This window comes from Magnolia sinica, chromosome 8, assembly GCF_029962835.1.
Source record: "Magnolia sinica isolate HGM2019 chromosome 8, MsV1, whole genome shotgun sequence".
Classification (NCBI taxonomy): domain Eukaryota; kingdom Viridiplantae; phylum Streptophyta; class Magnoliopsida; order Magnoliales; family Magnoliaceae; genus Magnolia; species Magnolia sinica.
Window position 1 is genome coordinate 47,235,036 of NC_080580.1, and position 72,089 is coordinate 47,307,124.

At 39.1% G+C, this 72,089-nt stretch overlaps 1 protein-coding gene across 2 annotated transcripts; it reads right to left on the reverse strand.

Annotated features, from left to right (window-relative positions):
- Positions 1-46,853: 46,853 nt before the first annotated feature.
- LOC131253289 (lipid phosphate phosphatase gamma) lies at positions 46,854-60,086 on the reverse strand. 2 transcript variants are annotated; one of them, XM_058254238.1, is made up of 2 exons: positions 59,107-60,082; positions 46,854-47,160 (listed from the first exon to the last, which is right to left on the reverse strand). In XM_058254238.1, the coding sequence occupies exon 1, from the start codon at positions 59,798-59,800 to the stop codon at positions 59,138-59,140; it is 663 nt and encodes a 220-aa protein (XP_058110221.1). In that variant the 5' UTR covers positions 59,801-60,082; the 3' UTR covers positions 46,854-47,160; positions 59,107-59,137. The 2 variants fall into 2 exon arrangements, with proteins under 2 accessions (XP_058110221.1, XP_058110222.1); XM_058254239.1 differs by lacking the exon at positions 46,854-47,160 and adding an exon at positions 47,210-47,359 and having other exon boundaries at positions 59,107-60,086.
- Between the last annotated feature and the right edge of the window lie 12,003 nt (positions 60,087-72,089).

Below are 72,089 nucleotides of genomic sequence, written 5' to 3' on the forward strand. Positions count from 1 at the left end.
GCCTTGGGGATCCGATCAGTCCGGTGTGCACTATGCACAGATAGTCGAGGTCTAGCCAAGGGTGTCGATCATCATGCATATAGGCATAGAAAGTGGAACGGAATGGATGGGATGTTACAGTTCGGCCAGCCAAACTTGTCTGCTCAGCTAGCCCAAAGTATGTTTGGCCAAGTTTCAGCAAGATAAAATTTTGAATCTCATGGAGATTCGGCCAGCCGAACTGGAGGTTCGGCCAACTGAATTTTAGCTTGGGCCAGCCAAATTTTTTAAAGATTTCATGATACGAAATTCGAAGATCCATTGGAGCGCAATCGTTGGAATTCGGACAACCAAACCTAAAATCGGCTAGTCAAATTTTCAAATCTTTTGGCTATAAATAGAGGCTTCCTCTCACTCATTAAACACACTAAATTAGAGATCTATCTTCTTAGCAAAGAGTGAAAGTCCAAGCCTCCTTAAGTTATTTGTGCGACAATTCTTTCATTTGATTTAGCTTAGTCTATTATCTTTCTCAAGTTAGTTTAATCTTTTTTAATATAGTAATCCATACTCTACTTGAGAATTAGAGAATTGAAATTGTAACACTAGGATATTATTTAATACTTTGAAAATATATTAGATCCCTATATTCTTTTTTGTTTAAACATATATACGGCTTCATTGATATCCCAAGAAAGAAGATCGCTACAATCAAGCTACAGTTATGTCTTCGACTCGCCAATTGAAGATAAGTGCTCTATTCACTTTATTTCATTTCAGGTTCTTTCTGAGATAGCCTGAAAATCTTAGCGGGTTGTTTTGTGGTAAGCCCATGAAAATCACAAAGAGGGTTTTGTTATGATAACCCATGAAAATCACAAAGAGGGTTTTGTTGTGATGAGCCGTGAAAATCACAAAGAGGGTTTTGTTTTGATAGCCCATGAAAATCACAAGAACCATATAAGGTTGTTAAGGTGACCATGTGAAAACTTTGAAATAGTGAAAGCCAGAATTACGAGGGTAGTAATTTTAGGCGTGAAGTAGGTGTGGGTTTAAGCACCAAACCACTATAACTCTTTATGCATTGTGGTGATTATTTAATTTTTTATATGCTTTCCTTGTGATTGATTGTCTCTTGCTAAGTTCTGTATTTTGATATCAAAGACATCGTGAAATAAGGTTATCCTACCTAAATCCTTTAGGTGAAGGTTGTCCTACGAACTATTTAAATTCAAGATTTCAATACTCTAAGCAATTGAGAGTATTTATTTTATTATTCCACATTATATCAAAATATTTTGTATTGTCATATTCACCCTCCTCCCCTCTGGGACATTTATAGCTCGTACTTTCATCGACAAAAAGACAATGCATCCAAGGGAATTTCACTAGAAAAGAAGGAAAAAAATTGAAAATAATGTGAAAAAGGTGGTCGATATAAAATTTAAAGTTTGAAAAGGAAGAAAAAAGGGGGACAAGTTTGGAATCAATGTTTGTGTTAATCCATTCACCTTGAAGTGATGAGCATAGCTAACATTATGAAACAATAGTTATTTTTATAGAAAGTGGGTAGGGATTCACTAAGCACATTATAAACTTGATATGTGAACTTATGCTCTGAGTTAATTGATGTAGGAAAACTTGATTTAATTGATTACTCAAGAGATTCGGCTTTATGTTTTCAAATTATCACTCTCTCATCTTTGATTCCTACGCATTCATACTTGATTTTGCACAAAAGATTCTTTTCCGAAAGAGGTTTGGAATTTGAAAATTGAAGATTGTTGCACGCATGTTTTGCTTGGGACTAGTAAAATTCTGGTTGGGGGGTGTGTTGAGTGCCAAATATTGCATATTTTTCCTTATTTATATCTTGGTTTTATGAACATGATAATGTTTAATCGATATGTTTATGTGTGTTTGTTTTGTAAGGTGATTTCGAGAGCTTGGATTAAAAAGGATGCTAAAAGTGTGAAAATAGATGGTTAAAGATTACTAAAGGAAGGATTGGATATTTGGAGGCCAAGATTCAAGAGTCCAAGATCCAAGAAAACCACGTGAATAAGGAAAAAAATTGAATTTGCAAAGTCCAAATTTTTAGAAAAAACTGAACTCATCTGTCGATGTCATTGAGCACACTTCGATGATATCAAAGTAAATGTTCAATGCCATCGAAGGCAGATTGATAACATCAAGAATTAAGTGAAAATTTTAGTTGCTGGACAATTGGGTGTAAATTTTGATTCCATGGAAGACCCTTCGATTGCATCGAATGGATAGGTTCAATGACATCAAAGCCAGTTCGATGACATGGATAATTTCTGATTTTCAAGCTTAACTCGCTAGATTATTCTAGACCATTTTTTCTTACATCGAAGACCTATTCGATGACATTGAAAACGGTTTGATGACATCGAAGCTCGGGTGATAAAATTAATAGCTTACGCAGTGTAAACGTGTGAAATTTCCAATTCAACTGAGATTCTAGACTTCGATGACATCAAAGCACCTGTTCTCCAAAGTTGGCCGAATAAAGCCTATATATTTGGGTTCTCCAAAGAGTTCTAAGCATGAATTAGGGTTCACGGAGTGGAGCAAATGGTGGAGTTGCTGTCAAGAAGTTCTTTTCTTCTTCTTTAGTTAGTTTTTAATGTTTTCCTTTAAAAGTTTTAGCTTAATCATGTCTATGGTTAAATAACTCTTAGCTAGAGCTAAGAGGTGAAACTTGTAGTTTATTTTACTTTGATTCAAGTTAATGTTGAATTTCCATTGATTTCTAGTTTGAATGAAGGAATATTTTTAGTTTTTGTATGATTTATTGTGACTTAAATTACAGTAGATGCTCGAAAACTATTAATATCTTCATCTCACTTTTTATAATCGAGTGATCTGTAAAATTCATGATCCACCATTCTCCACAGGCATGGTTGATGCATGAATTCCCAACTATCATGGGATTGGTGTTTCATGTGTGAACTAATTCATTGGAGTTCAATACCACTTTAGGATTTAACCGTTTCATCTCCCAACTAGATATAATAGAACTTTGATTCTAGTTGTGTTCCTATGAATCAAGTGAAGTAACATCATTATAGCTACAAGTGGATCCTTAATGCTCTAGTTCCCATTACTTTGATTTACTCAATTTACAGTAATTATTCTCAATTATTCCAGATTTTAGATTTCTAGTTCTAGTTGTTTTCAGAATATGTACAGGTTAAGTCCCTATGGATATGATCTCAGTCTCACCAAATTATTACTATAGCGCAGCCCTGCACTTGGGGTTGTGAACATGTGGCCACAGGGTTTAAGGACTTTCACCCATGGACAACTATAACACCCAAGTGCTAGAACAAATTTCTACTCTCCATACTCACATATACTAACCATGGCAAAGTTGCGGAGGCTACAACCCTAATGTGATAGGGTGTAAATGCAAGTGCCTTATGCAAATGCACGAATGCATGAGTCCAAACTAAGTAGATTATCTACCATGGCTACGTGGAAGCTTGGCAGAGCTTAGGATAATGGCTAAGACCTAGAGGGGGGGTGGGGGTGAATAGGACCACTTAAAAATTATTGCATAATTAAAATATTTTACCAATTTAAAATAAGAAGCCAAATAAAACTTCATCTTCTAAGACATAGTGAGTCCAATCACATAGACTACAAAATATGCAACAATATGCAACTAGTCTATAAGAGATAGTGAGCTTGTGTGTGCTTTTACAAGTGCTTATCAGACAATTCAATTCAAGCATACATATATTTCAACTAATCAAACACAAGCATGAATAGAATTGTGTTCAAATGACAATCACAAACACAAGCATGTATAGTGGTTCGGCAACATGCCTACTCCAGTCCCAGCGAACGAACTCTCCTCGAGTGTACCCGTATTTCGCTATCAAATATTTTAAATCAAGTTCACCTCTAACCTTTACCATGATTTTACATATTCACCATAAATCTACACGTATACACCCGTGTTGGTGGCTCCCAAGGAGACTTAGTTGGTTTTCTATTGGCTAATCTATAACCTTAATCCTCATCCAAGTACCTACGTACACTCCCACTGGAGGCTACCTATGAGGACAAACCTGTACGCACCCGCGTTTGATGAATTCGGCCCTATACAAGAGCCTAGGTCCTACACAAGAACCTATCGAGTTTGAGTTATGAACTTTACACTCAACCTACATAAGGAATGAGTGTATGGACTCTAAAATGACAACCTTGCTTGTCAGATTGAGCCCCATTGATGCACCTTGCTTGAGTCATTTCTTCAAAACTCTCTCGTACTTGAATTCGCTCCTCAAATGCTCCCACGTTTATTGATGCCGACAATTCAGCTCCATAAATAAACACCTTGCATGCGATGCTCCAATGATGTGATTGAGGTGATAGGAGGATGGTAGAATCTCCTACAACTAATGGGATAGTTAAAATTCTAAGGGATTCACCTAGATGGGTGTTCTATAGAATTTAGACAATGATTTACTTATAAATTTAGTGCCTAGTCTCTAGAAAGGGGAGAGTTCATCCACATCTTCGAAAAGGAGCATGAAATGCTCATTAGAGTGAATAGTCACAAGAAGATTGGCATAAAACTCTTTGGTATAGGATCTAGGATATGGGATATGAGTGGAGAAACACTTAGGTTCTATTTACACAAAAAACCCATCTACATGCCCAAAGCCTGAATGCCCTATATAAATAAGTCGTGTTCCAACTGAAAAGGTTGAGCTAAAATCCTAAAGGGGGGGAGGTGGTGAATAGGAATATGCCAAATTAAAAAATAAATGCGGAATATAAAGATAGATAGCACAATTAAATAATAAAGTAGCACAAGTAAATAGCAACCTTAAATGCACTAGTCTTGAGAGGTTAATACAAACTGAGTTCTAAAGACAACCTAACACCAAAAACCAAAGGCTTATGGCAGGACAACCTTACTAGAACGTTTATAAGTATCAAAAACCCAAACCAATAGAGAGGTAAAAGAAATAAACTAAGTTATTATAACATTCACCACAAGTGCATAAAGTAAATTACACCATTCACCACAAGTGCATAAAGTAGATTACAACATTCACACACATAAACAAATCCAATCATCCACCATAACTCTAGGAATTATAGTGGTTCATTTGTGTGTACAACAACTGTTAGCAAATAGCCACACAACTACTCCACTCCCAATATCCACACCCATGGGATATTGGCTTTCACTATGAAAAAGGTTTTCTAAGGTTCACCTTAAAACCTTCACAATTATGTCTTTAGATGGGCTTACACAATTACGAAAACCCCACACTCTGAGATTTTCTAGATTACCTCAGACAAAACCAAAAATGAGATTTTCCTAGCACAACCTCACAAACCACAAAAGATACATAAAGATTAAATGGTACTTATCTGAAAATTGTCTTTCTGATGAAGCCCAGTAGAACCAATCCGATGTAGACGAAGATGTTTAATGTCCAATCTCACAAATGAAAGGTTGTAGGTCTAAATGATTTTTAAATTAATTCAGCCTGGGCTAGCCTGATTTGATTTTAATCTCAAAGAGGGTAAAAATCACAATTTCCTCCTTTAATGAAATTGAGTTAAATGGAGATCACAAAATCAAATGTAAAAAATATTTAAGAGAATTTAAAATGAATACAAAATAACTTAAGAAATGCAGAAACTTATCTCTCATAGTGATGGTTTGATATAGCTTGGAATGAATGAAGAACTCTGAGATTCATCTTCTATTTATAAGTGAAAATATTTTTCACTCGACTAGTCTAAGGGTCGGTTCGACTGGTCGAAGGACAAACCAAATTTCAAAATTTCTGTCGCGATAAGATAAGGTCATTACTCAACTGGTCGAGTGGCTTGCTCGACTAGTTGAGCAATGCACTCAACTGGTCGAGTGGGACCGAGGAGTGAGGTTGTGTAAGAAGGATGGGATGAAAGGAATGGGTAGTGTAAGAGACGGATGAGTGTGTGTAAGAGAGAGTTGACTTATGGGGGGTGAGGTGGCATGGGGTATGGGTTGCTTATCTTTATTGGTAAGAAAGGGATGGGAGAGACATGGGTTATGTACTTGACTAGTACTTGATTCATTGATGTGATGGGTTGTAGAGATTCTCTCGGAATTCACAACGCGAGGCGTTTCTTAGAAATATACGCGGGCCCACAACTCCTGGCCTAGGCATCGCATCGGTGCGCAAGATGCAGCGTTAGAACCGCGGTGACGGTGCAGTCGCGATGGTACAAGTTTTGAGTCAAGCCAACTCAGATCTACGGGATGCAACTCAGGGTCACACGTAAATGCCGATTACAGGTTGCGGGTCGTTGAAATTTGACAGGGAGGATTGCGGGAGTTTACGGAATGGTACGGACTAGGATACAGGCCTTATAACTCTGGGTGCTAGATTTAAAATAAAGCATTTACAATCTCCCCCTTTGTTAAATTTTTGACAAAACCAAATAAAGAATCATGCACTAGTTACCACAAAAAAAAAAAGAATCATCCTCCAAATTTGCAACAATTACTCTCCCCCTCAATCCATTACTCCCTCTCAATCCAGGCGAGATGATATGTAGAACCTGTATAAATCAAATACATGTCCAATCCAAAAGAAAATACACCATATTCTACAATCACACATCCTCAGCATTAAAAATCATTCCACAAAATCAACATTTTCTCCCCCTTATTGTCACAATATAACAAAGGAAAGAAAAACAAGCAGAAGATATAATCAAAGAGATATGAGAAGTATAAGAAAGAAGAGAGTAAATAACATAAACATATCCAGCAAAACATATTCAGGAATCATAAAGTCATGTTCACAAACAAAAATATAAGTCCAAACATTATCCAAGCACAAATAAAGATAATAGTTAATACATGCCCAAAATAAAAAGAGTCTAATCAGAACCAAAAGATGGAGCAGGAATAAATGGATCAATCTAATGTGGAGCATAGCACAAGGGTGGAGCAACTGCCAAAGAGTTTTTCTTCTTCCCTAGTTTATTTTTTATACCTTGTTTAAGATATTTGATTTCAGTCATGTCTATGGTTGGCTAAACCTCTTAGCTAGGGCTAAGAGGTGAAGATTGTAGCGTATTTGGATGATTATCTTGCTTTATGAACAAGATTCTTGTTCTTATTGGACCTCATTGATTTCTAGTTTGATATTAAAGGAATATTTTTAGTTTTCTATGATTTATTGTGACTCAAATTACAATAGATGATATGATATCTTTTGATATCTTCTTTTCTTATTTTGAGATTGTGAGATTGGTAAATCCTGTTGTTCACTATCGTCTCCTGGGTATGGTAGGATGATGGAATCCCTTCCAATCATCACAATTCTCCTACATTAAGAATTAGGTCAAAGAAAAGTTCATATTTGATTTAAATTACTTTATCTTCCAATTGGATACGATAAGACTCCAATTCCAATTGTGTTCCTTGAATCAAGTAAGGTATCATCTTGATAGCTAGAAGTGGATCCTTATCACCCTAGTACCTACCTTTAAATTCGTAAGTCTTAATCAACATTATTCACCATTACTATCAATCATTCATATTTCAATTTAAATCTTTTTCTAGTTCTAGTTCTAGTTATTTTCAGAATACGTACAAGTTTAGTCCCTGTGGATTCGACCTCAGTCTTACCAGTTTACTACATCACAACCCTACACTTGGGGTTGTGAATAAGTTTTTAACATCGTTGCCAGGGACTATAGCTACATTTTTTTGGAATTAATTGGTATTAGAATTAGGTTAAGGTTATGATTTATTTTTCTACTATGTTTTTAGGTTAGAATTTTTTCTGAAATTATTTTTAAAACTAACCTTGTTTTCTGTTTTGAAGGATCCTAACATAGCAACTCTTATATTAGTAATTTTGTTTCAACCCTCTCTCTTATCTTTTTTTAGATTTCTTATTTGTTTTAGTTTTTCTAGTTTTCTTTTTAAGTTTAATTATTTAGTTACTTGAGGGCTAAGAGTGTTTCATGCCCAAGTGGTTTTTGACAACACCCTCTGTCTTTTGAGTGAAAGAGGATTAGTCGAAGGGTTGCCTATCCATCACAGGATTAGACACCACTTGAGATCCTCTCAATTAATTAAAGTGATGGCTGCGAATCAACCTCTACCTCAACCTCAACTACCAGTTGAGGAAGTTCAAGATGAAAACAAGTGCATAATGCACCCCCACCTCGTAATCTATGAAACTATTTACAACCGGCGGGGGTGAGTACACTTTCTTACATGATATTTCCATTGAATGTAGGAACTGTGGATATTAAACTAGGAATAATTCAACTCCTCCCTAAGTTTCATGAACTAGAATCTGAAAGTCCATACTTGCATATGAAAGAGGTCGATGAGATTATATCTACATTACACTTCCCAAAAGTGTCTAAGGACACAGTTAGACTGAAATTATTTCCTTTCTTTTTAAAAGAAAAGGCTAAGTCATGATTACATTCCTTAAGACCAAGGTCCATTAGCTCATGGGCTAAGATGACAAGGGAGTTCCTTAAAAAGTATTTCCCCTATCATAAAACAAATACCTTAAAGAAAGCAATTATGAATTTTGTGCAAAAAGAGGATGAGACATTCATCCATTGTTAGGAGCGATTTAAGGATCTCATAAATTCATGTCCACAACATGGCTACAAAAGATGGCATATAACAAGCCTTTTCTATGAGGGATTAACCTCACCCACGCTCCAATTTGTGGAGATGATGTGTAATGGGGAATTCATGAACAAGGAAGCCGATGATACGTGAGACTATTTTGATAAATTTGCTGAAAACACACAATCATGGGCTACCTCCTCAAGAATTACCACTTCTAAGCCTACCTAATCAAAGGAAATGGGAGGAATTTATGTTTTAAAAGAGGAAGATGATATAAATGCAAGAATAGCCAAACTCATAAGAAAAGTCAAGGCCATGAAACTTAAGAAGGTAGAACCAGAAAAGGCTGCGGAAGTTGTTCATGGTATTTGTTCTTATAACATACATACAACTGAGAATTGTCCAGCAATTCCTGCTTTTCAAGAGATAATGAATGAGTAATCAAATGCCGTAAATAATTACCAAAGACCTTTCAGAGGACCCACCTCAAATATATACAACTCCAGTTGGAGGAACCACCCAAATTTTAATTAGAAGAATGGACAAATGACTAACCCACAAGAGGCTTGTCACGTCCCAAACTCGAAAACCGGGCTCACAGAAATCCTGATCGCCGAATCCGGCACCGACAGCCTCCATAGTACCCCATTCTTGGCTCTCGGCACCCATATGCCAGGTTCCAATCCTGGGATCCTACAAGGAGGATTTTCAGCCTGAAAGTTTTTTGTAAAGGAGCATAACCAAGTCACAAAACAACATCACCACATATCCACTATAATAAATCATTGAGTACAATGCTGAAAGGGAAATACATAAATAACAAAATCTCCAAAGTGATCTGCCACAAGCTCCTGCCTCAATACTGCTGGGACCTAATGTCACCTACACGCAACGGTCGTGCATAAGCTTATAGAAAGCTTAGAGGGAGGTGTAAGTGTGTGCATAAGATAAGTGCCAAGCACACAAATATCAGCATAAGCGGAATACTGGCAAGTTTATAAGTCATTCAATATCAGAGTATGCAATGCAAATCGGCTATGAAATGCGGAGTCATAGGGAGCTAAATATCGGATGCCCAGGATGCAATGTAATATACAATTCCTGACGAGCCACAATTACCATCAGCCTCATCTAGTCCATATAAATGCAAAAACATAGCAACCCAAATGCCATATGCAGCGGATGTAATGCAATGTACAGATCCTGGCGAGTCCATAATACCATCAACCTTATTCAAGATATGTAATACAGAAGCATAGTAAACCAAATGCTATGTGCTGAGGATGCAATGCGATATGCGGTGCAAATGAAATGAGCAAGCTAAAGTGTGAAATCAGGATGATAATACGTAGTATCGTAAGCTATGGGGTTCATCACAAGGGACTTCTATCCAAACTGGCTCATAGCTGATTTGTATAGCTGGATAAAATGTGGTAAACTCCTGATCTCAGGTTACTCATTTACCCAACCGAAATCATGGCCATTGCGATGGTACACATAATGATCTGGTTACACACCACCAGCCTGAGTAGATAGTGAATGAATGAATGAATGAGATGCTGAGTACGTAACTCCTACTCAGTAAGTCCACATATCAGTACCGTATATTTCTAGGATCATCACCGGGGTCTAGTACACTCCACACTGGCTGCTGTCTCCCTAGCCACGCAACCAAGCAAGTAAAAGAGACCTCACTACCTGCCTACCAATATTGGCTCGGCTCGTCAGTAGTGGACCCACTCATGAGCTAGTCAAACTCAGCCTAGCTTACAGCCCCCTCACTTGGGCGGATAAGGCCACACCCCCTTCCAACCGGCCATAGCACAGTGGGAGACACGGCCTAATGGTATACGCCTCTCATGCACTCATGTATCCACTCGGTCTAGTCGTTGGAGCATCTCCTAGCCAAGGAGGTTTAGGGACTTTCACCCATGAACAACTAACATACCCAGATGCTCGAACCAAATATTTTTGGTGTCCCATCTGGCCATCCATGACATGACCGTGGAAGCCACAGTTATTTCGAATAAGAAACAAATGCATTTAATTTGGGAGATTATCTTATTCAAATATAACAGAGAGAGTGTATGAAGAACAATCATCGTATTATTAATATTGAGTTCATTTACATCCTTGAATATCCCTTGATTCTAAAATAGATTATTTAAGATACAGAAATTGACAAAGTTTGAATGTCGAATCTGAATATCAAATTCAGCAGCATTTTGATTTGTAGTTCGATCATCTCTTTAAGAGGAGTATTGTACAGGTTTGGTCATCTTTTCTCCCTGTCTTGAGCTCATATCCTTGTGCAAAAGGAGAACTGGAGATTGTGAAAACCTAGCTTAATGATTTTGGTAGCATATCTGCACCAAACTTTAGTGGTTGTATAATAGCTCAGTTGCGCAACTAATATGGTTTGCACAGACCCGTGCAAACCCTTACGTTCTTGTTCTCATACCTTCAAAATCTTTTGGAGCTCTAATCTTCTTCCAAAATCTTCCCGACCCCTAAATGAGAGGGAGAGTGGGGTATTTATAGGCCTTCATACGTGCGAACCCTCAATCTTTGTGCCATGGGGCCCACCTTGCATCAAATCTGACTGTTCATTCAAAACAGCACTTTGATCTCTTTGCTCGGTTCGCGTAACCAATAGGTCCATTTTCACGGGTCGCGCAATCAATAAATCCTTTGTGTGACTCGCGCAACTAATATTTCCTTCACATGGCTTGTGCAACTATTAATTCCTTTGCGCAGCTCCGCGATCTCATAAAATGGTATTCTTTATCTTTTTTTCTTCTATTCTTTTACTTTCTTAATTTTTTATCTTTGTCCTTCTTCTTTTTATGCCACAACAGATGCCCCCTTGATCCTTTCTTTGTTCTTCTGAATCAAAGAATCAGGATCAATCACAAATTTTCACTTTTGCAATCATTTGCGTGACCTGCGAATGGATGCTCGAATACTACACTCGGGCTTCATCCCCTATAAATACCAGAATTTCCCATCATTTCTTACTTTCACTTCTTTTTAACGAAGCTCTGCCTTTTCGCTTTCTCTCCATACAAGTGATTTTTTCTGTGTGACCTGCACAACAGATTTTCTGTTTGTGCAAGTCCTTTGAACGTTGCGCTGCTCTATGCAACAGATATCGTTTACGCAATCCACGCAAACCCTTTGTGCTGCAGAACTTCCAGACTTAGCATTTTTCAGACCTTTTTTTTTAAACTTGAACCTTTTCATCACGACATACACTAAAAGGACTTTCCATATTATCGAACCTTCAACCGCTCAACCTTCTCATCAAGAACCACCCAATCCTCCGTCTTCCCATGCTACCGAACCATCACCATCTCCTCCCCAACCATCACGCAAATGTTTCAAAACCACCAGTAAGCGTCTAGCCTATATAAAGGAACCTGTGCTTCCTACCTTTGATTTCAACGATCGGATCACTACACTGCCTTCTCCTATTCACATGGCGATCTCTATGGGTGAGATCAAATGACCACCGAGACATGGTCGAGATTACAACTAGGACAGGTGGCTAAAGACAACGACTCATTTGCCGATGATGAGTCAAAAGCCACCGATGAGAGAAGACACTCCCCCACCATCTAGGTCGAAGAAGACCCGTCGCAACAAAGCTAAAGAATTCCAGGAGAAAATCAAAGAACACAAGAAAAAGAAACTCCAGAACTCCTAGGAGGGGATCAAAGTCATTAAGGGTATTATGAAATTTAATAACCCTAATAAACAAGGCATGGTAGTGATTCCACTGAGCTTTCATCGCCATCAGTCTATCCATAACTGTGAGCCTATAGATCAAATGGAACGAGAGAAATTGGCCTTCACAAAATCCTGGTCATCGAGGGAACCCAGAATTTTGAAAGACATCTTACTGCCAAAGAAGCCAAGGCAACATATTAGTGATGTTTACTAGATGATCTTCCTCACCCCTTCTCATAATCTGCACAATCTATTCTCGACTCATTTTTACGAGATGCTTCAACAACATTTCAGAGAACGTCAACTGATCTGGAGTCTGGAAGAATTCAATACGAGAGGCCTTCTGACTTCTCGTGACTATTATCCTAGATGGGTAGTAGCGATCTTAGCCAGGAACTCAAAAATCTTGGTGAAGATTGATCTTTGTAATGCGATAGAAGCTACATCGTAACATTTCTACAAGGAGCCCGCTATTTTGAAAGGCTTCCTTAATTATTGGTGTCCCTCAACCAACTCCTTTCATCTTCCTGCGGGCAAGATGAGTATCATGCTCTGGGATCTTCATCGAATCGCTAGTCTTCCAATAACCAAAAAATTCTACGATGAGTTTGTGCCGATCAATGAAGAACTGGCTTATATTTCCTCACCAGGCCGCATTGCTTTTATCTCAGAAACGACCGCCGAACTTTTTAAGAAGATGTCCAAATTCCCAAACATTCATAAGATTTCCCCTTTACAATGGCTTACGCACTTCAGTAGAGCTCTTTGGTAATTTTTTCTTTCTTGTGAACTACCAATTTCTCATTGTATTCAGATACATACTTCTTATTATTCACCTTTTCTCCTCTCCTCAGGTTTAATGGCAACCGTTCACGAGAATTGGGGGATCTTCACGAAAATATAAAAGAACATCCACAGTATACTTGTTATGGGGAACTTACGGTGTTTCTTGTGTATTGGCTAAGTGTAGTGGTCCTGCCCAGATCGAAGTGGGCAGATGTTATTCGCCCTACGTTGTTTGTTGTTGTCGATGCAATGGCTGAAGGGTTCAAATATTCTCTTGCTCCTCCAGTCCTATGCTCAATTTATAGGGCTTTTGGAGAGATTGCCTCGCATGTCAAAAGTCCTTCCATCGGCTCTTCTTCCACTTACACTCTATGGCATTACTTCACTAGCTAGCTTGGTGTATATTTGCCATGGATTTTTGAAGTTTCTGAGAAGGCTTATATTCATCCCGCCCATATTCCACTCTGGTTTTTTAGAAGAGAGCTATGGCGAAAAGATCTTACGATTGGGTCATTGATGCAATTTCTTCCGATGATAACATCAACTACTTCCATTTCTGGCTATATCGCTACACAAGATACAGATAAAATAGACACTGGATCACTTACCCTAGGGGAGAGGGCATTTTACCTATCGATCCGATCCTGCAGTCTCCCATTGAGAGAGAGAGAGAGTAGAGTTTTGGAGGGAGCCATACTACTCGAGCCATTTTGCTCAACAATTTGGTTTTGACCAAACTATTCCAGAAGATTACGGGTTAGTGACCTAGCGAATGCGAAGTTACGGGACAGGTCCGTACAATTGGGCAATGATATGGAAATAACTTCTGGGTGGTCGAGTTGAATCTTCTTTCATTATCCCAGGCTACAATCGCATCCCTCGTGCCTCATATAGTCATATGAGATGGTGGGTTCATCAGTCAAATTTGGTGAATAAATGCCTACCTGTGACTGAACTTGTTTGGGTTGCACCTCCAAGGCTTAGAGGTCGTAAGTTTGAAGAAGGAATAGGCTTCATGCCTAAGACGAGCCATGCCTCCTTTCCTGGACATCTCTGCATCAAGATATCTGTGGATGACCTCATTCGCGAACGAAAACCCAATAACACCTTAAAAGGGTGGATAGCTTATGGGGTCATCAGGGACTTTGAGAAGGTCCCACGAGATCATTTTGGGAGAGTGATTGAAGAGGTAATAGAAGCTTCTCCTTCCTCTCTGGCTCAAGAAAATGTTGTTGAACCTCTTGATGAACCAGCACCTTCTCCTGCTCCTCGGACTGCTAACCCTAGTCCATCTCCTTCGATGAAAAGGTCTCGGACACACTCTCATGCTTCTCCCCCTTCTCCTCGAGAAGGGGGAAATCAGGCTTCTCCGTCTTCTTCTATCCCAATTAATAAAGATTCTCAGCTAGGAGGTAACCAGGCCTCTCCCTTTAAAGGGAAGCAGGTTATGATTGAAGAAGTAAATGTAGAAGACTCAGAGGATGTAAGTTCAGCCTTTTCATCTGAAGGTACCAATTCTACTGAGTATGAAGATGCTGAAGATGATGATTTTCTATCATGCCCCAAACTCGAAAATCAGGCTCACAAAATTTTCAATCGCCGAATCCAGTGCCGATACCCTCCGTAGTACTCCATTCTCGGCTCCCAGCGTGCAAACGCCAAATTCCAATCCTGAGATCCTACAAGGAGGATTTTTCAATGTACATTTATCTCGTAAAAAGCATAACCACAAGTTTATCCAAATCACAAAAGCAACATCATCATCACATATCCACTAATATAAATAATTGAATATAATGCTGAAAGGTAAATACATATATCAAAAATCAAAGCTCCAGAAGTCTGCTGCATGCTCCAAGCTCAGTGTTGCTGTAACCTAATGCAACCTGCACGCGTCTATCATGCATAAGCTTATAGAAAGCTTAGAGGATGGTGAAAGTGTGTGCACAAGGTAAGTACCAAGAATGCAATACAATGTCATAAATCATATAACATCGGTAATACAGGCAAAATCATGAATCATACGATATCAAAGTAAGCAGAAATGTACTGTCAGTCCATGAGTGTCATCAGCCGTACCAAGGCTATACGATGCAATGCATGAATGTTAATGCCCATATCAAGGCTATGCGATGTAAAAATATAATAAGCCAATATCAGATGCCGAGGATGCAATGTAATATGCGATGCGAATGGAATGACCAAGCTGGAGTGTGAAGTCGGGATGATAGTACGTAATATCGCAAGCTACGGGGTCTATCACAAAGGACTTCTATCCAAACTAGTCTCATACCTAAATTTGTATAGTCAAACTTAATGTGATAGACTCCTGATCTCAGGTTAGTCGCGTGCCCAATCGAAATCCTGGCCATGCGAAGGTACACGACAATTAGTTGCGCACCACTAGCCCGAGTGGATAGTGAATGAATGAATGAATATGCATCTCCTACTCAATAAGTCTACGTATCAGTACTGAATGTCTCTGGGATCATCACCGGGGTCTACACTCTATGTCGGTTGCCACCCCATCAAGTGCACAACTACGTAAGTGGAAGAGACCTCACTATCCGCCTGCCAATATCGGGCCCGGCTCGTCGATAGTGGACCCATTCCTCAAGCTAGTCAAACTCAACGTAGCTATGCCTACTCCCTCAGATGGGTAAGGCCACACCCCCTTCCAACCGACCACGACATAGTGAGAGACACGGATTACTGGTATACAGCCGTTCATGCGCTCATATATATATCCAATCGGTCTCAACGTTGGAGCGTCTCTTGGCCACGGAGGTTTAGAGATTTTCACCCACGGACGTTTATGGCGCCCGTATGCTAGAACCAAACATTTTCGGTGTCTCATCTAGCCATCCACGATATGCCTGTGGAGGCTAGGGCATACGGTAATCATAATCACACAATGCGAGATGCATGAGTCACACAGTCCAATCATACATCAATCCTCCACATACTGTGCGCTCATGTGGGATAACTCCTCCTATCAAGGAGTCCCATTAACTGCCTGCACTATGGTATATGTAATATCTAATCACATCTCATAACAAACATGCAAATGATGCGTATGGGCATGTATCATGATGCTATGCTGTCACAAACTCATAATCGACATCAATAACCGGTATTGATAATCGACATCGATAATCAACCTCGACGCAAGGCCAGGTCCATAGATGGACGGCCGATAATGGATCAAGTAAAATCAATGGGGCCCAAGCGTTTGGGTTAACCCACTAGAGAATGATGAGAATGAGCTTATCCAAGCCTAAGGGAAGGTCACAATGTGGACATTTAACTAACATTGCCCGTCAATGTGGACATTCAACCAACATTGCTCCCAAGGAGTGGCCCACATAGGGCAGAACATACAGTGGTCCCATAGCCTCACGCAAGGCCTAATATACATCATCATAGGCCTCACCTATGGGGCATATACACATCACATTGGGCCTCACTCGAATGGGCCCCAAATACATCAAATGGGCCGAATCAAATGGGCCGATTCAGATGGGTCGAACCAACACACCATTCATCTATTGTTAGAGATCATCAAGAGCATTATTAAAAAAAATGAACATATCCAAAGGATCATCTGGACCATACCACACTTAATAGTGGTGATAAAGGGTCCCACAGTTAAGATTCCAGTGGGCCCCACCATAGGGTTTATTTCCCATCCAGTCTGTTCATAAAGTCACAAACACCTGGATTTAGAGGAAAAACAAATATCATATTGGTTCAAAACTTCTGTAATCCCAAAAGGGGTTTCAATGGTAGACATTCAACTCCACTGTTTCTGCAGTGTGGTCCACTTGATACTAGATTTGTTTTCTTCCCAAGCCTTAGGACTGGTTCACCAAATGGATGGACGGTTAGATGAACCATATACATCAGGGTGGGGTCCATGTACGTGGTCCACCTAAGATGATCTTGCCAAATGGATGGACGGTTTGGATTGAACACATCCATCAAGCGGTGGGTCCAATCGTCCAGCCATCTAGACAGTGATGGGTAAATATAGAAGCATTAAAGGTGGGTCCCACATGGGGCCCACCACATACGTATAATACATATGTCAATTATATATTATAATATAATATATTATAAAAATATTATAATAATATTATTGTTATTATTATATCATTCTTTCTTTCTTTCTTCTTCTCTTTTTTTTTACACACCAACGTCCGGCGTCCAGCAAGCTGGATGGCCTAGACATGGCATCGCCTAGTGGGGTCCATGGTTGGACGGTCTTGATAAAATCCCTACATCTCACATGGGTCCCACACTCGTGTGGCCCACCTGGTTTAGATCAAGGTAAAATTTGTGTTTTTCATTCCGTCCAGACCTAATAACTAGCTGGGCGGTGTAGATCCAACACATCCGTCAGGTGGGTCCCATGAAGGTGGACCGCATGGATAAAATACATACTTCATAGTGGGCCACACACACACCCACTATCATCTATTCAAGAGAGAGAGAGAGAGATGTGAAGGGGAGGGACCTCGCCGCTATTGGGCCCTCCCTTAACAATGCATACATCAAGTGGGTGCCATAACAAGTGGGCCCTAAAAACAAAATTAATGGTGGATCACCCACATGTGGCCTCCTTCTTTAGCTCCTTCGACTCTTATACTCCTTGCCTTCAATTTTGATGGAGGTTGATGGAGATTGAAAGGTTGAGATGGTAGATGAGAGAGTGGGAAAGTGGGCCACACTTGGCTTTGGGAAAGCTTGGGGAGGTTGGACGTTAGGTGCTTCTCTTGGGAGTTGGAGAGTGAAGATGGAAAATGAGAGAGAGAGGTGATGGATGAAAAGAGGTGGATGGAGCGGGTGTTGTAAGAAAGGAGATGGGAAGGCATAAGTTGGTTTGGATTTTATGTAAAGGAGGAATGGGTAGGAGAGAGAGAGTTGACTTGGGGAAAAGAGGGAAGGGGTGCTTGTACTTGGGATAGGGTGAGGTGGCATTGGGGTATGGGTGATGTACTTGAGATAGGGTGTGTACTTAATTGATTGATTGATGGGATAGGTCATAGAGATTCCCTAGGAATTTGCAATGCTCAATATTTCTTTGGAATGAACGCGGGCCCACATCTTCTGGCCTAGGTATAGCATCGGCACGCGAGATTTGGCATTTAAACCACGGCGACGGCGTGGTCATAAGGATATAAGTTTCGAGTCGAGCTGACTCAAATCGATATGATGCAACTCAGGGTCGCACGTAAATGACGATTACAGGTCGCGGTTGCTGAAATTCGACCGGGAGGACCGCAAAAGCCTACAGAACAATATGTTATAGGATACAGGTCTCACAAAAATAATGACTTTGAGGAAGGAGAGGTTGACATTAATGGCAAGGAAGATGTCATTGCAGAAGGTACTTTTATTGACGAAGAACATCTTTCGCCAACCTCTAAAGCTCTTCCCAGTACCAATATTCCTGCAAAAACCCCTGCAGTGATAGAGGAGGAAGAAGATGAGCCTCTAGATTACAGAGAATATGGATATTCACCAAGTAAGGAATTTTCTTTCTTTTTTTTTACAATTATACACACACACACACACACACACACACACATACACACACACATCTTGCAATTGTTATCTCATTATTATTGTTATATTTTTATTTCAGGTGCTCATATTGTCAATACTAGGACAGGTGATACTCCCCCGGTGGATTTTTCTCCGACTGCACCAGTGGTTTCACCGAGGGTCCCTCTGGTTCCTTTGGTAGCACCAAAGGCGGTAGCTCATGAAATCATTTTTCAAGTAGAGACCACTGATCTACCAACTCCGACTACTAGAGATTCAAGCTTGGAGGCCAGAGCTCCTTCCTTTGCTGATATGTTAGGAGCTAGCCCTTCTTCTGTTTAGGAAATTCAACCTCCTGTTACCCATACTTCTGCATCAAATATGTATATCATTTGCTTTATTGAAATTTTCACATCCTCTAACCTTGTTATCATTATCCTAATTTCTTTTCTTCTTTATATTACAAGAAATCCTCCTCATAGCGGTGCAGCAAGCTCTGAATCCGTAGCTACTGTGTCTAATCTATTATCTTTTAAGAAGATTCCTACACAAACTGCTTTTGATGACGAATTCTATGTCGGCGAAAGTTCACAGTTTTAAAGATCCCGAGAAGTGGTTAGATCTGGATATTACTATTGAAATCCTAAAAAGCACTGCAAGGATGGTGAAGATTAATATTTCTGTCCTACGTGATTCTTTTCTCAAATTCCGTGATTCAATAATTTCTCTAGCATCAGTAGAAAATGTCACCATTGCTCCTGAGATATTAGAATATGGAAAATAACTAACTCTTTCCAAAGAGAAGGCTTCCCTCATCACTTCCGCTATTTCTGAGTTTAATCAAGAGCAATCAACTCTTCAGGAAAAGTTGAAGGCTTGTGCTGACAACAGGACGATTATTCAGAATCGCATAGCTCTCCTGAAGGAGGAAATTTTGCAACTAGAGTTAAAAGACCATATGGAAGAATCAACTATGAAGGAGATCGAAGAGAAGATGCAAATCAGTATTCAATCTGCTAATGTTGAGAAATCTGAATTAATAAAAAATGAAGAGATAATCGCATCCTTGGAGAGCAAGCTAGCTGGAATTCCTGATCAGGCAAAAATCATTCTTGAAGAAAAGTCAAAGCATGTCGCAACTCAAATTCAGTTGAAGGAAGATTTACTAAAATATCTGGGAATATTAGGAATTACAAATGAGCTGTAAAGAATTTATTTTATTTTTTTTTGTTTTTTGCTTGTTGCTTTTTTTTAGAAAATGCAACTTGTTTTGATTTTCAGCATATATCAATGAAGACGTAATGATATCTTGAGATAGTTTGCTTCTTCATAAATTTCTAAATCATGGATCATTTCAAGCATGTTCATTTATGCAATCGTCTAACATGATATTTAATGAAGTGTTGAGATAAAAATGTCAACATATTATGACTGTTAGTATGGGATTTCCTATATGATTTTCATTTTGATAGGCGGCACTAGATTTCAATTTAGTTAGATGATCACACACTGTTTAATCTCTTGAGTAGTGGACCAATGCAGTTTTTTAGACTCTTGAGTAGTGGAGTCGGTTCTCACATGATAGTCTCTGTAACTCTTATGAGTTCACTAAACTTCTCATAACCTAGTGAGTTCACAAACTGTGATCCATCAGAGAGGCCCAATGAAGCTACCGGGGCCATGAACTCGGTTGGATTTACCCACAGGGTTGGCCGCAGTAACTCTCTAGAGTTCATGGTGTGCACAAGGCAACCTTTGAGGTACCAAATCCAGGGCCATCAGTCCATCGATGAGTAGGTTTAGGCCCTTCCTCATGAGTTACTACTGAAATCAAGCCAAGGATCTGGGGGGTCTTATGCATGGTTGGCCTATCTATGGACAATGGCCGAAGAGCGCACACTGCAGCCCACGTTTTCTTCGTCTGCAAGGTCGGACCCATTCACAGGAGGCAATTTCATATGTTCCCTGTGATGCTATCGGAAAGCTATAAAGAAGGCATTGGTGTTATGCGTGACTGGCCGTTGAAGACTTTCTGGCCTTTTAAGGCTTTTAATCGCTGGCTCCATCCGCTGCCCGCATGGGTATGCATATGATGGCCTTCACGGGCTTTTTAGGGCCACTGTCTTCTCACTACTGCCCGAATGGCGATAGACATTGTGTGTAGATGGCCGTATAGGCTTGGTTAGACTACCTTAAATGATGATAAGCTGCCCTCGTTATTATGATAGTAATAGAAGTCTTGATTGATATATCACCACTGCTGATAATGTCTTTGATGATATTCGCACTATGCTCATAATAATATATCGGCTTGGTGATGATACCAATTTCAATGAGTTTTAGCAAAGCTTGTTCGATGACAAAAATGATGGTTACTCTCTTTTTAAGAATTCACTGATATGTAATCTTTGACGATATACTTGGAATTCCTCCTATATTCAATTATCTGAAAAAAGAATATATGAACATAACTTCACTTGTCCTTGCCCCCTTTTGATGTAGAAGCATTATGCTGATAATCTTCTAGATCAAAATTGTAACTATCTTCAAGGATGATACTTCTTGATGAAGCATGTGTTAACTGGTATACTGATACCCACCACTCTATATGCTCCATTAGAATATACTTCTTTTATGATGTATGGCCCATCCCATTTAGGCTCAAAATTTCCCCCTATTCTGCAGGTCACCACTATTGATCTTTTCAACATTAGCACCATGTCCACTTCCTTGAAAGAGCGATATTTGACTCGTTTATCAAAGGCAGCTGATATTCTTGCCTGATACAACTGTAATCGCTGCTGAGCTGTCAGGCGCTTCTCATTGAGTGGGTCTAGTTCTTTCAACCTTATCTTTGTATTTTCATCATCTGTAATTGACTGATGTACTACCACTCTGAGTGACGCGACCTGTGTTCAATTGGGATGACTGCCTCTACGTCGTAAACCAATGAATACGGTGTTGCTCTTATTGCTATTCGATAGGTAGTCTCGTATGCCCATAATGCTTCTTGCAACCTTTCATCCCAATCATGCATGTTTCTAGTCACTGTCTTCTTCAATATTTTCACAATCATTTTGTTAAATGCCTCTGCTAATCCATTGGTCGGTGGATAGTAAGGTGTTAAAAATGAATGGTGGATACCGAACTTTTGACACAGCTTTTCCATGCCTCTATTCTTGAAAGGGGTACCATTATCAGTAATGATTTTCTTCGGGATGCCGTGGCGATATATTATCGCGTGTTGGATAAAATTGACCACATCTTTTACTTTGACATTGCGCAACACGATCGCTTCTATCCACTTGGAGCAATAGTCTATTCCTGCCAGAATATATTGTTTTCCTTTGGATGAAGGCGGATTTATGGGCCCAATAACATCGAGTCCCCAAGCAGTAAAAGGCCAACAAGCGACCGTCTAATGGAGATCTTCAAGGGGAATATGTATGACATCTCTATGAATCTGACACTCGTGGCATCACTTCGCGTAATCTATTGCATCTTTAAACATTGTAACCCAGTAATACCCCATTCGATGTATTCAATGAAATAAATTTCGGCCAGCTTGATGTGCCCCACATTCCCAAGCAAAGTCTCCATTTTGTTTTGAACAAGAAACAAATGCATTCGATTTGGGAGATTATCTTATTCAAATATAATAGAGGGAGTGTATGAAGAACAATCATCATAATATTAATATTGAGTTCATTTACATCCTTGAATATCCCTTGATTCTGAGATAGATTATTTAAGATATAGAAATTGACAAAGTTCGAATGTCGAATCTGAATATCAAATTCGGTAGCATTTCAACTTGGAGTTCGATCATCTCATTAAGAGGAATATTGTACTGTTTTGATCATCTGATCTCCCTGCCTTGAGCTCATATCCTTGTGTAAAAGGAGAACTAGAGACTGTGAAAACCCAGCTTAATGATTTCGGCAGGATATCGGCACCAAACTTTACCGGTTGTATAACAGCTCAGTTGCATGGGTTGCACAACCAATATGGTTTGTGCGGACACGCGCAAAACCTTATGTTCTTCTTCTCCTACCTTCAAAATCTTTCAAAGCTCTGATCTTCTTCCAAAATCTTTTAAAATCTTCTCGACACCCAAATGAGAGGGGGAGTGGGGTATTTATAGGCCTTCACACGTGCGAACCCTTAATCTTTGTGCCATGGGGCCCACCTTGGATCAGATCCGACCGTTCATTCAAAATAGCACTTTGATCTCTTTGCTCAGTTCGCGCAACCAACAGGTCAATTTGTGCGGATCACGCAATCAATAAGTCCTTTACACAGGTCGCGCGATCTCATAAAATGATATTCTTTCTCATTTCTTCTTCTATTCTTCTACTTTCTTGATCTTTGATCTTTGTCCTTCTTCTTTTTATGCCTCAACAACAGCCCTGATGTCACTAGGGTGAATAGTGGTCATATCACAAAATACGAGATGCATGAGTCATCCCATCCAGTCATGCATCAAACCTGCGCATACCGTGCGCTCATGTGGGGCAACTCCATCTCGCAAGGAGTCCCTTAAATATCTCAGCCCAATGGTAATGCTATGATCAAACATTCCTTACAACAGGCATACAAATGACACATATGAATATGTGTCATGATGTAATACTAAGCATGTTCTCAGTGTGTCCTATTAGACTATGTTATCAGATATAAACAATAATCGGCTTTCACCGACATGTCACATACTAAGAGTATAAACTAAACAACGTGCTCCTTCGACAACTATAGGAGTCCATGCGGCATGTCCCACGTTAGCCTTCCAAGGTACTGATATATTATATATTCCAAGACGAGGTCCACTAGAAGGATGGCGGATCTTGCCCATACATCGAGATAGGCTTTATATGGTGGATATACTAAATCTGGTACTACATATTCTTCCATCTACGACAAGAGGCGATGGTGTACTAACGTCAAGGATAGGCCCCACACTTGTCCCAAAGAAGTAAATGGATGGTGTGGATGATATATACATGACACCGAGGTTCTAGCAACTAGATACAAGGATAAGATATGTCTTATGGGGTGAGTCAAGTGGGTGCACCCCAAGGTGAGTTAAGAGGGTGAATCTATGTACAACAAGTGGGTTTCTTCACCCTCTCTATCATGTAATAAGTTGGGCTTTCCTACGGGGAGCCTGATACGTACACAAGGTAGCTTGGTGGAGTCCATACATTTAGAACTATGTGTCCATCCAAGCAGATTGAGTAGCTCACCCAACACCTAAGTGGACCTTGGGTATGGTCACTAAACTTGGGCAAGCATAAGTATTTAAATGGACCACACTTCCTATGGAAGGAATGGTGTGAACACAAGGTGGGCTTCAAGGTTTAGATAATCCTACAAGGTATGGTGGAAAAGGTCATCATCAAAATGGGGGCCCAACGGATTGGGATAGCCTAATAAGGGAAGGTGGGTAATATAATCATCAATGGGGACCAACGATTTGGAGTTAGCCCAATAAGAGGAGATGAGAATGGGTCTAATAATGGGCCTTAGGGAGATTACAATGTGGACATTTAACCATCATTGCTCTTAAGTTAATGGGCTTAACGACGAGCCCTAAGGAGGATTTCAATGGTGGACATTTAACCACTATTGTCTCCTAGAGTGTGGTCCACTTGGGATTTGAATCTAACTCTCTATGGGGCCCACGACCCTTATACAAATTAGGGAAATGGATGGACATCGTGTATGTAACACATACATCATGATGGGCATATAGCCCATAAATCAAGGTGGGCCTCTCAAGACAATGAGGCCCACCACCTTAGAGAAATGGATGAACAGTGTGAATATAACACACACATCATGGTGGAATCACTCATCACAATTGGGCCTTATATAAGGGCCTCATATACATCACATCAAGTCTCACAAGGGCCACATATACATCACTTGGGCCTCATACATGGGCCGCATATACATCACAATGAGCCTCATACACGGGACGCATTACATCGCAATGGGTCTCATACATGGGCTGCGAATACGTCACAATGGGCCACTTCCATGGGCTTCAAATACATCGCATTAGGCCTCATATACAGGCCTCGAATGCATCTCATTGGGCCTAAAACATGGCTGCATATACATCATAATGGCCCTCATCATCTGGGCCTCAAATGCGTCATAATGGGCCTCATACTCAGGCCTCATATACATCGCATTGGGCCTCATATTGGGCCTCAAACACAGGCCTAATACACATCACAATGGGCTGTATCACATGGGCCTAATACACATCATAATGGGCCACATCACATGGGCCTAAGGGGTAGCCCATGATCAAGAAAATGGATGAACGGTGTGTACATAACACATACATCATGGTGGGCCTCACGTCCAAGGGACGGATGTCATGAATATACAGCGCATACATTAATGTGGGTCCCACCGTCTAGAGTGCTGGACGGTGTGGATAAGACCTATACATCAACGGTGGGTGCCACAGAACTTGTTAACATCATTACAGTAGCTATATAGAAAATATATACATTAAGGTGGGCTTCCCACGTGCAGGACGGTGGGATGTAACCCATTAGGTGGGCCCCACCGTCCCAGCAGCTGCTGGACGGTGTGGAAACGGTACACGGCATGTGTGAGCCCTATAGATAGACGGTGTGGATATAGAACATATACATCAACGATGGGTCCCACTGTCCAGCCATCTGGATGATGTGGATATAAAACATATACATCAACGGTGGGTCCCACCATCCATCCATCTGGATGGTGTGGATACTGAACATATACATCAACGGTGGGTCCCACCATCCAGCCATCTGGACAGTGTGGATATAGAACATATACATCAATGGTGGGTCCCACCATCCAGCCATCTGGACAGTGCCAGATAGAACATATACATCAACAGTGGGTCCCACCGTCCAGCCATCTGGATAATGTGATAAAACCCATACATCATGGTCAGACCCACAGAACTTGCTGACGTTAATACAATAACTATATAGCTGGTGGACACCAGCTAATCCGCTGCCATAACAAGGTGGGTCCCACGTGGGGCCCATCATATAATATATATATATATATAATTTAAAACTGACAGCGTCCAGGCCTGCTAAACAGCAGCCTATCCGTTGGGCCTGGCCAGTCCTTGGGCCCCTGGCTGGGGTGACCCCACCATATGGACGATGAAGATAAAACCTGTACATCACAGTGGGGTCCACGACAGGGAAAAGGGGGGAGAGAGAGAGAGAGAGAATGAGTGATGGAGGGCTCAGCCACTATGAGCCCTCCCTTCCATGCATTACAAACATACATCAAGTGGTTCCCATTACATGTGGTCACACCAATCAAAATCAACGGTGGAGATCCCTTCTCTCCCAAAATGCAAGGTCTAAATGACCTTTTCATACTAGGAAAATAAACATCATGATGGGGTCCATGAAGAATGACCCCATCATGGAATGAACATATGAATCATGGTGGGCCATCGGCTACACCTAAGGTCCAAAGTGAGATCCATACCATCAATCGGTAGGCCCCACTTGGCCCATCATCAAAACACAAATTTAAGCCTATAAAACACCCAGCAATTCCACTTCTTCTTGGTTCTATGGATTCCTTAGCTCATTTGCTTCTTCTTTGATGGAGAATGATGAAGATTGAAGGGTTGGATGGTGAGATTTTATGATAGGAAGTGGGCCACGATCTTAGGTTCTTTCCATTTTCTCTCCTTAGTCTTTTTCTCTCTTGGTTGTTAAGAAAAATGATAGAAAATGGAATGAGATGTAGTTAAGGATGGGAGATGTAAGGAGAGAGGGATGGGTGTGTAAGAAAAATGATATAGAGGGTATGGGCTTGGTTGACTTTTAGGTGAGAGAGGGATGGGTGCCATGCCTTATTGATAAGGGAGGGATGGGCTAGGTATGGGTTGTACTTGACTTGTGATTGATTAATTGATGTGATGGATTGGGTAGAGATTCTCTCAAGATTCGCAATGCGCTACGTTTCCTCAAAATAAATATGGGCCCACAACTCCTGGCTAGGGCATCACATCGGTGCGCAAGATGCGGCGTTGGAACCGCGGCGACGGTGCGGTCGTAATGGTACAAGTGTCGGGTTGAGTCGACTTAAATCTATGGGATGCGACTTAGGGTCACTTGTAAACGCCGATTATAAGTCGTGGGTTGCCGAAATTCGAAAGAGAGGATCGCGGGGGGTCTAAGGAATGGTACGGACTAGGATACGGGCTTTACAAGGCCCTTACGCAATTCTTAAATCAAAAGAAGCCTCAAGAGGATACGGTCAAAAGTTCATGCAAAACTAAGAGCTATTCAACCAAAATACAATGCAAGCATTCCAAGATCTCAAAACAACAATGGGAATGTTTGCATCATCAATTCAAAAGATTGAGTCACACTTAGTGAATGGGGAGAAAGGGATGCTTCCAGCCTAACCCCTCCCCAATCCAAAACTGTAATATGAAATAAGTGACCCAAGCTCTTCAAATCAAATAGAACAAGCTAAGTCTATCACCACTCTTAGGAATGGGAAGATTATTGACAAAACTATTCCAGTGAGGGCTGAAAAACCTAAGGACTCAAAAGAAATTGAGAATGTAGACCTAGCAATGCTCCACACGGGTTAAAACCGAAACCTCAAAGTAAGCCGATTGCACCATTCCCTCAATGGTTGATTGCACCAAAACCTCTCTCTAACTCTCAGGATATTCTAGAGGTGCTTAAGCAAGTGCAGGTCAATACTCCTTTTCTTGGATGTCGGTAAATAAATACCTTCATATGTCAAATTTTTGAAAATCTATACACTACCAAAAGACGGTAAAACATAAAAAAGGAACTCTTTTTTATAGAAAAAGTGAGTGTCATCCTCAAGCAAGATGTACCACAAATATACAAAGATCCCAGTAGCCCAACCATCACTTATATAATTGGGAACGACTGGATTGAGCACGCATTTCTTGACTTGGGGCCGAGTGTTAACTTGATCCCTTACTCGATTTATGAACAATTGGGTCTAGGAGAATTGAAACCCAATCAGATCACATTACAACTTGCCCATCGCTCAGTTCGTATGCAAAGAGGGATGATTGAAGATGTGTTGGTCCAAGTTGATAAATTTTACTATCCAATAGATTTTTTGTCCTAAATACTCAACCCATCATAGATATGAGCACTCAAATACCCGTCATTCTTAGTCGCCCATTCCTTGCTACATTAAATGATATCATTAATTGGAGGAATGGAATTATGAACTTATCTTTCAAAAATACGACATTAGAGCTCAACATCTTTTTCAATATGAGCAAACAATTAGAGGATGATGACGATACCCACGACATTAACATGATCGATTCTTTTGTGGAAGATAGAGAACTTTTGACTCTATACTCTAACACTCTAGAAACATACTTGGCCCACTCCCCTGATTTAGATGATGAAATGATTAGGGAGATGGATGCCTTGCTTGATGCTATAACAGTACTTGAAGTTAATCGGTGGAGTCCACAATTTGAGAAATTGCCCCAAACCGATGTAGTGCCTCTACCGTCTAGCCTCAAAGCACCAAAGCTTGACCTAAAACATTTGCCCGCTGATCTTAAATATATCTACTTAGGTTAAAATGAGACATACCCGATGGAGATTTCTTCTCATCTAAAGAAAGAACAAGAGAGTATGCTTATTTCTACTCTCATTAAGCATAAAGGAGCCCTTGGATGGTAAATTGCAGACCTTAATGGAATTGATCCTTTGATTTGTACTCAACGCATTCATCTTGAGGATAATGCGAAAACCTCTCAACAACCACAATGTCGACTCAATCCAAATATGAAAGAAGTGGTTAAGGCTGAGGTACTTAAGTTGATGGATGTGAGTATAATATACCCTATATCTGACAATCAATGGGTGAGTCCAACTCAGGTGGTCTAAGAAGTCCGGAATCACCATTGTAGCTAATGCCAATAATGAACTCATACCAACTAGAGTTACTACTGGTTGGAGAATATGCATTGACTACAGAAAATTGAATACCGTCACAAGAAAGTACCACTTTCCTTTGCCCTTTATTGATCAAATTTTAGAAAAGCTAACTGGTCACTCTTACTGCTTCCTTGATGGCTATTCGGGCTACAACCAAATTGAGATAGCCCTTGAAGATAAAGAAAAGACAATGTTCACATGTCCATTTGGCACCTTTGTTTACCAAAGATGCCATTCGGACTATGTAATGCCCCCGCCACTTTTCAACGATGCATGTTGAGTATTTTTTCTTACATGGTGGGGCAATATTTATAGGTCTTCATATACGACTTCTCTGTCTTTGGTCCATCCTGTAGTGAGTGTTCGAAAAATCTTAATTGTTTGTTGAAGCAATGCGAGGAAAAGAATTTGGTTATGAATTGGGAGAAATGACATTTCATGGTTCCCAAGGGAATTGTGCTTGGACACAAATTTAGTCTAAGGGAATTGAGGTAGACAATGTAAAAATTGATCTGATCTCTAACCTACCTCCACCCAAGAGCATACATGACGTGCGATCCTTCCTAGGACACTCTGGATTCTATAGACGATTCATAAAGAACTTTAATCATCTCTCTCGTCCTTTATACAATCTAGTTCAAAAGGATGTGCCATACGAGTGGACTGAACAATACCAAGAAAATTTCACTAAGCTCAAGGCCATGTTAACTACCGCACCTATCATGCAGCCACACGATTGCAGCATCCCTTTTAAGATTATGTACGATGCATCTGACTATGCTATTGGGGCAATGTTAAGCTAGAGAAAAGAACAGAAGCCTACGTTATTCACTACAAAAGTAGAACTCTAAATTCTGCCCAAGTGAACTACTCTACTATGGAGAAGGAACTATTAGCTGTAGTATTCACTTTTGGATAAATTTAGGTCCTACTTGATCGGATCCAAAACCATCATCTACACGGATCTACACGGACCATGCGGTGCTAAAGTATCTTCTTTCTAAGATGGATGTCAAACTCCGCCTAATAAGATGGATCCTCTTACTCCAAGAATTTGATATTGAAATATGAGATAAAAAAGGAGTAGAAAACATAGTGGTCAACCACCTTTCTCGACTTGACCTCCTTAATTCCCTTGAGCCGACACTGATAAACGATATGTTCCCTGACGAACAATTGTTTAAATTCTTCCAACTACCTTGGTTTGTTGATATTACAAATTATCTTACTACTAGTTTCACGCCAACATATTGGACTGCGCAAGATAAGAAAAAATTATTCACCGAGGTACGTAAGTTTTTCTAGAATGATCCTTATTTGTTTAAATATTTCTCAGACCAAATTCTAAGGAGATGTGTGCAAGATAATGAACATCAGAGTGTCATCTCCTTTTGTCATTCTTAGGCCTGTGGTAGTCACTTTTTTGCTAAAAAGACCACGGCCAAAATTCTCTAGTACGGCTTTTACTGGCCCACGATGTTCAAAGATACTCATGAGTTTTGCAAAGCTTGTAAACATTGTTAGAAATTGGGAGGGTTGTCCGATCGAAATATGATGCCTTTGAACCACATTTTTATAATTAAAGCATTTAATTGTTGGGGCATCGATTTCATGGGACCATTCCCCCAATCCTTTGGGAATATTTATATTTCGTTAATAGTAAACTATGTCACTAAGTGGGTCGAAGCAATCCCATATTAGAATAATGATCATAAAACGGTCATTCAATTCTTAAAACAAAATATCATTTCCCGGTTCGGAATGCCTCGGGCCATCATTAGTGATAGGGATTCTCACTTTTATAATAGGCCATTTGAGAACTTAATAAAGAAATATGGCATCTCTCATAAAGTAAGCACTCCATACCACCCAAAATAAGTGAGTAAGCCGAGATTTTCAACAAGGAAATTAAACAAATTTTGAAAAAAATGATTAACCCTAATCATAAGGATTGGTCAATTCGCTTGACTAATGCCTTATGGGCTTATCGTATGGCTTTTAAGAACCCATTGGAAATCTCCCTTTAAACTCGTTTATGGAAAAGCTTGCCACCTACTAGTGGAGCTGGAGCATAGAGTTTACTAGGTTATCAAAAATCTGAACTTTAATTTAGATAATGCTGGCTTGCTGCACAAACTTCAATTGAATGAACTCGAAGAAATTCGAAACGATGCTTATAAGAACTCTAGAATTTATAATGACAGGATGAAGGTATTCCATGACAGGAATATCCTTTGAAAATCATTCACAACCGGTCAAAAAGTCCTTCTGTACAATTCTCGGTTACATCTTTTTCGAGGTAAACTTCGATCTCGTTGGACCGGTCCCTTTATTGTTACTAATGTCTATCCTTATGGGGCCGTCGAGATAAAGAATTCAACGAATGATAATATTTTCAAAGTGAATGAACATCGTCTCAAGCCATTTATTAAGAAGTTTGATTCAGAGGACATGTTCATGCCTCTAACTGATCTTGTGTACCAGGATTGACCTCCTAGTCTGACGGAGGTGTAGTTAGGTTTATTACTTTCATAAGATTTACGATTAGGATAGTTTGATTTTAGTTTGTTTAGTCTTCATGCTAACCCATTTACATATTAAGAACTTTGGAAACTAACCAGTGTTTTCTTAGTTTTAAACAAAAATTGTGAAAATTTTCAAATTTTCAAATTTTCAAGCTAAAAACATGTTTGGGAAATGATTGTTTGTGGAATTAAGAATGCTTTGAGTATGATGATAAGATAAGAGACTGAATTTAAAATTATTGGAGTTTGATCAACTGAGTAAGACTATCGCTTAAGTTCTTTCATTTAATCAATTAAGAGGAAGTTTGATTATCATGTTAATCTAAGTCACAAGCAACATTTAATTGCTTTCTGTGAATTGTACTAGAATTTCTCATTGTTAGTATGTGTATCATTGATTAGATATTGAGGATTAAGTCTGGAAAATTTTATCCACCTTAAAAAGATGAAAAGAACCAGTTAAAAAAAAATTCAGAGAGATCGACAAAAAGGTCATGTATGATGAAAAGACTGGAAATGAATGAAAAGTATGAAAAGAATGAATAAATAAAAGGACCGTCGATATAAAATCAAAAACTGAAAAAAGAAGGAAAATGTGATAAATTTAGAATCAGTACTTGATTATTCAATAAAACTTGAGGTGATGAGCATGACTAACATTATAAAATAGTAGTATGTTATAGAAAGTAAATAGAATTCACTATGCACATTGGAAAAACTTGATATATAAACTTATGCTCTTAAATGATTGATTAAGAACCTATTTGATTAATTTCTTGTGTGATTCGGCTCTAGGTTTTCAAAATTTCACTATCACTTCTTTGGATTATACTCATTCAAACTTGATTGCACAAAAGATTGTTTTCTAAATGTGATTTGAACATTGAGAATTAAGAATTTCTTCACGCATGTTTTATTCGGGACTAGCAAAATGTTAGTTGGGGTGTGTTGAGTGTGAAATATTGCATATTTTTCTCTATTTATAAATTGGTTTTATAAACATGATAGTTCTTAATCGATCTAATTATGCATATTTTTATGTGCGAGGTGATTTCAAGAGCTTAAGGTGAAATTGATGCCAAAAGGAAGATTTAGACTCAAAAGATTACTAAATGAAAATTTGGAGATTTAGAAGTCATTAATGAATAATTCATATGCCAAAGATCCAAGGAAACCAAGTGAAGAATAAAGAGAATCAAAGATTTAAAGTGAAGAAAAATAAAAGGAATCCTGAAAATTGTCCTAAATAAACATATTCCTGAAAATTGTTCTGAAAAAAACATATTTCGAAACTCTGAGTATAAAAAAGGAAAGTTCTGGAAGTCTATTTTGGCAAACTACGTAGAGTACGTAAATTTGAGGCGGTTTCTAGATTTTTCCAACTCGGTACGAAAGTTAGAGTTCCACAACTATAAATAGGACTCCCTAGGATGCTCCAAAGCATCTTCTAGGGTTTAGAAATGTCTCAAAGAGCATAGCACAAGGGTGGAGCAACCGCCAAAGAGTTTTTCTTCCTCTCTAATTTATTTTTCATGCTTTTTTTAAGAGATTTGGTTTCAATCATGTCTATAGTTGGCTAAACCTCTTAATTAGGGCTAAGAGATAACGTGTTTTGGATGATTGTCTTGCTTTAATTCTTGTTCTTATTGGACCTCATTGATTTCTAGTTTGATATTAAAAGAATATTTTCAGTTTTCTATGATTTATTATAACTCAAATTACAATAGATGCTGTGATAGCTTTAGATATCTTCTTTTCCTGTTTTGAGATTGTGAGATTGGTAAATCCTATTGTTCATCATCGTCTCCTAGGCAGGGTAGGGTGATGGAATCCCTTCCAATCATCACAATTCTCCTCTATTGAGAATTAGGTCAATGAAAAGTTCAGATTTAATTTAAATTGCTTTATCTTCCAATTAGATAAGATAGGAATCCAATTCTAATTGTGTTCCTTGAATCAGGTAAGGTAGCATCTTAATAGGTACAAGTGGATCCTTGGCACCATAGTTTTCACCTTTAAATTAATAAGTTTTAATCAACATTATTCACCATTACTCTCAATTATTCAGATTTCAATTTAGATCTTTTTCTAATTCTAATTATTTTCAGAATACGTACAAGTTTAGTCCCTGTGGATTCGACTTCGGTCTTACCGAGTTATTACTACATCGCGACCCTACATTTGGGGTTGTAAACATGTATGCTTTACAATTAAGTGCCTAACATATAATTCAATTTAAGCATATATATAATTAAACTAATTAAACACAAGCATGAATAGAATTGTGCTCAAATGATAATCACAAACACAAGCATGTATAGTGGTTTAACAACATGCTTACTCCATCACTATGGATGCAATCTCCTCAATTGTACTGATATTTCATTATCGGAGGTTTTAAATCATATTCACTCCTTATTTTTACAATTGTTCTACAGTTTCACCACAAAGTTACATGTATACATCTGTGTCAATGGCTCCTGGAGAGATTTAGTTGGTTTTCTATTAGCTAACCAATAACCTCGGTCTTATCTAAAGACATAAGTACACTCCGTCGGAGGCTCCTTATGGAGACTAACATGTACGCACTTGTTCTAGTGAATTTGGCCCTATACAAGAGCCTATGCCCTACACAAGAACCTATCAAGTTTGGGTTACAAACTCTATACTCTTACACAAGGAATGAGTGTATGGACTCTAAAATGACAAACTTATTTGTCATATTGAGCCCCGTTGATACACCTTTCTTGAGTTGTTTCTTCAAAGCTCTCTCGTGCTTAAATATGCTCCTTAAATGCTCTCACGTTCGTTAATGTTGATAGTTCAACTCCACGAATAAACACCTTGCATATGATGTTCCGATGAGGTGATGGTAGGATGGTAAAATATCTTACAACTAATGAAATAGTTAAAATCCTAAGATAATCACCTAGATAGGTGTTTTAAAGGATTTAGACAAGGATTCACGTATAAATTTAGTGTCTAATCTTTAGAAAGGGGAGAGTTCATCCACATATTTGAAATAAAGCATGGAGTGCTTATTAGGGTGAATAATCACAAGAAGATTGGCACAAAACTCTTTGGTATAAGGTTTAGGATGTGGGATATGAATGGGGAAACACGTAGGCTCTATTTGCACCAAAAACCCATCTATCTATTAAGGTTAGGATCATCTAGATGTTTAGGTTATTTTAATTCAAAAGTTAAGATTACCAAGACACCTCGATATATATGTTTTTTGCCCCTTGATGCTCTAAGTCTTCATGTGTCTTCGATCTTCAGCTTCCAAGTACTCAACCGGCATATTAACACACTAACATCCGTGATTGACAAAAAGGTGCACAAATAAGTGCACTAACAGAGTCCACAATCCGAGTCATGCAAACCATGCATACATGCAAAGCAACCCCATCTCATATGAGTCCCTTGAAATGCCTTAAGTCGTAGGGTTATCAATGCAGCCTTGCCGCACTTAGGCAAGCTAAACCATGACATGTGTACCAACTATGGTCCACTGGCTAGCACCTAAAGTGCCTCTTAAATCCGATTCTACTCAATCATGGACAAGCGATAATCTAAGCTATGCAAGTGATGTAGATGAGATATGATAACGTACAATCATATAACCATTATTCATGAGGTGCGTAATAATGCATCAAGCATGAAGCAGGTTAAAACAATATCAACATCTAGCATAAGGGAAGTACCACATTAAACATAATGAAAGTGTCGTATCAATACAAATGTAAACATTGAACCAACATGATCAAGTAAACACATCATCCATAAGAGGTGGGGCCCACTTAAAGTCCAAGTCTAATGGCCCCAACAAGTCTACAATTTGATTGAACTCTTATAGCAATAATCTCACAGCCAAGATAAATCACAAGTAACATCAAGATATGCCTTAGAAAGGTTTCGTTGGTGGGTGGTGCGGTCCACCCGATCTTTCGGATCTACCTCATTTTAATGGCTTGGGAAATATATGGACTATGCAAGTCTTATGCACACATCGTGTAGGCCCATATAACACCCTGTACTTTTTAGTAATTAGGTGTTACCATGGAAACCTAACTTAGTATAAACATAAATCTAACTTATTTAAATGTTCAACTTCATGCTAGCCAAAATTTGACCGTTGAGTATAATCTTCATCCGCTGATCAAGCCATTCATCCGTTGATTATTAAGATAGACCACCATATAATCAGAGAAACCTATTTTCATACTTCAATCCTCCTTATAGATAAATCTATCCATCCATCTTAGATTTAGAAGCCCAAATCATGAGATCCACCTTTCAATAGTTCCACAACTTCCCGTGGGATGATTTAACACTTAATTACACAACATAGCCACCAAATTGCAAAAACAACTATTAAAGTCTATCCATATTAGCTTGGGGACATTTAGAAATGTCGGTGAGCAGATTGGGAAATGATCCAACAGTTAAATTGTTGGTAATCATCAGCTAGACTCACAAAATTGAGTGGTGTGGCCCACTTGAGCTATGGATTCACCTCATAAAAGGAATGGTGTCCTAATGGGACTATTCAAATTGAATCGATGGTGTGGATTGTACCATACAACCCTGTGGACCCCAACTTAGGTATCGTGAGTTCACAAACATGTGTATGCTTGCAGTGCACCAAACCAGGCTTCAGGTCAAAATCAAGTTTGACCCGAGATTTTTGAAGAAGGAAATCTCCTTCTTCCTTTCATTTACCCACCCAGGGGCGTTTTAAACGAACGTTGTCTGTTTGATCAAACTGTGGCCCACCATCATCGATTCTCTTGACAATCTGAGTAGTTCAGCATGTGCGGGATGGAGTTTCGATCAAAACCTTACTGGTCTTGCACATTGCCGCACACGTGCATGTGCACTATCACGAGCGTAAGAAGGGTATCACGCACGAGTTTTTTCCGATAACGGAAACCGTTTAGCTGCCATGCTGGCAATCCAAGTAAGGGATACCTTATCAAATCCAACCGTGCCAAAGAAAAAAAAACTCCACTATTAGATACACATAACGTGGATTAGGGTTTCTACAAAAAAACCAACACCGCATATAAATAGGAAGTGATTCATTCTCTCTTCTTTGATGTGAAAATAAAAACCTGGAATTCATCCAAACCATCCAGATATAACCGAGACAATGGTAGGATGTCAAAAATAGCGTCTGCTTCCATCTCTTCCTCGGCTGCGTGCGGTATCTTAGGAAAATCTGTCAGATTAAAGATACCGCGAACCCACCAACTACAGCTTCACCGGGCTTCGATCTGATGTCCTAAAGCTTCCTAGGATTGATCTGGGTCGTCCACAAGCAACAGATTGAAGAAGGTAGGCATCGTGTGGAATCCACCATTAAAGGTCAGCTTATCTTCTGCAATCGCGCAATGATCGTTTGGTTTTGATAAAGCACATATCTAAGATAAAAAAACAATAGTTTGGCGGGCCTTGGATCAAGAATCAATCAATAGAGTCTAGGCTAGACATATTCCAAATCATGGTCCAAATTTGTGTTATTGCACTAATTTGCGCATATTCTAAAACTGCAGCGAGTCAGTCCTTTCCCCTGCTTAAAGGTTGTCCGAAGTTGTTTTCTAAACCTTCTCTCTCTAGAGTAATCAGTGCAAACTAAGAAGAGAGAACGATTGAGAGTGGAAGAAAGAGAGATTTCAAAAGAGAGTGCTGGGTTCAACTGAGCTTCGACTTGCTGACTCGTCAAACCAAGTTGTGGATTCAATGTTCATCTCTAGTCGTGGTTTGAAGAGAGGAATGAAGAAAAAGAAGGAGAATAGAAAGGAAAGAGAGAAGAAAGAAATTCATATGAGAGTTCTAGAGTGAGGAGGAGACTGTCGACTCTTTGCGAGGTAGTTGGTTACTGAGTCCAGTATACTTTCGACCTAATTCTTATCATTCCTGTCAATCGAGTTTGGGTTCGGGGCTGAGTAGTTGCCAAGTCGAGCCAAGTTGATTCAATTGTCATCTGCCGAGTTCAACTGGTCTTGGCTTAGTTCTAGAGCGTTTTTGTCTAGCAGGCTTGACTACGGGTTGTATTCATTTCAGCAACTGTTGTAGATTTAGCTATTTTTGAAAAAACCTCGAATTGGAATTGAGTTGGATCGAAACTAGGATGAGTTGAGATTAACACTCAAGGTGAGTTGTTTCTTTTTGTCTCTCAAAAGTTGTACGTTTAAATTAACCTGAGACTATTTGATTTAAATCCAAATACGATTTGGGAGATAAAATTCTAAAAAGCTCATGTGTAAATCTATTTCTTTCAAGATCGAATGTTGGGTCAAATTGAGTTCATCAATCAAGAATCGTCTAGGAATCGTGTGGACTCAAGACATTGAGATGACTTAACCTCTAAACTTCAATTTGAATACTAATTAAAGCAAATTATAGGTTATTGATTATAATTCATTGATTTAATGTAGGTGCTTATATCTTTTCCAAATTCTCTCGCTTAGAATGCTTTCTAGTCAAGCAAGAAGAAAATCCCCATCTAAGGTGTGGATCACTTTTCAAGCTTTCCAACATTATGATAGTTAGTTTAGTTCATTTATGGCTATTACAGGCTTAATATACTATTCAATGGAATGAATGATAAATGTCAGTTTCTAATTGAATAATTCTTTACGTATAATTTGATATTTAGATTTAAATTTGAGTGTTCTAATATGTCATGGATTCCAAATTTCCTCGTCACGGTACTTTATATGTAAAATTGCTATTGATATTATATATTGAATTCACTGTGACTCATTTTGCTATTTAGAGATTGCTGAATGATATTTTTGTAGGTTTCTTAAACTAGCGGTCATTTCTTGAACTAGCTGTCATTTCATGTAATAGATGAATTTTGGTGTAAACTTATTATCGTGTGAATAATTTATGCCTATGTGGCTTTTGGGTTAATCTCTTTTTGTTGTGCCATTGAATGGACTTTTTGTACAATGTAACTTTAATTGACTATTTTTCTATAAACTTATGATGGTAAGTTTTACTTGTTGTATCATCTGATCGGTCCAACGTAAGAATGGTGTGGATTAAAAAACATTACACAAAGGTAATTCCAAAGAAAGTTACTACTGGGCATTCAACGCTCATTGATTCCTTTTGTGGGGTCCACCTAGTTAAAACAAGATGAAATTTGTGTATTTTCATTCATCCAAGTCCACGTGACTTTATGAATAGGGTAGATGGCTCGTACACACCCAGGTGCGCCCTTGAAACAATCAATGGTCCAAGGTGTCATATAGATGGGGGTAGATTTCTCACAGGCTTCCATGGTGGGTTCCACTTTCCCAAGGTGTGGGACCCACCCTAAAAAGAACTGGTAAAAAAAGGCTAGGCAGTGTGGATGTGCCACACGTGTATCATAGTGGCATCTAAGGGGGGTTTCAACGCTAGGAAAGAATTCACTGTTTCCAGCAGCATGGTCCACTGGAGCTTTGGATCTGGCTCAGATTAATGGTCTGAAAAATGGATGGGCGGTGTGGATATACTCTAAGTACAGCAAGGTGGGCCCCATTCAGTTTTCAACGGCTGGACAGTGTGGATATAAAATACATGCATCAAAGTGGGCTCCAACACTGGCCCACCTGCTAGGCAGTGTGGCTAAAGCACATAAAACATGGTGGCCCCCACTAGGAACGGCCTGGATAAACACATGGTGGGGTCCACAGCGGGCCCCACGGGGATTGTATAGCAAATACACATTATAATAGGCCTTGGGAAGTTTTCAACAGTAGGCGCTCAATCAAACACTAATTCTTTTGGGTTGGCCAAGTTACAGCAGGCCCATGCCTTCAAGTGAGCTATCAAAATAGATGGACAGCACGGATACAACAAATACATCAAGATGGGACCCCACAGCAGGCCCCCAAGCGTTGAGAAAAAATGCTGGTCAGCATTGTTTTCCATAAAAGTTTTGGATATCGTGAAATTGTAGACAGCCCAAGGGCCCGTGTCCTGCTTTTGTGATCAACTCCGGTGGGTTACTAGGGTACCTTAAATACATGACGGCAGAAGCCCATAGTAGGCCATGAAAACACAACGGGCCCAGCCCATTGTGAAATTCCTTGAAATTTGGATCTGCCTCAACGAAGATTGGCCCACCAAGGCCCGTTGGCCCTTTCAGTAACCAGATTGGTGGGCCACCAGGGGAAAAACATAGAGATCATGGAAGGACGCCACAATGAGCCCCACATGCAGATCCTGTTCGGACTGAAAACACACATCATAGTGGGCTCAAGAAGGTTTTTTTTGGGGGACATCAGCACCACTGTTTCCTGTGTAGTCTAACTGAGATTTGTTTGTCTCATATATAGGGCCATGGCCTAAAATGATCTGGAGGAATAGATGGACAGTGGATGGAGCACATACATCACTGTGGGCCTAGCAGCAGGTCCCAACTCGTTACCTGTTATGGCAAGCAGCAGCACCGGCTCGCGCTAGAAGCAACAGCGTCCAGAGGCGTTGTTGCAGCCAACGTCAGGGCTGCTGCCTCCCTTTTTGTTTTAATCAACAGATGGGGTCCATATAACAAATCCATCCCGTCCATTGGTTTGGCCAGGTCATAGTGAGCCCCAGGAAGTTCTCGATGGTAGGAATTTAATCTCTACCTTTTTTTTCTTTTTTCTTTTCTTTTTTTTTTCTCTGGGTGTGGTTCAGCTGAGATTTGGATTTGCCCATACGTAAAATGCTCTGGGAGATGGATGAGTGGGCCCCATTGCTTAAAGGTCCCACTCCAAAATGTGCTGGGAAAACTGATGGACCGCATGGATGAAAAAGCACATAACCAGGACGCCCAAGGAGGTTTCAACGGTAGCCAATCCCCAGTGATTTCCAATTGGTGGGGCCTACAAGAGTCTTTGGATCAAACCGATAAAAGTGTGGGCCCCTCATCCAGGTACTACGTGACCTGAACAATGGGTTGAATGGAAAATATATATCACGGTGCGTGGCACCTATGGGTCCCATGAAAGTTTAGAGAGAGAGAGAGAGAGAGAGAGAGAGAGAGAGAGATGGGTCCCCGGCTACTACGGGGCCCACAGCATGTACAAAACACATACCTCAGGGTGGGTCGCTGTCCACGCTGGTTAGCGTAGACAGGGCGGGTCCCACCCTCGAAATTGGATGGACAGCAAGGAAATAAAACAAATACGTCGTGATTGGGTGCCACATCAGTGGGCCCACCACTCTGTCTTGAACATACATCAAAGAAGGGCTCCACGACTCGCTAGAAAAGTCCAATCCATAGTGCAATCACACCGTCCACACAGTCCAAATCTGCATGGACCGTGGGACTCATTGGATGGCTTAAAAATGGGGATGGACGGTGGCCCCTAGCCCTCACAAATTAGAGGTAGGTGGGGTCATTTGCCATGGGAGTTTGGGGTAGTTTAGGGAGCAAGGGGATATTAGGGTGTGGGAGAGTTAAGGCTCTTGTTGACTTCAGGTGCAATTACACGGGGGAGGGCAGATGTGTAAGAGTAGCTTTGTCCAACATAAGGGACATGGACTATAAGGCAAGGTTATTTTAGTATTTTCTCGTATCTAGGTAATGATGGTTTATGGGAAAAAGAAAAAGGGTAAGGGGCACTTGTGCTAATTAGCCAAAAGTTGGGGCAATGGGATATAATTTCACATAGGTGGGAGAATATTGCCAAGATGCTTGTAGAGATCCTTTTTAGATTCCTACCAAGCGGGGTTCACACCACATGCCTGCGTGCATTGGAATGCATGCTCACTTCGATTTACGCAAACGTGTGTATCTCACTCACTATCCGGGTATCGAAACAAGGCGTGTGAATCGCAATGCTTACGCAGTTGCCAGGGTATAGGTCTCAGTTCGTTACGCTACAAAAATATGGACACAACTGGTGATTGATAATCCAATTGATCCCAGTATTATAAAAATAATAATAATAAATAAATAAATAAAAATTTTAATTTTAATTTTAAATTTTTATTTTTTTTTATTATTATTATTATTTTTTTTTTTATAAAAAGAAGCATTCAAAAAGTAGATTCCAATAGAACACGGGTATCACACCTTAGATAATTTAAGACCCACGCCACTCGAAGAGTCGTGAGGTAGAAATGTATCTTAGCTTCCATCTCTTAAACTTTTGGCCATCGATAGTCTCGAGCAAACTAATTTATTATCATTTGATTGATTTTCTGAAGTTAGGGCGTTATTTCTCAAAAATGTCGAAAGCAATGGTACGGAAAATACTCAAATTGAAATAAGTCAATGCAATATGAAACAACACCTATTTGGATGATCGCAATAACGGTAATCATAACCAACAAAGAATCTGTTTTCTTGTTGGGCGAGGGGTAGACTCAATCGCTCTCTTTGGGATAGTTCACGCGCCTCAACGTAATTTTTTTTGTAGTAAATTTGCAACGCACTATCCCTAGGATACAATCATACACGCATCATGTGAAACCTAACACCAAAATGGGTGAAAATCCAAGAGATGATACCTAATCTCCACTATAACACTCATGCAATGGATGTCACGCATACACATGTCAAGACACTGAGAGACATGAAAGAAATCTGCTCAAGCCTACTGGAGAGTATTCGTGCACACACATGGTAACGGGCTTCCAGGCCAATTTTTCCAATAGACCGACCTTGGGTATGTATACGAGCTAGAGCATAATATAATACTTCTTCAAAAAGTGAAAGAGAAGAAAACTTTATAAACACTTCTCGACGCTCTATATATTTGATATGAGACTAAACTTTAGCATAAAAAGTTTAATGACTATTTTTTCTAAAACTTTTTCTTATTTAATTTTCTTTATTTTTTAAAATACCCCAACAATTAACGTTTTACATCGGAGCCCACCTAAATTGCCAAATTTCTGTTTTCTTATACCCTCACCCTAAGCATTGTTTGTAACCTCATGAAAAGTTATTCGTATTTGCATGTGTCCACATGTGAATGTGGGCAGCTCTACAGGTGCGTGGAATTAGCAAATCTCTATTTTTGGTAACTTTTCTTTTCTCGAAGAGTAGATCTCTTTCTTAGTTTTCCTTGGATGCATCCAATGTATTGCTATGAGACACACCAGGACTCACAGAAATGGATTTTATATATATATATATATAACCCAAATTGCTTATTTGAGAAGCCAATGTTGGATAGGAGATGCTTAAAAATAAAAGAAAAAAGAAAAAGAAATAAAAACTCTTGGATTGAATATTTCAACCCTTTAATCATAACTCAAAACATTATGATAACCGTTCATATTCAAGGCAAAAGAGTCGAATTATCAAAGGGTTGAAATAGAAAAAAATATAATTGGTAGCTTTCCACTGTGCAAGGTGAGACCTGTTGTACAAATGGTTTGAATTATTAGAAGATGACCAACATGTGAGCAAACCACAATTTATAGGACCGGAAATGATATGGTGTGCCACGCGAACCCTAATGTGATAGAGCCATCTCTCCACGGTATACAAGGCCTTGGATGAAAGGTTTGTCTAAAAAATCAACAAAACTATACAAAGAAGATACAAGAGTTAGAGATCACTTAGTGTAGAACGTTTAAAGAGGAAAGCAAAGAGACCAGCATTATTTAGTCTTGGTTGCCAAAGAAGATACAAAACAAACAAATTTTCCGACGAGCTCCTCCATGAATATGAAAACTTAGTACTCAAGGAACAACCAATTAGACTTCGAACATTCAGCACCACATTGATTTAATGTCAGATTTGAGTTTATCAAATCTAACTCACTATCAAATAAGTCCAGCTGAACAAGTTGAGCACCATCAACTACCTACTGGGTTACTACAGAAAGATTTAATTTAGAAAAGAATATCCCCATGTGTTGTCCTTGCATTACTAATCTCTAAGAAAGATCTTGGAAGGATGCGTGGGCAGCCATGTGATCAACCAAATTATATTGAGTACCGCTTTCCTATGTTTGGACACTATGTTGGACATGTTACATGGAGCAAGACTTTTCAAAATTCAACCCGAGGAGCAAATATCATCAGATTTGTATGATGAGCCGATGACAAGTAGAAAACCGCAATGAAGTCTCAAGACAGGCTCTACGAGAGGCCCATCATGCCATTTGGCCTTTCAAATATGCCGAGCACTTTCATTAGACTGATAATAGATATACCACCCTTTATTTGGAAGTTTTTAGTTGTTTATATCAATAATATTCTTATTTTAAGTTCTAATTCATTCATTCACCTTGATCGCTTATGGAAAATTATTTGATATATTAGAAGTCACTATTTGATAATTTGGAAAAGTGTTCATTCTTTGCCAATGGTGTTTGTTTTATTTATATATTGTGTCAGTATAAAGGACCACGGTTGACCAAGAGAAAATTAAGGCCATTGCGGAGTGGCCTACCTCATAAATCCCTTTAGAGGTCCATTCTGTCAAGGCTTGATGACATTTTATCAAAAAATTATTCAAAATCTCAGTACAATTACTGCACATGTCACCGGTTACATGTGCAAAGGTAAGTTTGAATAGACTAAAGTGGCGGACCGAAGCTTCAGTACCATAAAATTTATTATTTAAAAAAAAAAAGAAAAAAAAAAAAAAAAAAGATGACAGACTCCAATTATTGCACTTCTGGATTTTAATAAAGTCTTTGAAGTGAAAAAGCGAAGTTTCAAATGTTGGTATTGGCACAATGCTAAGTTAGGAAGGCAAGCTAATCGCTTTAGTGAGAGGCTTAATGATGCATGGTGCCACATATAATCTTGATGCAATGATCTAGGCGTTATACCATTGGAGGCATTATCAGATTCATTGAAAATCCATTCTATAATCGGACCATGAGGCGTTAAGATATCTCAACTCCTAAGACAAGCCAAGTGCTCGTTATGTAAAGTGGATGGCTTTTCTACAAGAATAAACTTCTTTATTTGTGTTACAAAGCTGGAAGTTAAAATAAAGTGGCAAATGCTTTGAGTGGAATGGTGATTCTTTTAGGAACAATAACCGTGGAGGTCGTGGAAATCAATGCATTAAAAGAATAATACAAGGACACCTTTTTTCGCAAAGTGCCTAACAAATATGTGGATAGCCAAGATCCAAAGTATGAATTCATCTCACACAACGAATATTTATTTAAGGGCTCTCAATTATGCATTTCCTAAGAATCGTTGGGGGAGAAAATTCTATCTAAACTACATGGAAGAGGACCAAGTGGACAACTTTTAAAGACATGAAACATTGGCCATGATGGAGAAAATAATAATGGCCTTATAAGCGCCTTGACATTGAATGGTCCATAGCATGATGTTGTCGATGCCAAGTCTCGAAAGGTCATTTGCAGAACACTGGCTTTAATAATTAAAAAAAAAAAATGGTTTTCCATTCTAGTCGCAATATGGGTGGACATTTCTATGGGCTTTATTCTAGGTCTTCATAGACTCAAAGGAGAGTATATTTAAATTTTGTTGTGGTAGACCAATTTTCAAAGATAGCTCACTTGATTCTAGGTAAAATGATGATGGACGCAATGCACATTGCTAACATATTCTTCGCATAGATTGTGCACTATACAAGGTACCGAAAACAATAACTTCAGATTGTGAATTAAAGTTTGTGTGTCACTTCTATAGCACTTTATGAAAGAAATTGGGAACCAAACCCAATTCTCTAGTACACATTTGATGCAAGGATGGACGTGATGAGGTCGATCACCGTCCTCCTCAGGGAATAATTACTCTGAATCCACAGAGCTTTTATGGACTTCTTACAGAGATTCCTCGAATCCACAAGCGAAAATAGGAAAATAGGAATAAATTCGAAAATAAATTAATTGATGATAAAAACGAATTTACAATCCTTTAAATAGTGATCTCAAACCTAGGAAGAAGTTCTAGAATCAAACTCCAAAAAAACTGGACTTACTATAAGTAGTAAACTTACTATTTATAGACGGTCATGATTTCTACTAGACTTCATGGTTTTTGGCCAAAAATAGTAAGTGTCCAATTTGGCCTAACCACGTTATTCTCCTAAATTTTCTAAGCCCTTTTCATGTTGGGCATGACTCCTAAAGCTCAAAGGATCAAGAGTTATGATCGAACTAAAACTTACTATCAATGGTAAAAACGAAATTAAAATGGATTTTCGACTGTCAATCTAATGGAATCTCGCAAATCCAGCATGGGCAACCCGGCATAGAGGGTTGGTTGGCTAAAGTAGCTTCTCCTACCCCAAAATCATATATGATACGTCGAATAACTCATACTGGTTTGCGAGATACTCCTGCTTTAGGGTTCCAACAGTCCTGATCACTTTTGCCTCCGATCGGGCCTTCTTTGGTCCATCTTGGCTATGAAAGTGTCCGCAACCCGCTCTACATCAACATCATCCTCAAATAGACAGTCAAACCGAGAGAGTCAACAAGGGCCTTGGTAATCTCTTGAGAAGTATCATAGGCAACAATGTACCTTAATGGGACATGGCTCTACCCCAAGTCGAGTTTGCCTATAACAGCTCGGTAAATCATACCACCCAAAAATAACTATTTGAGATCATAAACGGAAAAAGCCCACATCATGTACTTAACTTGGTACCATTACCAGTACAAGATTAAGTGAGCGAAGATGTTGATGCTTTCACCAAGCACATCCAAGACTTGTAAGCTCAGATGAATAAGAAGATTAAACAGAGCAACACCAAGTACCGAGAAGTTGTGAACATCGGCATGAGAAGATATTTAAAGAATGCAACTTGTTTATAGTTTATCTTCATAAAGAAATGTTTCCAAGGGAACTTGCAACAACCTCAAATCTAATAAAATTAGTCCAGGTCATGGTTTATCTCTGTAAAGAAAGGTTTCTAATGGTAACTTACAACAAGCTCAAGTCTAAGAAAATTGGTCCATGTCGAGTCAAGAGAAAGTTGAGTGACAATGCCTATGAGATCGATTTACTAGATGACTTAGATATCTCACCGACTTTAATGTGATGGATTGTTTGAGTATCATAGTGAGGTATCTGACGTGTAAGATGAAGTCATTATCGATATGAATAAACGGCTCAACATGTGTTGATTTTGGATTGTTTGTTGCAAAATTTCAGCTTTAAATGTTAGAGATCACATTTGCCATTTGTTGAAGATAGGCGGACTGATTTAGAAGACATGATTGAAGATTTTGGAGGTATTTAGTAGATTTGTATTTGTCATTTTAGGCCAAATCTTTGTTGGTGAGATTTTTATTATCTTAAATAAATTATAGATTGATTTGAAATGAATTAGGATTGATTTAAAATCAATCTAATAGTTGGAGGATTTTCATTAAAAATTCATAGGAATTATCTTTAGGATCCAATGGGGGGGAGAGGGCATCCCACATTTTCACAGTTGTGAGTTTTCTTAATTATTTTATGAGAAGTTTAATATCAATAAAGTTATTTCTCCCCTCTACTCAGATATTCTTGTGGGTGTACTCTTACCCATTTCTTCGCAATTCAGGTGTTGAGATCTCGTTTACTCAATAACCAGTTTGCACCATGTCACAATGCTAGAGAATGAATTTTTTCTTCCTTGCTGAAGTATTTTGGCTCACCTTAATTGAGGAGGAACCACCTACGAGGGTATGCATCACACAACATAGACAACATATGAACTAGATCATCCAAGTTGAAAGTTAATAAATACCATTGTTATATGGAAAGTTGAGAGTTGAAGAACATCCCCCTATCAGTCATTACATTGATTGATGCATCATACATGAATGTACTTACCCTCTTCACCAATTGCTTGGTCTTCTTGGTGAGTATAAATCAGTTACAAGCCATCTTTAAGTATAGTATCATCATCACCTGTCTGTCTCTCTGTCTCTTGCCTGCCTACTGATTCATGTCTAGCTTATAAGAGTGGCACCTGGGGACACCACTCCACTCCACTTAAAGATGCAGCATCTCAGAGTTGATACTAAAAACACAGGAAAAACACAGGCACCCATCAACCACCACAAATCCCAAACAGAAAATACCACACTAAGATAATTGCATCCATCCTCTCTGTAAGAAAATTGTGGCAGTAAAATCTTGGTGTGCAAGTGTTTGATGTTACTACTATCCAGGATACAAATGACCATGACATGATCCTCCTATGTTTCATCCCCTTCCAACTGCACATTCAGGCAAATCTATGGAATGATACTTTTTTTGATTATTATTATTTAGCCAAGCCAGCAAACAAAAATAGACAGTAACAAAAAGAAAATAGACAGAGCAGAAGAGAACGAAGAATAAAAATATACTGGGCTGAGAAAGAGCAGCTAATTCATCTTGCTGCTCTAAAAAACTGTCATGAACATGAACCGGTGAGTATAGAAAAAAGGCTGTGGATAAGCCTCAAACATTTAATTGCATTTGGAGGGCCAATGTTGACCACACACGTGACAGATCTTGTTCTTAAAGTCATCAAAGACACGCGTGTGGTCAACATTGGCCCTCCAAATGCAATTAAATGTTTGAGGCTTATCCACAGCCATTTTTCTATACTCACTGGTTCATGACAATTTTTTAACGCAGCAAGATCTTGTTCTTAAAGTCATCAAAGACTGATGCCCGCAACTCCAGTTGGATGGACAGTTCCAAATATGGTTGCACCAAGTGAGAACAGAAGCAGCAACTGATCCGGGTGCGGGAGCAAGAAAGCATCTGTTTCAAAGGTTACAGCTATACGGTTGTATAACAGTGCCCATATGCATGATTTACGGCCTGCATAGCAATTGTACAGCATATACAGCCATATGGTTGTATAACAGTAACTATATGGCTGAGATCTATCAAGTTGAAATAAAAGTCTAGAGTGGGTAAATGTCCAATACCCATATATCAACCAATTGCAGGAAATATGGTTTATACACAATTGTACAGAAAATCTGTATGACACAGTTGTATTCAGTAGCCCATGTGGCTGGCATTTTGACAGACCGAGTGCTGATTTTCAGCTACCATATTTAGTTTTTTCCCCCTTTCAACAAATAAAAAAGGCATAGACTATTTACATGGACTGATAGGCATAGACTACTTATGTGGACTGATAGGCTTAGTTCTTGGCTTTTGTATTAGCAAACGAATAGGTTTCTTTCCTTCACTTTTTTATTATTTAGTGATTGATGTTAACTATGGTATGGCTATATAAATATGGGCCAAAAGACAATTGATTATGATAATTTCTAATGAATGAATGCTGCTTTTGTTGAACCCTACGATGGGTTTCAATTTCTAGAGTTGCACTGTTAGTTTCTATTTTATAATTCGTTACTCTCTTTGTTCTTAATTTTTTATTTTTCTTTTTTCTTTTTAAATGGAAAAGAGATCTTACTTAGATAAGGAAAGTTATGAGCAATAGAATTCAAGCTACCTATTTAATATTATTTGGACTTCTTTGTAAATAAGCCTATATATATAAGCATTCATTGAAACAAATGGGCAGATGTTCGATTGGAAAAGACAAGAAAAGAAAAAGATTTTTTTTTTAAAAAAAGGCTTGTCTGATTCCGGCAATAGAAACACCATATAAGTGATTCTTCTAGGCTCTAGAGGTAACACTGATCTAGATTATTTTTTCTTATGGATTAGAGATCTTAGATAAGGAAAATTATGACCAACAACATTCAAGTTAGCAATTTAATTTTGGATTAGGAAATCTCTGTAAATATATATATTAGGCATGCACTAAAATAATATGGGCAGATATTCGATTGGAAGGGAAAAAAAAAGGTTTATTGATTTTGATTCCTGCAGTAGAATCACCATGGAAGTGGGACTCTAGTCCTAGTCTCTAGAGGTGACACTCTAGTTTTTTGGTGTCAAATTTTTTTTTTTTTTCCTGCGCTAAGAAAATCCACAAAATCTGTCCTTTCTATCCATTCTTTTCCTATTTCTTCTATCCCCACTTCCAGTACATTTTACACTGTTTATGGAGAGATTGAAGCATTCAAAGTGATAATACAACCTGGTTTTGGAAGCCTAAATCTGTGGATAAGGTACATCCCTGAATTGGTTCAAGATTGAAACAAATCAGGAATGCAATTTTCATATTGCCCACATCAATTAGGTTTTCCACCCTCTGCAAAAGATTTTTTTTCTCTAAGACACGTGGTATCTACAAAAGCAAAGTATATCAAGCACCCAAGGGATATGCTACCATCAGACCAAAGTGGAAGGACATGCCCAAGTAGTTAGCTGAAAAGAATACCAGGGAGGCACTGATATATCTTCACCAAACCAACTTACATGCCAACACTATCATGCCCAACACTGCACTGTGTGTTCCTCATGCACAGTGGTATGTCCAAAAACTGAGCCCCCATGACCCTCACTTGATTGCACTTTGGGTGTGCATAGTTAGTTGCATCATGGGCTGTATTAAGTGGGACTGTTGGCATGCAAGTGTTGGTGATGTCTACCTCTTACCATGGCTGTTCCAGAGCCCAAATTACAGATGAAGAGTTGATGTCTGGCTGGTGATTGTTCATAGAACTTGTGCAAACCTACCATATCAAAGCCAACACCAAATTGTTGGGAGAAAGGCCATGATGATGATGACAATGACAATGACAGAGCTAAGATCCAGTACAAATTCTTCATGCCTTATTACAGTGTGAATTTGTAAGTGAGGCCATGATGATGATTACAGTACAAATTCTCTCAGTTTTCTTCCCTTTCTTCAACCCATCTTCCTATTCCTTAAACTCTAGCATAAAACCCTAACTCCTATTCTACTATAAACCCTAGTTCTTTTAATTTTCCCCATGCCCTAATCCCCAATTCCATATGAAACCCTAATCCTCAATTCCATATAAAATCCTATATTCCTTCTAAAGCCCTAATTCTTTTCAAATCCCTAACCGTACACACTCAAACCATAACCCTAAATTCCCATATCCCTAACCTTGGAAAGACCAAATCAGCCCCTTTGAATTGGACCTAAGCCTATGCTATAGGGAAAGTTCTATCTTCCATTGATCATTTAAAATTCATGTTTTTATATGGTTTAGTTTATTGTGGGATTGTGATTTAGATTGAAATCTGAATTCTATTGTTTATTTGAATTCTTAATTTTGTGGTAGGTTAGTATATCTTATACTTTGGATTGCTCTTTAATCCATCTATAATCTCTTTGCATCATATTTAGTCTATACCATTCGTCCTGCATCACCATGCCACCTAGCACTCACACCTAGGAAACAACTGCCTTCAGAATTGTTTTAAAAAATTGTCTTTTTTTATTTATTTGTTTTAAATAATAGTGCGCCATATTTGCATCCAAAATCCATTTTAGAGGGTTTCATTAATTTTGGGGACATTTACAACCCTAGTTGTGACAAGCCATTGGTTACATAACTTCAGGAAAACCTTTGAAATAAAAGGGGAAAAGGCTACAGTTATAAGTAGTGACCCTGGTGCCTGTAGTTATGAGCAGGGACCTCAGTGCCTGTCACAAATGGTCTAGCATCTGAAGCAGACTGAGGAAAGGAATTGAAGTACTATAGTGTTGAGATTTCAAGACTGACCAAAGTACAGACTCTTGGCAGTCACGTGAGACCCTCTGCGCATGTGGCTTTAAGGCCAAATGCAAGGTGAGGGAAGTCAGCAAGTGGAGTGGGATGATCCAAGTGGAGTGGGATGATCCTAGATTCCTAGTCCTGGTGATTGGTTGTCTCATAAACATGGGACAGAATGCATCTTTGTGGTAGGCACATAGCCTATGCAGCAAGTCTGTGAGGGGCGCAGAGACTTCTCCTAAGGAGGCCAACTACTGGCACAAAGCCCCTCCCTTAGAGAGTGGGAGTGTTCAGCCAAAAGCAAGACTCACTTCAGTTAAGGAGTATAGTGTTGGGGCCAGAAGTCCTAAGAAGATCTTCAAATCACATGTTTGGAGAGGATTTTGTAGCCTTCAAGGGCTTGTATTCCTACCAAAAAGGTAGTTAGATGGCTCTGATGATGTGTCAATCTACGATTGGACAAGAGAAGGTTTGATTTTGTCAATCTTAGAAAGTAGTTTGAACTCCTACTTGGCTATACACGTGGTTGTGACTTTCTGCACTAGGCACAAAGTCTTCTATGGGACTGATGCTCTAGGGCAGGTGTAGAGGCTTTTTCTGCTTCTGGATCGAGAACCCTCTATGCCAGTGGCCAAATGGTGGCTTTACATGCTTTGGAGCTTGTTTTGGCTAGATTCACAAATGTACACCACAGAAATCACCGTTTTTTTCCCCTGATGACTTTCATCAATACTGTGTTTATTTCCTCGACAAATCTTCTCCATCACTTAATCAAGAGCAACCACTCCTCTCCCTACTATTATTGATTCTGAGCACCGCATTGCGCATAGGCTTTTGCACTTCCATTTAACAAGGTAGAAATTATGGCTTCCCTTTCGACTCAATCAATCTTCAAAAGCATGAAAGCGAGGATCTTAAAAAGAGAGGAATAAAGGAAAAGATTATAGAAAGGCACCTTCGTGAGAGTGATTTTTCCACCCCATGGATGGATACTTCCCTTTCCATCTAGAAAGCTTCTACCCAATCCTCTCCATAATGGAATCCCAAAAAGCAGTTGATCTTGGATTTCCACCAAGTGGTACACTGAAATAAAAACACAAGAGACTCCCCACTTTACAACTAACGCACCTTGCCAATAGGTTCAAAATGTCTTCACTAATAGCCACATCCGACATGGCACGTTACTGAGATTCACTTGCAAACCTTACAATGGCCCAAAACATCTAAAAATTATTTAACATTGGCCACTTGATTCACTTTGGTATCACAAAACAAGATAGTATCATCCACAAATTGAAGTTGCTACCCCTCACAATGCCGCAAGCAAATGCTTTCTCCATAAGCAAACTTAAACCTTCTAACATTATTGAAATCAAGGGAGGGGACAAAGGTTCGCCCTAAACGGATGCCTACCGAGCTAGCAAAGAAACAGGCCGGTGCGTCATTCATAAGAACTTAATAAGGAAACCACAGACATGCATTCTTTGCCCCCCTCAATCCATCTTTCCCCAAAACCGATCTTGGATAAAGAATATTTGACAATGTCCCAAGCAGCATGATTATATGCCATCTCCTAATGACGAAACATAAGACCTACCTCAACATAGCTGGGAGGACCTTATCCACAATTTGGTTGATGCCTCAGACTGAGCTAATGGGTTTAGAATAATGAATGTTAACCACATCCTGTCTTCAGGATGAGAGGGATGCATTTTGCATCTGGCACATTGCTTATTCTGGAGCTAGCATGGAACTCCGAGAAGAAGCTCATAACATCATCTTTAATGACACCCAACATCTCTGATAGAATGCCATTGAGAAACCATCTTGCCTAGACACCTCATATACATCCATGTCAGGGACCAACCTGCTCACCACTTCATCAAAGCTTCTTTACAACCATTCCGCCATTCCCATAGGTAGAGATCTGAAAGAAAGCTCATCAAGATTTCCTATACATAGGCATGCAGGACATACATATGAAAGATGTTACAAATGATATTTGAATAAAGTTTTTTTATGGGTAATACCATGAGTCCCATTGCATTAGTTATGAAGGTTTTACTGCATGTGTTGCATTATCTATGTTATAGGCTCAATTATCAATCTTAAAAGGAGGTTTTTGTTGACTTGTTTTTTCTTGGGGGATAATTATCTTTGTCAGATTCTGCAAAAAACACAAAATTATCTTTGTCAGATTCTGCAACAACTGGTTATTGATCTGGTCTCTGTTTCTTCAAATCAAATCATTGGCCAATTCTTGTATTCATGCAAAATAAAATAAAAAAAATGTTGTATCTAGGCTAAGAATCAAATTTTCTGCTAAAACTGGTCTTTAAGACCATCCAGTTAATCCGATCCCTATCTGCAAATTGGTACTAATCTGGATCTGTTTTTGCATCAAGTCCCCACCTGTTATAATCAAATTTAATCTGATTTCTGTTTTCTGCTATCAAGTTGTTCTTGGATCAATTGGTTAACCTGAAATTTTGTTCCTACTGAAAATCAGTTACTAGAAATTTTCTTCTTTCTCCGACAATATTAACAGAATCGTTCGCTAATTTCCAATCAACATCCTGCACTACAACCTGCAGAATCTCCCCATGTTAAAGTCCTGTTTTCTGCCTCAGTTATAGAACAAATCTGAACCCATTACAGCACATTACCGTCTCAAATCTGTAAGCTTTCAGCCCAAATACCTAGCTCAAAGTTATCCCTAATCCCAGCCTGCAGTCTGTCCAGAAATTCTCTCAAATATCTGTTCCTAAACATCCTTGTTCCTTATTGTGAAATGCCTGCGAAAAGTGGATATTCCTAGGCTCCATATGGATACTCCTATCAGGAATCTTCTACCTATTACAATTACCCTTATCCATCTTCCAACTTTTATCCAAGTTTCTCTAGCTATTATCATGTGTTCTTCCTATCTCCAATATCTACCCAAAGTATTCCGTATCGGTAACGGTGGCCATAACAGTCTCCACCATTACCGATACGGGTATTGGCCGTAATGGCCGATAAGGGGGTGTAACGGCTGTTACAACCTCGTAACGGTTGAAAATTTAGATTTGTCCGAAAAATTCTAAAAAAATATCTAGAAAATCCAGAATAATGTAAATATTCCATATATATATATATATATATATTCATTTTTATTTTTTTTTGAACATGTTTATGATAGTGTAATGGTCCACTCTTTGGTGAGAGTGTTGTATCGGGCTGTCTAGTGAATTTGTGAACATGATTATAAGTCTCTAATGTTTACACATCACAATCAAGCATTAGAACTAGAAATCAGGAAAAGTCATAAAGTCATAAATACTACTTTTTCAAATTTTATTTTATTTTTTTTAAATGGCCCTTGAGGTTCTATTCGCTCAAATCACTTCAATCTATAGTTTTAATATTAAAAACTATAGTAAGAGCGGTCAAAATCAGTTGTAATTACCTAGGAGGTTCTATTTGCTCAAATCACTTCAATATACGGTTTTAATATTAAAAATTATAGTAAGAGTGATCGAAATCAGTTGTAAAATGACCTAGGAGAGTTTTTGGAATGATAAAAGTTTTTTTTTTTTTTTTTTTAAATGGAAAAAGTGGTCGTTTTTCAACCTTTACGACAGTAACGGTCGTTATACCCTGCAACGGCCTTTACGACCACTGTAACGGCTGATATGGTCTTAAAAAACCAACGGTCCCGTTTCACCCCGGTAACGCTAATGTAGGGGCATTTCACATCGGGCGCAAGTGGGGTAGCCCGTGGGATGCGGGGACACACTCATGGTGGGGGGCCCATGTGATTTAGGGCCCACGAGCCCATGAGGGGGGTTTGGCCGAGGTCCTAACCCACGAGATGTGGGGCCTAGGCTATGAGATTAAGGGATTAATTCGCCATACTCTAACAGTTCAAACTTTTAGCGCAAGTGGTTAATTGTCCTGCATCAAATTGGTATCAGAGGGGGAGGTCTCGTGTTCGAGACTCCTCACCGGGGGTGATTAATGCAGGGGAATTTCACATCGGGCTTGAGTAGGGTAGCCCGTAGGATGCAGGGACACACTCGAGGTGGGTGACCCATGTGATTTGGGGCCCACGGGGGAAGTCTCGTGTTTGAGACTCCTCACCGAGAGTGATTAATGCAGTGGCATTTCACATCGGTCTCAAGTGGGGTAGCCCATGGGATGCGGGGACACACTCGTGGTGGGCAGCCCATGTGACTTGGGGCCCACGAGGGGGATTCGGCCGAGGTCCTAACCCACGAGATATAGGGCCTGGGCTATGAGATAAAGGGATTAATTCGCCATACTCTAACAGTTCGAGCTTTTAGAGCAAGTGGTTAATTGTCCTGCATCAAACGCGTAATGATCATGGCCGTTACCTATACGTATCGGCCTTTAAGGGCGTATCGTAACATATACGGAACACCTTGTCTCTACCAATCTTCCAATGATCCGTATGCCAAACAAGGTATCCCATATCGGTATCGGTTGGCGTAACGGTGCCCTCCGATACCGATACAGATACGGGGGTGTAACAGCGATACGGGGGCATAACGGTCCGTAACGGTGCATTTTTTTATTTTTTGCCAAAAAAATATGAATTAAATCCGGAATATTCTAAGCATTCCAAATGTGCATTCATTTATAAATTAGAACATGTTTATGGTGGTGTAATGGTCCACTCTTTGGTGAGAAGTTACATCGGATTGTCTGATGAGTTTATGAACCTAGATAACCTGGATTTGACTGTAAAACTCATATATTTAATTTTCTAACAATCTATTATCAATGATAGCTATATTAGAATGAATGTAATATGAAAATATTTTACATGTGTAATATATTTGATTTTTTTTTTTAAAAAAAAAGGCCAAAAATAGTGCGTAAATAAAAAAATTTAAAAATATATATATAAAATAACAACAACAATCTGTAAAATGAACATCAACATGTTCTACTATGATTAACACATCATATTCTACCATTAAAACAGCAAAACATTCAATAAAAATGATTTTTCAATTTTTTTTTTTTTAAAAAAGACCGAAAATAGTGCATAAATAGAAAAAATTTGTAAAAAAATATATATAAAAAATGACAGTAACAATCTATAAAATGGACATTAATATCTTCTATTATGATTAACACATCATATTCTACCATTCAAACAACAAAACATTGAATAAAAAATATAAATACCTATTTCTGAGGAATTTCTGCAAAATGGCCTACGGAGCTTCGAATCAAGAAAATCCTTAATATAAGTTGTTTTTATCTGTAATATCAAGCTAAGAATGGTCGAAAATAGCAATAGAATGATTTAGGAAGAGTTTGGAAGAAAGAAGTTTTTAAAAAATGAAAAAACAGACCTTAAAAAGAAAAAAATTAAAAAAAATGGCTGTTTTTTTATCGTTACGCCATGACCGTTACAGGGCAGTAATGGCCGTTACACCCCGTAACGGCCGTTACGGCTACAGAATCGGGGGGTGCCCCGTTACGTGTAACGGCCACTGCCGTTACAGATACGTATCGGCTGATACGGCCATATCGTAATGGATACGGGACACCCTGATGCCAAACTGTACCAATAACCTTCTCCAAACTACAAAAGATCACAACAGAACAAGCTCATAGATTGATTATTCTCATGATCGGGCAACATAAAAAGTATTCGATAATGTTAACAATAGCCATAACGGCCAGCCTTATGGCTGTTACAGTACAAGCCATAATGGCACTTACAGCCCTGTAACGGTCAAAATCTTTTTAAAGTTAAAAAAGAAAAAGAAAAGTATCGGCCTGTTATGGGCCCGTATCCATCCCATTACGGGCCATTTTTTAAAATCAAGCATAACAGCCCTGTATTGTGTAATGGGCATCACTGTTACCATTACATAACAGTCGGTACCATTACGCTTTACGGGGCTGTAATGACCATTTTACAAAAAAAAAAAAGAAAAAGAAGCCCCATAACAGCCCGTTACAAGGCTGTTTAGTTTTTTTCTTTTCTTTTCTTTCTTTCTTTGTTTGTTCTTTTTTTTTTTTTCTAATTTGATCATAACGACCTTTACAGCCCATATTGTAACAGTAACAATGGTGGTCATTATCATTATTGAATCACCACCACAAAACAGCAAGACAAAGGTTGTCGCTGTGACCCAAGAAAATATCAAGAATGTTGCAAGATTAACCTAACAGTAATAACGGAAATAGAAGCAAATGGGTCCCAATGAGTACCATAAGCGACTCCAAAAAGATGACACACCAGAGAGTGTAAGAAAAGAGGGAACAAGATCTGGTCTTCATCGTTCCTAGACAATAGGGAGGGCTTCATCACCAACTACCACAACGACCAAAGAAGACTCACCACTGGGGTGCATCAAGTTTGAGAATTGACATCGGCTTCCAACTCGAGGGTGTGTTCTCAATGGGATACTTTCCTAGCATGCAAAAGTAGCATGCCACAGTAATGATACAATATTGAGCCATAGTAACCTTGGCTTGGTTAGAAAGATTCCATGACTAGGTAAGTGTCCTAGTTGGTCTAGCTTGTTATACAAGTTAGCGAGGACCTAGTTTTAGTGCATTTACATTATTTTAATAGAAGCCGAGTGCAATTAAGATTGATCATGTCTAAACCATAAGGAATCAATTTAAGAACTATAAGAAATTCTATGTACTTGCGACTATAAATAGACATGCAAGCCATACATTGAACAGATTCTATAAGTGAAAATCGAAAAAGTGTTTTTTTTAGTGAGTGATGGAATGGTTTTCTTCTTCTCGATTGAGCATGTGTTGCTCTTCCCATTACATTCGTTGCAGGGCTTTTATCGCATGTGTTGCATTACCTACGTCATGGGCTCAATTATCAACTTGAAAGGAAGCTTTGTTAATTTGATCTTTGAAATATATAACTAAAAAACCCTTCAGAAAAGCAAAATGTCAATATCAAAATTCAAATTTCTTCTTTTGATTTGGTTACATCAAACGATGTGTTCTCAGGGGATTAGCTTTTATGGATTAGCTGGTTCTCTTGCCCTTCTCCAAAATGGAGAGGAAATGCTGATTCGTAGGGTCCATGGCTTGCGGAAGGAGCAAAATGAGATAATAACTTTTCAAAGCTACTTAGGCACCCCTTGTAGGACAAAAACAATTAGGCAATCAATTTTTCTTGTGCATCCTACTTTAGGAGAGCTTTCACAATGTCAAAAGGTAGGCAAGTTTGGAGATTTGAGGACATTTGCTCATGGCAGAGTCTACAACAAGATCACGAGAAGAATGGAAGAAGCCACCACAAGGAGTTGATAGAGGCTCCATGGGCAACATGGGTCCCTTAAATGGGGGTTCCTTTCTTGGGACTTTTCAAGCAGTGTGAGGTGGGTATACGTCGTTCCTTCGGTGTTCATGAATTCTAAAGGGTGCAAGACATTTCCCCTCTTCCACTCCACCCATTGAGAATAGTGATTCTCTTTACACTTCAGTGGTGATTTCCTAACACCCATACTATTTGGAGGAAATTCATGATCTGAAACAGATGGCCTCTTTTCACCATATTCATTTACAGGTGAGCGATGTTGCAGATTCATTTGCTACAAACAGTGTGACTAGGTTGTCATCATATGATGCGCATTCTTCTAATTTAGTGAGGTGATGAATTTCTTCTTCTTCTTCTTCTTCTGGTCTTTTCTTTAATAAAATTCCTTATTGTGAATTAGAAAACATTTAGCATCTTGTCTTTTTTACACATTCTGCAAGTTCTATATGAAAGAATTGTAGCTTACTATTACTGATTTATGCCCTTTATATAGTTCTGAAAGGGATCTGTTATATCATTTTTCAACGGTAGCAAAGCTTCAGTGATAACAAAAAGATGGTTAAGATTGTTGGATCGGTGTATTTTTTGTGGTAATGCCCCATTGAAAATGGGACTAGCAATCTGGAATGCCCAGATCACCGTTCAGGAAAGAAAAGTTACGTCTTTTATTGTGGCTTCAAAACAATTTTCATTTGAATGGCTACAAAAGAAAAAGTAAAAGGATGAGAAGTATAAAGGAGTAATTTGCATGGTTATGCTCTAGCTGAAGCTATAGCCATGGCCTTTTAATTCATATCCACGGTACACCTGACACTGGAGCGCAATAAGCACCCAGATTTTAAGCATCAATAAAATGTGGGCATGTACTCTGAAGGATGTAATGGCGGATGTTGCCAAAATATATTATCTTATAGCCCAAAGAGAGAGATTTATAGAGTCTATTACTTAACTAAATAGGCGAAACTCAACAAGATTTGCAAAATGCATAGAATATTTAAAGAAAGAAAACAAAAGGATAAGAAAAGAAAGGCAGAAGTGGCACCTGATTGGTCATTTTCATTGGGGGGCAGGCGTCAGTTAGACTTGCCTAAGGAATTCTTGCGAGCAGCTCTGGAATTGTCATACTCAAACTCGAGGACATTGGGGATGTGGGAACAATCCTTGATGTAGAAGTACTTGCCAAAAGCACTCTCTTCGATAGCAGGGAAGTAGGTATAGAGATGAGAATTAACAAAGGTGAACCAGAGTGCCCCAAGAACAAGTCCAAGGCCGGCTCCAGCAAAAACCTGAGCGACAGTGTGGTAGCCCAAATAGACCCTAGAGTACATGGTGAGGAAGGCGAAGGGCCATGGGAGGAGAGGGACAAAGAGAGAGTGGGGGCGGACTGGGGAGACGATGCCCTTTAAGGTAAGAAGGGTAAAGTAGGTAGCGAAGAAGAACATGTACTGGGAGTGGCTAGAGGGCCAGCCATGAGAATCGCACATCTCGAGGGCAGCGCAAGTGTCAGGGCGGGATTGCTGGACGGAGGTCTTTATGAATTCATTGAGGAATTGAGAGAGGATGAGTCCGAGAGCAAAGAACATAGCCTGGAGCTCGCGACGGAAGATGAAGTGAGAGACGAAGCCGCCGAGACTGACGAAGACAGGAATGAGGGACACCCATGCCAGGCAATGGCCCAGTCGATCCCCCCTCTGGTATCGGACGTGGGTCAAGGTCACAGCTTTCAACCCCGTCATGATGATCAACGAACACGATTAAAGATCAGATCACAGAATTAATAAGAATATGGGTTTCAGATTCAAGAGCAGGTCAGATCCGATTCCGGAAGTAACACAATTCAGAGGCTTTTTTGGATTTTGGGTCTTTTGCGTTGCGGGGTATAAGCATTCATCAAAGTCAATTCAAACTATAATAGCAGTGGAGGGAGGGAGGGAACATTTTGTGTTGTTTGTGATGTTAGGAGGGGAGAGCCAAAATGAGGTGGTCTGTCTGTTTCCTCACCTCTTCCTTCAATTCACTACGTTTTCAACAACGTTGGATGGATGGACATGCCTGCAAACTTTATTCACCTACTTTGTTAATGTCATTCAACTGTCCGTTTGGGTTCACCGTGCCATATGCATGCCATCTAACCCACCACTGTGATGGATTTTCAAAAAAAAAAAAAAAAAAGTAAACTTCATCCAATTATTAATTGGGCCGCACTTTAGAAAATAATGGACAACCACGATCCAACCATTGCTTTTGGGGTTCTGATCACAGTGGGCCCCACAAGCTTTATCTCCTCTTTTTTTTTCTCTCTGCTTCTTTCATTGAACTCGTGTTTTTTTTGTCTTTTTTTTTTTTCCCAAGATTCCCTAGCCCCGTACGCAAACATCGCTGCAGCGCCTTAAAAAACATGTGTGCTGGGCTCTACCAATAAGTTATTACACGCATTGCTCTCGTTGGTTGTGCCCACCATGGACGCGCATTGAGTATTCACGCTTTGAATAGCGAGCAACAATCACTGCACGCATATGTGCATTTATTTGTCAATCCTATAAAGTATACCTAACAATGAGTTAGTTAAGCCCATAGAAATTGAAAACTAAATACCGATGTTATATAAAAACCCAAGGAGCGAAAAATAAGTAAATTGAAGTGTTTTGGTGACCTTAATCACAGATGCAAAATAATCTATCATCTAAATAATAAATCCTAAATAAATAAATCTTTGATTGATCATCCTATAATCTTAGAAGTCTAATTAAAACATGATAAGATAGTATAAAAGAAGCGTAGAGCTGTTGTAATAAAAGAAGTGTAGAGCTGTTGTAAATTAAATTATCCAAATACAATAGTTTTTAAGTGGTTCTCAATCTTATCGACCGTCTATTAATATATTTCGATAAAATCGAAGACCATCTCAATAAAATCAAAGACCAGCTCCATGGGATTAAAAAAACAGTCCAGCAATTAAAAATAAAAAATCTTAGAGTTTCTTATTGGGATCAAGGGAGAGCTCGATCCTATTGAAGACCTTCGATCATATCGAAGGGCCTTTCAATCCTATCGAAAGAGCTGTTAACTAACTGTTTTATAACTGTTGCACCACAATTTCTATAAAATGGGCATTTAGTTATTATGCATTTTGATGATATTTTAGTGAGTTAGAAGCCTTAGTGTATCCCAATACTTTCCAACACTTGTAAGATCTTATGCAAAGGAATTCAAGTCATCTTCCATGTGATTAATCACTCTTATGAGTATTCCAAACTCCTTATGAATATGATCTTGATTTCTTGCGTTCTTTAAATGATAGATACCAATCCAATAGGTAAATAATTTATCTTTTAAACATTTATAATACGCACGTAGGTGAATCCCTATTTGGAAACCAACTAAGTCTTTAGTTTTAGGAGATTCAACCAAACCCCTCCCATTACCTTGGTAGCCTAATTGGAGCATCAAGTGTAATGTAGTCAATACAAGGAAGCTGAAGAAGACCAACTTCAAAAATCAGAATAGCACAAGAGAAGTTGATTGAAGCATTAGAGAACATCGATCAAGCATATCAAGCAAGGTGCATCAACAGGGACCAATCCAACAAGTAAGTTGTCAATTGTAGAGTCTATTCATACTCATTTCTTGTGTATGATTAAGTGTAGGGTATGTAATCCAAACTCGAATAAATTCTTGTGTATGATTGAGTGTAGAGTTTTGTAATGACCCGAAAAATTTCGTGCAAAGACCCGAGTACTACCTCAAATTCTTTAGAAGTTATATGTGGGTTAACTAGCGCTAAACTCGATTGCTTGTGAAATTAGCATCAATCACTTTAAATTTGATCTGCAAGACTCAAAACCTATAGAATCGTTAGCGCTATGTTACCCTGAAATCTAGGATTCAACGTTAAATCCAGTTGCTCTTGGGAGTACTTGGAAACTTTGTATTGGATCTAGACCGCGCGTTGAAAGTCCGATAGCGATGATCTTAGAAAATTATGATCACCTTGTTGGGCTTGACAATTACCTCAGAAATCAAGTCCAGATGATGTCCTGACTCGATTTGCTTGAGTCCAGAGTAAAGAGTGAGAAAGATGAGAAATTAAATATGAACTTATGAAATCTGAGTCGTGTCGCTTGCGCGCCGATTTTAAGCAATCTGACCGTTGAATTCTAACCCAAATTTACCCTCGGATTAGGGAAGATGGCCCAGGCATGTCATAGTGTCAGTGGACCTGATCGAGTTTCGGTGATCGTTGAATGGAGATTGGTCTGCCATGAGCGATCTGTAAATCCAATTGGTACAAAAACTCAGCCTGACCTAGATCTATGGTCAGTGAGCTAAAGTCCGACCACACGTGAAAAAGGGACCACCAGAAGTGCTCCGTTGGATCGAAATAGACCCGATTTGGTTATAACCTAAGTATACCTTGGCCCTGGGGCTATTTTCATCAACTCTAGGCCTATATAAAGACCTTAAACCCTCACTCTCAAATTTCATACGAATTTCCTAAACCCTAGCTAAGAGAGAGAGAGAGGAAAAGAGAGAGAAAGTGAGAGAGAAGTTGGTGAATCATCTTGAGATTCTTTCCTGTTATTCTGCGTCCCTAAACTATCACTTCTGAATCGTTATTTCGGCGATTCTAAGTTCATTCTTGGGTAAGTCAATCAAACCATAACCTGTTTTGAAGCTTAGAATAGTCTAAGTGTTGATGTAGCTCATTTTATTCATGCCTTAAGTTATCTAGTCGTCGTTGACGAAGACTAATCGTCTGAATCTGATCTGTTGCGCACTTCCTGGTTTAAGGTGCGGACTATATTCGTATAGGTTATCGTTTTCAAGGCTTTTAATGTCGGATAATAGTTTATTATTGTTGTGGGTGCAATTTCACATGCCAAATGCGACGTTTATATTGCGTTCCTAATATATATGAGCTATATTGAGATTTGTGTATTCCTTGTATATGTAGAAAGTATCATATACATATGAAATACGAACATGTGTTTGTCATGATTAATTATCGTGTATTTGTGCTAGTTGTATGTGTCTCAACTCCTTGGCAAAAGGAATTGTCCAAATGTGTGTTATCACCAACATATGTCATGTATGTTGGAATATGTAGTCTAAGTGTTTGTAGAAATGTCTGATTGATCTAGTGTGTAACATATTATCCTCTTTACGGGCGTTAAAAAGAGATTCTCAACTATCTTATCGGTGTGTATGATTTCCTAAATGCAATTTACATTCTTTGTTGTTTAAATTCAGGCTCTACTTATGTGTATATCCATGTTAAGTTGATATTCATCAAATGCTCACATATTGTATGATAGGAATTGTTGATCCATTACTGTTCTGAATTGCTAGTATGAATATCTGTTATACTTGAATGTGTTTGGGACTATGAAATAGTCCAGGGAATCGGTAACAAACCTTGAGTTCGTGGCCGAGGTTGTTTTCGCCACGTAGGACGTGTTTGACGAACCCGAGTCGTATTAGGGTTGACGGTAGTGGTTTGGCCACACGGGGTGTTTGCGCACGCTATGTCGTTCAACTCAACGTGCGCTCGTGCTAGTCGAGCTCGTCAAGTAACCCGATCGTCCCGGTAGATGTGCACCATGTATGACGCTATTGTTTGAATTTAGGATACCAAACTTATTGATGCAATTCCGTTAACCATTGTACCTTGATCCGCTAAGACTCATGAGCCGGGCATGGTGGTATGGGACACCGTGGTCGAGTTGTCGGCCTACGCTGGGGTGACGAGCCTCCCTGTAGTGACCAATGAGCACACCAGACTCGTGACTGATTATGATAGTATGGGACACTATATTCGTGCTGTCGGCCTACATTGATTGGTGACGAGCCCTTTGTAGTGACCTCGAGCATACCTTGATACTGCATTGAGGCGACGAGCCTTAGCGTAGTAACTAAGGTATGGTAGGCATGCATTGATTAGTGACGAGCCCTTTGCAGCGACCTAGAACCATATGATCGTATGAGATTGTCTAGGACTGACGACCCTAGAATGGATCATTGTGTGGAAATTGATATGAGGAAAGTACCTTAACTTCTCAATCCTGCTATATGAAAAGGACTAATAACAACTTGGTAATCATGTTCATGCACCGCATTGCATGTGCTTTGGCGTCGTAGGCACTGTGGAAGGTTGTCATGCGTACCGTAAGATGAAGACGCTGAGGGAGTGCAGGCGAGAGCATGCATCATTTCTACATACATCCTTGCATTAACAAGAGTAATTAGGACGTGTTTGATTGTATTGTCTTATCATTTCTGCTTGATTGATTTGATAACATGTTAACTTTTACTGTATAGTTCCACTGAGTTGATCACTCACTCCCACATTCTGGGACGGTGTTTCAGCACCAACCAGATTCTGTCTTAGATGCAAATGATGATGCGACCCTTGAGGCAGAGCAGGAGTATGAGGATGATGAAGACGTGTTTTCTTTTATGCAGTTCTCAGGCGGGTTCATGTGAGCCGTGTCCTGATCTACGGGGATTCTGGGTTTTTCCTTGTAATAGATGATTTCATTTTGATACTTATATTTTGAAAACAAACACTTGTAATTATGACCTGGCAGAGCATACATATCTCAGGGACTTACGTAGATATACATATATATTTCTTTAAGTCTTCCGCTTGCAGATTTCACTTATCCCTAGATTATGTTTGCAGTTTGGCTTAATCTACTCCATGTTTTATGCACTCATACAGACAACATACATCCATCATTACATATGTTGCATAAGTGATATTTTGAAACTTGGGAGCTGAGTTATACTCGACCTCCGAATTTTCAGGGCGTTACAAGTTTGTAATCCAAACTCGAATAAATTTTTGTGTAAGACCTAGGCTCTTGTGTAGGGCCGAATTCATCAGACATAGGTGGTTACTATATGTTGCCTATTAGCCATTATTATCATTAACAATTAACATCTTCATCAGTTAAACGTTCATAATGCCTTTTTACATTACGATCTTAATGACGAAGTATACATGACCATTCCACCTGAATTTGCACGAAAGGGTGAGACTAGGGTGTGCCGCCTCAATAAATTATTGTATGGGTTAAAGCTTCACGGCAATGGTTTTCTAAATTCTCTAAAACACTACTTGATGCTGTCTACACCTAGTCAAAGGCAGATTATTCTTTGTTCACATGATCTACTAGTTCATCTTTCACTATAGTTCTTATTTATGTTGATGACATTATCATTAGTGGCAATGATATCAGCTCTATAGTTGCCCTCAACGACTTCCTTTATGCAAAATTCAAAATCAAAGACCTTGGTCTTTTTAAGTATTTTATAGGCATTGAAGTGGCTCACTCCCAACATGCCATATTTCTTTCTCAAAGAAAATATGCTTTAGAAATTCTTCAAGATACTGGTTTTTTTTTTTTTTTTTTTTTTTTTTTGGAGCTTGTACCATTTCATTTCCTATGGAAAAATACTTGAAACTCACTAACAATAGAAGTCTACTATTTGATCCAACCAGCTATCGTCACCTCATTAGTCGCCTCATCTATCTTACAAACTCTACAACTCCAACCGTTCAATGACTCATATTGGGCTAGTTGCCCAAAGACTCATCATTTAATTACATTTTATTGTATCATGTTGGGCATTTCTCCCATCTCATGAAAGTCCAAGAAACAGTCAACGATCTCTTACTCTTCTGCTGAGGTTGAATATCGTATCATGGCTACATGTTGTGAGATCACTTGACTTTCTTATCTCTTCCGCGATCTACAAGTGACACATCCACAACCTGTTTCACTCTTTTGTGATAACAAGTCTGCTCTCCATATTGTTGCTAAAGAAGGCACAAAATATATTAGAATTAATTCGTACATTATTCAAGAAAAATTTAATCAGGCCTCATTCGTACTGCTCATATCTAAATAGATCAACAACCCAACAATATCTTAACTAAGCTCATTAGTGCTTGTTAATTTATCATCTCATTCACAAGTTGGGTGTTCATAATATACACACACTAACTTGAGGGGGAGTATTATAGATATCTTCCAAAAAGTAATTGATTCTTAACAAACTAATTGATCCTACTTTGTCTACATATAATGTATTGATACATGTATATATGCACCACTTTCTTGTAAGAAATATATAAGAAAATCAATGAAAATATTATTTAAAATCATTGTTATTAATGTGGACAACAAATATAGTTAAACAACAATGTACTGCATAAAAGAAAAATTGTGTCTGGTGGGCCCACGAGCTATGTATGCGGAAGCATGGGGGAACCAAGGAATGAAGCTATGTCCTAGAAGGTGGGGTAATTAGGACCAATAAAAAATTTCACCTTTTAAAATACAATTGCTAACTTAAACTAATATGTAATTTAAATTGAGCAAGACAATTAACTCTAAGGCTTCTAAGTTAATAGATGGTCTAATCACATAGACTATAAAAGATGTGGCAGTTAAGCAACTAGTTAATAAACATGATAATGTACAAGTGTGCATGGGTTGTACTTCCTATCAACTCCTAACTTCATCTAATCATGGATATATATAATTAAATATTCACTACATAAGCATAATTAAACAAGTGCTCAAAGATAATCCTAAACACAAGCATGTATAGTGGTTTGGTTTCCCTACTCCACTCCAGGTGGATGCACTCAACCCATGAGTTTACTGGATTTTACTATTGGAGGTTTTAAATCAGGTTCGCCTCTAACCTTTACAATGATACACAAGAACCAGCTCTCACAAGAGACTTTATATGATTTTCTATAGGCTCGCCATGAACATTGGTCCTACGCAAGAACCTACTGACATACACTCTCACAAGAGGCTCCCGCAAGAGACTTGAGTTGGTTTTCTATAGGCTAACCAAGAACCTCGGTCCTAGTCCAAAGACTTACATTTACTCTCATCGAAGGTTCACTCAGAGACTAACACTTATACACCTGTGTCCGGTGGGATACACAAGGACTTGAATTTAGGTCCTACACAAGAAACAAGGTCCTACACAAGAACCTAGTTGAGTTTGGAAATTCTAACTCTTACACTCAATCCTACACGAAGAAAGAGTGTATTCGGACTTTTACGAATGACAACTTGTCAAATTGAACCCTTTTTGTAGAGCTTTCTCGGATTGCTTAATTGATGCTCTCCTGTGGTTCAATCAACTCCCCTTTACTCCCCCAATCACGATACCAATGCGTTATCAATGCTTCAGCTCCAAGCTCAACCACCTTGCATGTTATGCTCCTTTGAGGTGACCAAGGTGATGGAAGGTTGGTGAATTCTTCTACAACAAGTGAGAATATTGTAATCCTAGGGGATTCACTTATATAGGTCTTTTAGAGGATTTAAACAAGGATTTGACTATAGGTTCAAGTCTAATATTTAGAAAATGGTAGAGTTCAAGCACATCTTCAAGGTGGAGGTTGGAATCCTCATTAGAGTGTTAATCTCAAGAAAGATTACTTGAAACTCATTGGTTTAGAGGCTTGGAATGAGGGATATGATCATGGAATAACATAAGCTTCTATTACACCAAAAACATATTTAAATGCCCAAGAACCGAATGCCCTTTTTTAAAAAATCGATTTGCAACAACTATCAAAATGACTAATTTTCGGCTCTTTCAATGGGATCAAACCATGTGTCAATTTCATCGAGAAAATCCATATATATCTTTGTTGATGCATAAATATGGTCAATTCTACCTCACTTCCTGCGAGCCGCTGAGTACCTGCAATTAATGGAGAACAAGAGAATGCATTAGGGGAGCCAGTTAAGGCCGGGGACCCTCCGATGCCTAAGTTAGGCTTATTAACTCACAATAGAATCGGGATATTTATTGTGTAACTTTACCCATGACAGTGAGTATATTTATAGGCTTTTTAGGTAGTTTGCGTATCTGAGTTGATTTGAGAGACCTATTAGAGTCGAACTCCAACTCTAAGAATATTTCCGACTTTACCTTGATCGGTGTGATCTTCGGCGGAGATCTCGAAGGGTAATCCTATTGTAACGCCCTGAAATTTGGGGGTCGAGCATAACTCAGCTCCCGAGTTTCAAAACATCACTTATGTAACATATTGAATGATGGATGTATGTTGTCTGTATGAGTGCATAAAACATGGAATAGATTAAGCCAAACTGCAAACATAATTCAGGGATAAGTGAAGAACGCAAGCGGAAGACTTAAAGAAATATAAGTGTACAAGTGTAAATCCCTGAAGTCCGAATACATACCAGGTCATATTACAAGTGTTACTATCAAAAATTACAAGTATCAAATGACATCATCTATTCCCAAAAAGAAATCCCAGAATCCCACGCATCAGAACAAGGCTCACTAGAACCCGCCTGAAAACTGCATGAAAGAAAATGCAGCCTCATCATCCTCGAACTGCTGCTCAGCCTCAGAGGTCACATCAACATCTGCAACTAAGACAGAGTCTGGTGGTGTTTAAGCACCGCCCCAGAACGTGGAAGTGAGTGATCAACTCAGTGGAACAATATAACAAAGGTTAACATGTTATCAATTCAATCAAGCAGTAATGATAAAGCAGAACAATCAAACATGTCCTAATTACTCTTGTTAGTGCAAGGATGAATGTAGAATGATGCATGCCCTCGCTTATACACCCTCAGCATCTTCATCTTACGTTACGCATGACATCACCTCAAGTGCTCCACCTCTTCCAGGCACATGCATGCGGTGTATGAACATGATTACCAAGTTGTTATTAGTCATTTTCATACAGCAGGATTGGGAAGCTAAGGTACCTTCCTCATATTAATTTCCACACATTGATCCATTCTAGGGTCGTCAGTCCTAGGCAATCTCATACGATCATATGGTTTTAGGTCGTTGCAAAGGGCTCGTCACCAATCAATGCACGCATATCATACCTTCGTTACTACAATAAGGCTCCTCACCTCTATGCGGTATCCAGGTATGCTCGAGGTCACTATAAAGGGCTCGTCACCAATCAATGTAGGCCGACAGCACGAATATAGTGTCCCATACCACCATAATCAGCTCACGAATTTGGCTGCTCACTGGTCACTACGGGGAGGCTCGTCACCCCAGCATAGGCCGACAGCTCGACTACGATGTCCCATACCACCATGTCTGGCTCATAAGTCTTAGCGGATCAAGGTACAACGGTTAACGGGATTTCATCGGTAAGTTTGGTACCCTATATTCAAACAATAGCATCCATACATGGTGAACATACATCGGACAATCGGGTTACTTGACAAACTCGACTAGCACGAGCGCACGTTGGGTTGAACGACATAGAGTGCGTAAACACTCCGTGTGGCCAAACCACTGCCGACAACTCTAATACGACTCGGGTTCGTTAAATCACGTCCTTCGTGGCGAAAGCAATCTCAGCCACGAACTCAAGGCCGATTACCGATTTCTTGGACTATTTCCTAGTCCCAACACATTCCACTACAACAGATATTCATATCCACAATTTAGAATAGTAATGGAACAACAATTCAAATCATGTAGTATGTGAGCATTTGCAGAATATCAACTTAGCATGGATTTAAACATAAGTAATACTTGAAATTAAACAACAAGGAAAGTGACTTGCATGTGGGTAATCATACGCACCAATAGGAGAGTTGAGGATCACTTCTCAATGCCCGCAAATAGGATAATATGCTACCCCTTAGGCCATACAGACATTTCTACAAACACTTAGAATACATAGTTCAACATACATGACGCATGTTGAAATACACGCATTTGGACAATTCCTTTTACCAAGGAGTTGTCACACATACAATTAGCATAAGTACACGACAGTTAATCATAGCAAGTACATGTTCACATTTTATACGTATACGGTACTTCCTACATATACATAAAATACACAAATCTCAATATAACACATACATATCAGGAATGCAAGATAAACATAGCATTTAACATGTGAAATTTCATCCATAACAAGAATAAACCATTAACTAGCATTGAAAGCCTTGGAAACCATAACCTATACGAATAAAGTCCGCATCTTAAGCCAGAAAAGAACACCGAACTGATTCAGACGATATGTCTTCGTCAACGGCGACAAGATAGCCTAAAACAAGAATATAAATGAGCTACAACAACACTTAGACTATTCTAAGCTCTAAAACAGATTAGGGTTAGGTTAACGATTCAAAAGTGATGGTTTAAGGATGAAGAATAACAGGAAAAAATCTAAGATGATTCACCAACTTCTCTCTCACTTTCTCTCTCTTTTCCTCTCTCTTTCTTAGCTAGGGTTAGAAAATTCGTATAGAAAAGAGAGTGAAGGTTTTAAGGTCTATATATAGGCCTAACATTGATGAAAATAGCCCTAGGGCCAAGATATACTTAGGTTATAACCAAAACAGGCCTCTCTCGATCCAACGGAACACTTCCGGTGGTTGTTTTTCCACGTGCGGTCGGACTTAAGCTCACTGACCATGGATCTAGGTCAGGCTGAGTTTTCATACCGATCAGATTTACAGATCAGCTGTGGCGGACCACACTCAATTCAACGGTCACTGAAACTCGATCAGGTCCACAAGAATAAAGACATGCCTGGGCTACCTTCCCTGATCAGAGGGTAAAATTGGGTCAGAATCCAACGGTCAGATTGCTTAAAATCGTCGCGCAAGCGACACGACTCAGATTTCACAAAATCACATTTAATTTCTCACCATTCTCACCGGACTCAATCAAATCGACCCAGGACATCATCTGGACTTGATTTTTGAGGTGATGGTCAAGTCCAACCTGGTGACCACAACTGCCTAAGATCATCGCTATCGGACTTTCGACGCGCGGTCCAGGTCCGATCCAAAGCTTCTAAAAATTCCCAAGAGCAACTGGATTTAGTGATGGATCCCAGATTTCAGAGTAACATAGCGCTAACTATTCTACAAGTTTTGAGTTATGCAGATCAAATTTAAAGTGATTGATGCAAATTTCACAAGCAATCGAGTTTAGCGCGAATACCCCACAAAAAGCTTCTAAGGAAAATAGAGGTAGTACTCGGGTCTTGGCACAAAATTTTCTGGGTCATTACACCTATCTTTATATATTGTAAGGATATTTCTATCCCGATGTGGTGGTCAATATTCGAGGTCGAGGTTAATACCTGAGGCCAGGTCAATATCCAAGGTATGTTAGTACCTGAGGCCGAGGTCGATATCCGATGTCAATGTTAGTACTCGAGACTGAGGTCGGTATCTAAGGCCGGGTCGATATCCGAGGCCGCCCTCCGAGGTCGAGGTCGTCCCTTGAGACCAAGGTCGGTACCTAAGGTTGGTACCTGAGGGCCAAAGTGATAACTGAGGCCGATATAGAAAGTAGTCGACACCAAAGGTCGGGGCGATTTTTGGCCCTCAAGTAATTCATAGTCATCAAGTCTGGATGCTTGGCTCATCTGTCTTATACATTTGTTTAGCTCCATTTCACACATAATAGTAGCCCCATACTTCCGAGCTCTATACTTTATGAGCTCGAGGAGTAATTTTTGAACTAATGTATGAGAAGATCAGCTCGTTCCATGTTTGTTCCTTGATTTTTTTGTCTTTATATATAGGTGGCCGCGTATGATGACTTAGTAGATACAATATTCGAGCATGTAGTTTTCTAGTCATGAAGTCGAGCATGTTGATTTATAGTTGATAGTTAGAATTTGAAAGAAATTCTCCTCCCCTAACCTAGGGAAGTTCTTTCATTGTAGAATTCATAGTGGAGGACTTTCTTCCCTTATATTGAGGAAAGTCTTCGTAGTCGATCATTTAGGCTGGATAGTGGAGAATAACATTTAAAAGAAATTCCCTTCCCCTGACCTGGGGAAGTTCTTTTATTGTAGGTAGTATATAAAAAAATAGTAGTGTCGTTCTGAGCACCTTTTTTTCCTCTGAGAAGGGAGGTTGCTCGTCGAGTAGATTAGTCAGTCGATGCACTCTTGGTCGGAGGACTTCTTGAGTCCTCAAGAGTAATAGATCTTTAAATGATCGACATTCCATG

Excerpts from the sequence above, each read along its gene's own strand:
- LOC131253289 (XM_058254238.1), bottom strand. The coding sequence starts at position 59,800 with ATGACGGGGTTGAAAGCTGTGACCTTGACCCACGTCCGATACCAGAGG.